The sequence below is a fragment of the Esox lucius genome, chromosome 21 (genome assembly GCF_011004845.1).
Source record: "Esox lucius isolate fEsoLuc1 chromosome 21, fEsoLuc1.pri, whole genome shotgun sequence".
Classification (NCBI taxonomy): domain Eukaryota; kingdom Metazoa; phylum Chordata; class Actinopteri; order Esociformes; family Esocidae; genus Esox; species Esox lucius.
In genome coordinates this window covers 14,113,402-14,185,490 of record NC_047589.1, presented here as the reverse complement: position 1 = coordinate 14,185,490, position 72,089 = coordinate 14,113,402, and the positions used below count along the sequence as shown (strand labels likewise).

Here is a 72,089-nt window from a genome sequence, read left to right as displayed (position 1 = left end):
CAGCCAAGTCCCTTGACAATGCATGCTTTAATATACTAATACAGTTTATGAATGAATTGACAGGCACCAAAACAAGACCCTGTTCACACCCAACGCCGTACTCAACTGAACCAGAACTGCAGAAACTGTAGCCTAGCATTAGCATTGACTCCCACTTTGATTGCTTCCTTGTGCCTGGTGCAATTAATGAACATGGAACTAGGAGTCAGGTTAAGTGTGTCCCCCACGGGGAGTCCTATTGCCTTTGTAGTGCCCTACTTCTGACCTTTTATGGGCCCTGGTCACAATGAATGTACCATATAGGACGTAGGGTGCCTTTTGACACACAGACTGAGGGTGAAAAACGACATCAGAATTGTGTAAATGTCATTTGAAAGTGTAGTAATGTCCGTTATTCCTAAAAACAGTAGTTTTATCAGGGTTTCAGCAAGTGATCTATGTGCTGTGTGTCTATGAACACAGTGTAAAACAGCCAGTGTCTTGCTATGTGGGCGGTCTGTGTGTAATGTACCAAGGGACCATTAGTCCCTTATGCTATACATACTGAATGCGTCTTAGTAAAGAATTAAACACAGGCAGACAGTATTTACTATGTCAAGTTTCTATAATGAAATGATGGCAATATTGTATACAGTGTGTCCCAGCACTGTGGCCCGACAAATGAATGTTGTTTTTAAAACTGAAATTGTAAATGAAAAGGACACTTAAGGAGTACCGTTACTCCATAACAGTAGAAATCTAAAATGTTGATATAACGCTATATTTCCATGACCTTTTAGAGACAGGTGGCCAGTCAGCCTGTTTACATGTGTGGGCTTGGTTTAGGGGCGAGGGGGGCAGCGGTGTTTGTGGTTAAAGAATTCAAAGGTCACATGCCCTGTCATGCTCAGGATAGAAAGCAGGAGACCACAGTTAACCAAGAGAGATGGGCCGATGGTTGGGAAGGGAGGGAGTGGGTGTAGGGAGAAGCGGGGGAGAGTTTGGGGTGGGGAGAGAGAGGAGGAGGAGAGTGGGTGATGAATCCCACAGAGTGGTAGAAAGATGGGAAACCAGGGGTATTGAGAAGAGGAAGGACTGGTTCCATTTCACTCTCAACACAGCCCGCTACATCCATAGCCAGGAACCTGTCGACCCATTGAGCCAAACTGGAAACTCTCCTAGCCAGGCAAAGTGACACTGCTGTTAAAAGTCATTTCATGCTTTTCATACTGTTGTCTCTCAGCGCCTTTTCCTCCCTCCCCATCCCAGGGGTCATAGCTTATAAGTATACTTGGTGGTTTCCCAGAGTAGATGGTGATTCAGGGAGAAGGTCGACCAGTGTGGGGCAGATGAAAGGTCAACTGCTGTAGACACAGATGCTTCACCTTAATAGTCTGCTGTAGACACAAATGTTTCATTGAAATAGTCTGCTGTAGACTCAAATGTTTCATTGAAATAGTCTGCTGTAGACACAAATGTTTCATTGAAATAGTCTGCTGTAGACTCAAATGTTTCATTGAAATAGTCTGCTGTAGACTCAAATGTTTCATTGAAATAGTCTGCTGTAGACACAAATGCTTCATTGAAATAGTCTGCTGTAGACACAAATGCTTCATTGAAATAGTCTGCTGTAGTCACAAATGCTTCATTGAAATAGTCTGCTGTAGTCACAAATGTTTCATTGAAATAGTCTGCTGTAGTCACAAATGCTTCATTGAAATAGTCTGCTGTAGTCACAAATGTTTCAGCTAAACCCTGTATCCTATATAGTACACCGCCCTGGTCAAAGTAGTGCCCTATATTATAATACATAGGGTGGTGTTTGGTACACTGCCCAGGATACAGAGCTGTCGACAGTTCAAAGGAGAGGCTGATGATTGTCAGCATGGTGTCTTGTACTATCAGCCCTGGTCTAGCCAGACGTTGGACAACAGAAACATTTAGCCTTCATGTCCAAGTTATCGTTTGAGTTTGTAGTGAGTCCTTTTTCCGCGCTCTCTGCTGTTTCCTGAGGGGGATTAAAACAGGATGGGGAAAATATAACAAAGCCCAGTAGGAAAGAGTAGCTGGACCTTCCCCCTGCTGTGAGGTGTGAATGTGTTTCTGGTTCAACCTCCCCGGACCCGGGTCAAAGTTCATCTGCTTCTGATAAACCCAATCAACACTCAGTCTGGACTGGAGATTAAACAGTCTGTGATCCATTATCAAGGTCTGGACTGGAAGGAAAGAGATAATTCTGATCGATTACCATGTCCTGATGGGAGGAAGCTGATATGATTTGTTTTCACAGAAGTCCTAAACATTCAACCATTAAGTTCTACCATTACATATTTTCCCCAACAACTGAAAAGTTATGAAATACACATCCTTTAGCCATTAACCAGTCTGATTTGACGAGGACTAGGTTGAACAGCAGGAAGAGGACAGGAGGACAGCACATTAAATATCCTTCAATCTGTTCAATGTGACATTTTGTTGGAACTGTGTATCGTTTAACAATTTGGTGTATATGAATGTTCTACTGGATATGAAACACTGACAGCTAATATGCCTGCTCATGACTGCCATCCCCAGAGCAGAACAGGGAAGTGCATCTGTTTCTGATTTCCCATGAAAATGGAATACTGTGTGTTAGCTAAGTAGTCTTTAATTCGACCGATCCTTAAAAAAAGAGCACATGCAAAAAAATTGTGGCCCAAAAAATTGCCTCATAAAATTAATAATCAGTAATTACAATGCACTAGGCTTTAAGTCTCTCATACAACCGTATCAAAATGTAATGAATGAACGTTCCCATTGAAAACATGCACAGCATGTGTGTCTAATGTATAAATCATTAGCTCATCTTTGAGCTTGTTACAAAGCTGCTTTCATCAAACCCACCTTAAAACACAACTGATTTTCAGGTCAAAGTGTGATTGTAGTGTGTGTGTGTGTGTGTGTGTGTGTGTATGAAGCGAACTACTCTGTCCACTGCCTGTTTAATATGTGCATATCCCAGTCACACAGGCCTCAAGGCATGGGATAGTCAGAACACTGTCTCTGTTACTCTATGTCTAAACACAAACACACACACACACACGCAAACACACACTAACACACATCCCAGGAAGAGAAAAAAAGAGAGGGGGCGGGTGGGTTGCTAAGGACAGTTCGAAAGGATCAGTTTTCCCCAAATTTGTTGGTGAATATAAAATGTAGAGTGCTGTTCACATTGCCACTAAATAAAACTGACCAGCGACCGTATTCAGCTGTGCTCCCAGCAGGAGACTGGCAGTTCTTGTTAGTCAGGCCTCCAGTGACCAGGCCCTAGCAGACTGTCCCGTCAACCCAACAGCAGCTTCTCCCGCAGGGGCCTGAAGAGTGGGATGCACCCTGAGGGCCACCCCCTGGCCGTGCCCGCCCAGTCCCCCTCGTCTCCTGTCAGCAGTCCGTAAACCCCCTGGTGTCTCACGTCTGACCCTCCGCGTGCCCCCAACCTCCACTGTCACACACCCCAGACAACAGAAGCTTTTAGTGGGCAGAGAGTGCCTGTTTATCTGGGTCCTCGTGGCTGTCATAGAGGCTTCACGTCACACATGCACTCAAGCACAAACACACGCGCGCACGCACACACACACACACACAAAGGCCTCTCCCACACCATCAAAGACCTCCAGTCAGAGTGGGGACGGCTATCTCATCTCACCCCTGGCTTTAATGGCTTGACCCCAGTAGCCCTGAGGATATGGACACTGTGGAGTCTAGCGACGTCTCTTCTCCATGTGATGCCCAAGCCTGGGCCATATTCCATCACCTCTCCATCTGGCTAGGATGCTTGATTACTTTGCTTTGTTCTCTTTGGCACTGTATGTCTCCCTGTCCTCTCTCTCTCTCTCTCTCTCTCTCTCTCTCTCTCTCTTGCACTCTCTCTCTGACACACACACACACATTCACCAACACACACTCTCTCTGTCTTCAGTGGACAAGGCTATCATCCCAGCCCTTCCTTCACCAGTGAGACATGACGGTATCCGGCACGTCTCCGGCATCCTGGCAGCTTCACCGCTCGACGCCTGGGCTCCTAGTGTGACCAGAGCTGGCTCCCGACATGGTGGCTGAGGAGTGAAAGACGTGACGTTAGGTACTTGCAGGGATGCTCTCAGAATCATGTCATTGTATTGTTTGCCCTGACGGGGGATGGAAGGAGACGGAGGAGGGACCTACACCTCATTAGACAACCTGGCTGTGACCTGGGGGTCTGTGAGACAACCTACAATTTGAAGTCTTTCACGGGTATTAAGATTTGGCTTTAGTGCCAGACATAGAGATTCCGCAGTTTTTGGATCCGTTCAGTCAAGCTAATATACAGCATTTGGAATACTTTCAAATGGTACTTGAATCCAGGGCCGCTGTCTCTTTCCTGCCTGGGCCTGGGCAGAGTGATTTACTGTAGGGTCAGGTTTGTGTTCCTGACCTCCACGCCACTCCCCTGTTTCTCCGATGAAATCCCCCAGACGAGGAGCCTCCTGCCTGGGCCAGGCTGACCGGCCACTGGCTCCCACCGTCAGTAGTCCTGGATGTCCTCAGCTTTAAGGTCTGTAGGGGATGCTGACATGTTTATACCGGGCCAGGTGATTTATCCTCCCACCATGGAGACACTACAGTGACGAGGCGTCAGCACAGACTGGGATACAGGCTAATGCATCCGTTTGACTAGTTTCCAGTGCTTGGCCTTTACCAAGCAGCTCAGTGGCAGGGAATACTGTGCAGGCTGGCATGTTGGGGCCAGAAGACTTGGTTAATCGACTTTCCTATGATATTTGTCTTCTGTTCCTTGGGTTTGGGAAACTTTCCTGACTTCAAGGCTTGTTTGGGAGAATGGAGTGCTCGTATACCCGAGCGCACAGGAAGGCATACACTGCCTCACAAACACACACACACACACACATAACCTCACACACATCCACACCCACACCCATGGACTCGACTGTGACGTAGGCCAGCTGCTGTGGCCCCAGCCGGGGTGAGGAGGTCAGGAACATTAGCCTCCATTTGGAGAGGAGAGAGTAGGCATGTCCAACAAGACCCACCTGCCACTTTATTTATGAAATTACTCACGCGGCGTTTGGCTTCCATCATAGGTTGACAGTATGACCCCCCCCCCACCCTGTTCCCCTCTACAGTGGGCTGTCCATCATCCCAAACCCCCTCTATGCCAACAACATTACCCCCCCCCACCTTTACCCCTACCTCAACATTCCGTCTACCCCAACACTCCATTTCAACAAAGCACGTCACCCAATGAGCTAATGAAAATAGTTTTTATTATGGGGATCTGTCGCTGAATTTAAATGCACTTCCCCAATTAACACGTTTCCAATCTGTTGACCCGAAAAATTATTTGTGCTCTAACCTAGCTGAAAGGTCCAGTTTGTTGATGACCTATCGAGTGCGGCATGAGGTGGACTCTCAAACCCTGGTCGTGATCCAATGACCAAACCACCACCATCCCGCTTCCACCAACCCCTCCCCCCACCCCTAGTGGCTGCCTGGGCCACTCTTTCTTCCATATATTTAGACATGTAATCCTGTGGGAAGCCCGGGCTGAATAGGCTGGCTCAAAGCCTTCATGCTGTGTGTACAATAAGGGGGACTTATTGAAACAAGGCTGGCACTGAGAACCCAGCGGAGGGGGGTGTATTTATTTGGAGAGCGGAGGGAAGCCTGGCTAACCTTTGATCAGCGCAGCGTCCCTCCGTCTGTCCCTGGGACCAGAGGCCGGCAGAAGGCCGTTACTGCCCACCGGGTCACCCCGTCTAAAGACACTAGGACCCAAGCCAACTGTCAACTCCGGACTCCAGCTACATTTGGGACTAAATGCTTTTCACAAGACCTCATTTGCCTCGGGGTGATGCAGTTATAAACTGAAGGTATAGACCGAACAACGTTGTCAAGTGTCTCTTTATGAGATTCTGTGAAATTCTTCAGAAACCATGTGGTCATTTCTTAAGCTTCAGGTTGGCTCTGTATAACGGCTTATAAAGTTACTGGATAAAAGACTGTGTGTTTCCATCTGAACTGTCCACAGACTCACTGAGGGGCCAGCACCAGGGCAAGTCTCACTGAGGGGCCAGCACCAGGGCTAGTATCACTGAGGGGCCAGCACCAGGGCAAGTCTCACTGAGGGGCCAGCACCAGGGCCGGTGTAGTGCCCATAAATATAGTATTATAATTAAATTATAGAATAAAGATTAAAAGACTTTGTAAAATATACATATATACAGAGAATACATATAATTGATAAATATTGTGCTGGAACAGGGCATAAAACTAAATCGATCACTGAGCCTATTGTTTCAAAAGTCAAAGGTCGAGAACTGTTTTGACAAATAGGCAATCAGACAAATTGGATCCACCTACTTTTACTGGTATCCTTGTAGTCAGGTGGAACGTAACCAGAGTCTGAGAAAACTAACAGGTGTGTGACGTGAAATAGAGACAAACTCGAATAAGTTACAAAAGGACAGATGAAGTGACAATAACTAGGAAGAACATTCGGTTTTAGAACGGGTGTTAAATACAATCCTGGGTTCTCCGCCCAATATTGCTAATAGACTCTGTGCACCAGCGTAGTGACGAACTTCCGCTTTTGTCTACAAGTCGGTATTGCAGTTTCCGGTTTACTTACTAATACTCATCCGCATTAGTAAACACCTAAACTCACCACAAGATGAGTGATGCTGTTGTACGAAAAAAAATATATATAATGTACATGACTCATTTAAGTTTCAAGTGGGGCATCATTTTAATCATGGCTTGCGCTATTCAATGACTTCAAACGCTAGACTAGAAATAGTAATGGAATAGTAATATACTTCCACGTAACGCAGGTTTAAGTGCAATTAATACCATATAGGACCAGATGTTTACTTCCTATGCCAGTTGTTATTTTTCAGTTTCATTACAGTACTAAAATAAAAGAGGATACCTGTTTTGGTGCTTTTTTGAGGCTGTGGAATTTTAAGCTTCATTCAGGTTAGAAGAGGCTGAACGAAGGTTTGTTTCAATTCACTTGCTATGGGGACGCGCTAGCGTTCCAGCTCAGCCAGCATTCTTATGCTGTTTTTGAGGCTAGGGTGAATTTTTATGCGTTCTATTGTCCTGCCTAATACTACACTAAAAAGGAACACGTCGCGAACTAGCTTAGCTGAAAGCCGGCCGGCACACCACAGTAAACTACTTACCCTCGTAGTTGTGCAGATAACTCGATACGTAGAGTTTGAATCCCTTGTTCCGCTTGCTTGTTAGAGCAGGGGACCAGGCATCAACAATTCGATGGACATCACTAATTCTTATTTTAGGCAGGTCTTGGAGACATCTACTAAAAACTGAAATTTTGGGCGACGCGGGTGATCGCCTTAAGTAAACCGGAAAATGATTTGCCAACATCTTGCTAAAACGGAAGTTCGTCCATACGCTTGTGCACAGAGCCTATTGGCGCTACTTGAGGCTTTCATTTTCTGGTGTAACTCCATCTTTATCTCGACGAGAGAAGGTAAATCGCACAAGTACTATAAAGCTTGTATCAGTATTATTTAAACTATAAAAGAAAAGTATGTTTTAAATTTTCCGTTATGAAAAGTCTAACCAGTTTTGTTATAAGCAGAGTTGGGGTAATTTTGAAGCAATTAAAAACATGAATAAAAAACATAACAGAACAGGCTTAAGCATCATTAGATTCTGGGTTATGTTCAGATAAAAAGTCAGATTCTGGAAGATCGAGGTTTATTGGATTAATTGCAATGACTGAATATCTGACAGACCTGTAGCGTGTAATGTAGAGATGTAGCCCAATCATATTGAAGTAAAAAGCAATGGTTTAGAAACCCATTTCCAAAGGCACTGTAGCCTACACAATCCATAGGGTAAAATGCTAATTCCGTTTTTGGCCAGCTCTCTAACATTGATCCCGCAAAATGTGTTCAGTTGGTTATAGGCTATTCCTATTTGTTTTCCAATGCCTCTTAATATGAAATTCAAAGTCATCAGATTACTGAGTTTGAGTAATCAATAATGTGCATTACGGATTACAAATGTGGACAGGTAACTTGTAACTGTAACTGATTACATTTAAAAAGTAACCTACCCAACCCTGGTTATATGGGTATAACCTTCTTTAAAAGAAGCAGCGTGGCTGTAAAGGACATTTTGGGTGTTCAGACTTCTACATTATGCAGAATAGGTGAGAAATATTCATATTGGTACACAATATTTTGCATGTCCCTTTAAATTTATAGGAATAATTATGTATTACAAAATATATGCATTGTAGTTGTACTGTGAAATGGATTTAAATATGCTTACCTGCTGTAATACTGTTTCATGTTATTACCTATATTCATGATCTTTTCTCTGCCTGTTTCTATACAGGTCAGGGTTTTTTTTTGTTTTTGGGTTTTCATATAGTTTTTTGTTTTTGTTTTTTCGAGACCAGATGTTTCAAGATGGCGAGCTTCCCACTGGAGTCTAGAAAACTGTCAACTGTGTTACACTCAGCGGTGTGGTAGGACATATTTGGGAATGCATTCACGTAGATTAACATGCATTGAGACATTATCGTATATGTTACCTATTTCGTAGGATCAACTTTCAAGTGGATTTGACTGTAACTATTGGAATTTTATTGAGTGTATTGTTCTTATTTGATCTAACAGTGAACCGATATTTGAATTTGCTAAGCTTGTTAGGTATTGAATTGTATGTTGTGGATTACTCGACTATACACAGTGACATATTTCATTTTCTAACCATATAAAGCCGGCAATATATTCAAAGTATAAACTGTGTCCATGTCTGATTGAACATTCCACTCTACTCCAGAAGCCGAACCTACTAGCCCATAAGCTATTGTAGTTCTAAATCCAAATCATTCAAATTAGTGCTGTGTTACACTCGTCTCTCTCAGGGGCCAGCACCAGGGCTAGTTACTCTGGCCACTTCAGAGACTGACAAGGTGATGTGTCAACAGCACCACCACCACATAACTCCCTTACCAGCACTGATCCCAGTCTACCAGCCCAATCTGCAGACTTCTAGCCCCAGTTCTCTCTCTGACCCCAGTCCCTGTCCTGTCCCCAGCCCCAGTCCAATCTCTGACCCCAGTTCCTGTCCTAGATTCTGCCCCAGTCCTATCTCTGACCCAAGTCCCTGTCCCAGCCCCAGTCCTATCTCTGACTCCAGTACCTGTCCTATCCCCAGCCCCAGTCCTATCTCTGACTCCAGTACCTGTCCTATCCCCAGCCCCAGTCCTATCTCTGACTCCAGTACCTGTCCTATCCCCAGCCCCAGTCCTATCTCTGACTCCAGTACCTGTCCTATCCCCAGCCCCAGTCCTATCTCTGACTCCAGTACCTGTCCTATCCCCAGCCCCAGTCCTATCTCTGACTCCAGTACCTGTCCTATCCCCAGCCCCAGTCCTATCCCTAGACACAGCCCTCCAGCTCCAGTCACGGTCCCCAACCCCAAGACTAAACACAGGCCCCACATATCCCCTTGGGGCCTTTCCCCACCAGTATACCCAACAAGTCTTCCACCACCTCTCTCCCTCTCACACCAGGTCAACATCTGATTCACATTCTGAAAGGTCCTGGAGAAATACATTCCAAAATACCAACAAGACACAAAAACACATGATCTAACCAGAGCCTTTTGTAATGCACTGAAAAAAAAAAGTTACTATTTTGAGAAGATATTTGCTTGAAATAAATGAAATTATCTGCCAAAGACAAATCACATGATATCAAAGGCATATTTTCAAAAAACAAGCGGTATAATGTAGCTTATTCAGAAATATATACCTTATATACTTATTTTATGGATGATAGGGTTTTTAACCTGATACTTCATAAGCCATATCTTTTTTTGCAGTGTGTATAAATTATTGTTCTATACTTTGTTCCTATAGATACACCCTTTGTTTTATAACACTAAGAGGGGTTAATCATCATCATAAATCACTTTCATTCTGGAAAGTGTTTATATCCAGTTTTGCTATACAATATGAATCTGAACTGGGTTGATAGGGATGTTGTAGAGATTTACTGTAGTATCAGCTGTGATTCCTTGTAAAACTTGGAAGAGCCACAGAGGAACTGTTCAGTGTAGTGTACTGTGTAGGGGACAAGGCACAATTTGGAATATTGCCTTTATTTATTTGCTTTGGGATCTACAATGATCAACCCAAAGTTGTCCTGCAAAATATTCACATTCCTTTAGCTCCATCAGAAGCCTTCTCTTGGTCCTGCTCAAAAGGCCATTGTGCAAACTTGACCTTGAGGCCAACTCATCCAATAACGACAGCCTGTCTATCTGCTTAGGAAAACACACAGCAGAGGAGCTTAGCAAATGATACTTAAGGAGAGAGCATTTGGATAGACATAGAAGAGAAACACTTTAGGAATGTTTCCGTGAGGAGTGAACAAAAACCCCAGAGGTCGTGAGGTCAGACCACTCTTCAAGACCTCACCCGGCAACCAAAACGAAAGTCGGCCTTAATAATCCTGCAAAGTGCTGCTGAATCCTTACAGCTTTAAGTCCCCTGGGGATTGGGGTGGGTTTGTGTGCGTGCGCACACACACACACATACACACACATACCTTACCTCTCCCAATCCCAACCAACCTCCATTAGGCTAATTAGTGGATTTAAAGGAACTTAGAAACTGTTGAACAGTTACAGGACAAGTGTGTTTAGAGAGAGTGTGTAGTGAAGGCCTGATATGTGGGAGTAGTCACCTCCCCCAAAGCCTTTGGCTTATTGGACAGGTAGCCTAGCTGTAGAGCATCTGACCAGTGAGGATTGCTATAATCTGTCATTCTGAAAAATCTGCCATTCTGCCCTTCTACTCTATCACGAGGACACAGCATTCTTCACTGCAAAAAATGTCTTAAGTATATTTATCTTGTTTTTCGGGTTAGAAATGTAACCAACCTTGAAATAAGGTAAATCTTTCTTAACACGCTAGTTTTTGTTAGGTAATATTTATTTACATTTTCGCAGCGTTCAGGTATTTCAGATGTGATGTCCTGACCCTTACAACCAGTTGGGCCAGTTTTGACATTCCACCATTCCCAAAACCTTCGCTCCATCCCCCAGTCTCCATCCATCCACACACATCCATCCACGTATCCCCCCCACATCCATACACCCATCTTCCTATCCCCCTCCCATTCTCCAACATCCATCCATTCATCCCCCATCCAACCCCCCGCTCATCGCTTCACACCCCATCTCAATCTCCTCATCCCCAATTCCCCCTCCAAGATATTCAGTATAGGTGGATGAAACGCACACACTCATATAAAACAGCCTCTTAAGGGTCTAATGGAGTTTAAAGCTCCAATGAAAAGCAACTCCAGGCCAATAAACGTCATGCTTTAAGGGTCGGCACAAACAAAGGCTGAAGGACAGTTTGAGTCTGTTTACTCACCAACCACTTAAAGGGACAATGGATGTACACGGAGTAACGTCAGTTCCTTAGAGAACGTCCTCGTAAAATGTCCTGCCTGAAAGGGTCACTTGTAGGACGAGTGAATTGTTTATTTCCTCTAATGTTCGGTCTTCTCAGACAGTGGACGACACTATCTACATCATGTTTATTCATGGGGGATGTTTTCCGTGCTCTCTCTCTTCCTCATTCTCTTTCCCTTTGACTTTCTCTCTCACTTTTTCATCTTTCTGTGTTTTTCCGCTCTCCCTCGAACTCTGTTTTCTGTCTCTTGCTGTCCCGCCTCTTATTTAAATCTACAATAACAGACATTATTGCCAGGACCTGATGGGTGATCTTGTGAGGCAACCACACACACTCAGGGTCCAGGCTCTGTCTGTGAATAGACCTGAATCATGATCCCAACTGGACCTAGTCTTGTCCCAGTCTCATCCTCCAGATCAACAGGACCTTTCTTGCTTCCGACCAAGGAAGGACGTTTAAACCCACCCTGACCTGCTCCCATTAACAGCACATCCCTAGTCCAAACAACTTTAGCAGCCAGCCTGGTTTCAATTACAAGCCTAAAAAGATTGTTAAACAGAAAAAAAAAAAAAACTAAGAGCAAAAACATGGGTTTTAAAGGGAGGGGAGAGAAACATTTTTCACCAGGGTGACTTGTCTTTTTGATGTCTGCTCTGTGGGGCCGGGACTGGCTCTGTCGCTCGCGCTACAACCCCTCCATCCCTCTTTCGGAGACGCTCACTTCAAAGAGGAAACTCATCTCCCTCCTGCGGTCCCTTTCCCAGCAGAAAACACCACGGGAGAACAGACAAGGGGAGGGTCGAAGGGAGGGATAGATGTTGGGGGAGAAAAGAAAGATGGCACTGCAGATTGGACTGTCAAGTGGCCCGGGTTTTCAAGTGAATAAAGGCACAAGTATGCTCAGAAGTCTTTGATAATGGATCATGGTGTCTGGGTACGAGCTGAGGGGGGGGCGTCAGCTTGGGTGGGGCCTGCGTCAGGATCCGCAGGGAAGTGACGCTCTGTCGGCTGGGTGGTAGGAAACCACCCGGGTATCGCCACGACGACAGCCTCTCGACAGCACGTTTTCCCAGCTCCCGCTGCCGAGCGAACCTTTTGGGTTTCGTTCCGGCATCGCCCTGACAACCATTTGATATGTTTCCTAAGTGGCGGGGCACCGGTGGTTTTGCAGGCACAGTAAATATTATGTCAGTAGTGCCTTCAGCGTGGTCTGGGTTATAATGACTTTCCATTATGAATCTCCACACACGGCAAGCAGAGCGCAGAGAGGAGAGCCCCGCAATATTCCACCTCCCGCGGCTCTCCTTCCTCTCTCTCCTGGGTGAAGAGATGCTTTGTGCAACGCTCTGTGAAGAGCGTTTTCCAGTTAGAGGCGCATGGGATGGAAAGATGGGAAAAATAAAAGTCAAGCACCACATTATGAAGCGTCAGCTTACGTGGTGCTGGTGGCAGTCTTAATGTGCCTGTTAGAAAGTATGGGGCTGAATTCCAACCAGTGAATTATTCCCTGTATAGGATACCACATTTGCCCACAGCCTGTAGTGTGAAACAGATCCAGGTGATTAAGAATGGAGGAAGACAGAGGGGAGGAGTCAAACTGAAAAAGTTAGAATACCTCAACAATGTGCAGGCTCAGATGATAGATCTCATAGGAATCAAGCCGGAGATAACCCCATCAAAGCAGCTCCCACTCCTGTCTGTGGTATTTACCTGAAGCGTTTGAAATCGCTAGGCGCTGGTTTCCTCTCCCGGACAATGTGAAACTCTGCACCCACTCGCCACCGATGTCAGACACTACAGCCCTCATTCACATGACAGCCCAGGACTGCCGGCACAATGGGCACCTTATTGGGATAAAAAGAGAGGTGAGGCACGGTGCCGGGCCAGGAGGGCCGGGAGTAAGGGTGGGGCTGGAGAAGGGACAAGGAGATGACAGTGGCGTATTGAGTGTGTCATATTTTGGGAGATGGCAGGCAGGTTACAAAGCAGAGGCCTGTGTGCAAAACAACTTTGAATGCAGATAATGTTTCACCGCGTATGTGCCTCTCTCCCACTGTTCTCTGAAGGGCAAGTCATCCCTGGCCTGCCCCGGATATTAAGAATGTTTTTTTATATTGAAAATGACACCCCACTGAGCACAGGCCAACGTTTTTGTCCTGCCAGAACTGGCTTTTCGATTGTCGTGGTCTGGACTGGCCCTGATCAAGTAAAGTCATACATGTACCTATATTGGGACCAAACATAGTACAGCTCAGTACAATAAATTACAGTCCTTGGAGTGGAGCAGAGTACACTAGACTTTCCCAACCACCAGTTTTGGAACCTGTATTTGGATATGGCCTCTAGGCCATATCCAAATACAAATCGAAAACAAATAGAAAAATCTACTGATTCACCACAGGCCAGTCTGAGGAAAAAATGTAATCTAGGAGGCAGCCACCATCTTTGTCTTTCATGTTCCTTTTATGCCGTGTGCTCTCACCTAACATTGACATCAACTACAACAAGGACCCGCTATGCCTCCAGACCGCATCATGATTTAAATACAAAATACAACACAAATACAATGTGTTACAACATGAAATTGCGCACACTGAAGACACATGCACTAATTTCTGCTAAGTCGATCTGGATAAGAGTTTCTGCTAAATGTGAAATTATTGCGCTGAATAGAACTCTACTGTACTCTACTAAATACATCTGTTGAAGGAGCAGGAGAGGTTGTATTGGGTAGTTAAAACAGCAGTTAGGGCATTTGGCCGCTAAACAAACATTTACTTGATCAAATCCCTAAGGTTGAAAGTTAAAAAAATTGACATTCTGTCACCGAGCAAAGTCAACCATGACTGCTGCCAAATCAGCAGTCCGTGGAAGAATCTGTGCCAGTCCGTCGCAAATGAAATAGTCCAACTGAGTGCACTGACGCATAGAACCAGTTACGCAAGTATCCACAGATGACCAGTTGACCCATAGAGTGCTTTATATTTCACTCCTATGGATTTGACTCTAGATTTTGAATAGTTTGACCTACCAGTTATTATTACCATAGACACAGTATAATATCTATTGACATTACTCTCAGAAACACGGACACATTTGTTTCCCTCCATGACAAGACATGTAGGTCATGTCAGAAGGGGCTGTTTTTTTTTTATGTCATCCATTCCTGAACGTAGATAAAATTCGCAAATCATACAAAATATAATTGTAGACTATAATTGTACAGTGGGGAGAACAAGTATTTGATACACTGCCGATTTTGCAGGTTTTCCCACTTATAAAGCATGTAGAGGTCTGTAATTTTTATCATAGGTACTCTTCAACTGTGAGTGACGGAATCGAAAAAACAAAAACAAAGGTCTACAATTTTATCCCTGATGTCCTTACACAGCTCTCTGGTCTTGGCCATTGTGGATAGGTTGGAGTCTGTTTGATTGAGTGTGTGGACAGGTGTCTTTTATACAGGTAACGAGTTCAAACAGGTGCAGTTAATGCAGTTAATGAGAGGAGAACAGGTGGGCTAACAGGTCTGTGAGAGCCGGTATTCTTACTGGTTGGTAGGTGATCAAATACTTATGTCATGCAATAAAATGCACATTTATTATTTAAAAATCATACACTGTGATTTTCTGGATTTTTGTTTCAGATTCCGCCTCTCACAGTTGAAGCGTACCTATGATAAAAATTACAGACCTCTACATGCTTTGTAAGTAGGAGAACCTGCAAAATCTGCAGTGTATCAAATACTTGTTCTCCCCACTGTACATGTTCATGCACGTAGGCCAGGGACGTCGCCAGACTGAACGGGTATTGTTTGTATTTTCATGAAAAAGATCAATCCAATGCACTTCAGAACAAGGCTTTAACATTATAAAATGTGAAAAAAGTGAAGGGTTCTGAATACTTCTGAATGCACTGTACGGATTTTCTTACATCCTATCAATAAGCATGGTCAAACATTTAGCAGATAAATTGCTCCTTACTTCTTAGAGCATTTCGCAAACGTATTAGGTTCTCGTTTAACATTTTGGAGGGTTTACTGACAGTTAGTTCATTTTCATGCGTCCATCTTTCGATTGTGGTCAATAGTGTTGTAGTTAATAAGTGTGTCCCAAACCAGAACATATATTAACACATGCATCCTTTCCAGACAGCTCTTCAAACTGGAGCAACATAGCTGGAGGATAGACATAAACAAAGAGGTGGAGAGAATATGCCTGGCTGTGTCTTCAGAGGAACAGGAAGACACCAGGGGTATGCTTTTCAATCTTTTGGCCAAGGACCAAAAAGAAAGGGAGACGTTGCAGAAAGAAGTAGAAGGCAAACAGGTAAACTTTGAAAAGACAACGGAGGAGATAATGAGTAAGCTGAAGGAGATGGGGAAGTTGAGAGAAAGTGTGGAGATGGGAAGCCAGAGAGTGAGTAGGCAGGATTGAAAAAGGCAATGGAAAGGAACATGTTACAAATGCCACAAGGGTTGCATATTTTACCATCTATTCCTGCCTCTGTATTTTACTTTGATTACTTTAATTTGAAGAAATAATTGTATTGTATCTTCTACTTTCAGTTCTACAGTGGATATAAAAAGTCTACACACCCCTGTGAAAACGCCAGGTTTTTGTGATGTATAAGAATGAGACAAAGATCAATAATGTCAGAACCTTTTCCACCTTTAATGTGACCCATAACGTGAACAATCCAAGTGAAAAACAAACTGAAATCCTTGAGGGGGAAAAATAAAAAATAAAAAACTCACAGCAACCTGGTTGCGTAAGTGTGCACACCCTTAAACTAATACTTTGTTGAAGCACCTTTTGATTTTATTACAAATCAAAAAGGTGCTATTCGCATGGCACATCTTGGCGTGGCAATATTTGCGCACTCTTCTTTGCAAAAGCGCTCCAAATCTGTCAGATTGCAAGGACATCTCCTGTGCACAGCCCCCTTCAGATGCACATGCGTTCCAGACTTCAAGCAGTCATTGCCCGCAAAGGATTCTCAACAAAGTATTAAAAATGAAAATCTTTATGATTGTGTTCATTTGTCCAATTACATTTGAGCCCCTGAAATAAGGAGACTGTGTTTGAAAATGGTTGCAAATCCTCAATGTTTCATACAATATTTTTGTTCAACTCCTTGAATTAAAGCTGAAAGTCTGCACTTCAATTACATCTCGGTTGTTTCATTTCAACTCCATTGTGGTGGCGTACAGAGCCAAAATTATGAAAATGTTGTCAGTGTGCAAATATTTCCGGACCTAACTCTATGTGTGTCCGCACATGAGTCTTTATTTATGTGTATGAAAGAGTGCATGTGCTTGAATGCTGGTTCACTTTTGTAAATGCGTTTGCATTTGTTCGTGTTTGTATGGCCTGAGTGGTTCAGGCCGGTAATGGGGTTTTAAGATTCTGTCTATATTCCCTGTGGAAATGGAAACAGGATCACAGAGGTCTCTACAGGGACATGTTTGAATTGAAGACTTTTTGCAGAGTTACGTAAAAGAGCTTCTTTGTTTGTAATTCATCTCTGGCCAATTCCCCTGACCATTAGAGACAACGCTCTCTGCTAAGTATGCAGTAAAATTATGCAGTAAAGACATGGAAACAGATCAAGCACAGGGACTGGAAAGGTCTGGAGAAACTGCTTTAATATAGCATTTAATATAGATTATCTTTTTGACTCTTCTTGATGACCCAAGCCAAGACTGGTGTCACAGTCTTGACACAATATCAACTGTCCCTTTTGAGGCCACATTTACACTACAAAAGAGAGAGTAAAACGAGATTGCGTATCACCAGTTATGTATACTCACAAGTATCACCAGTTATGCAGAGAGCCGAGGCCCTTGAGAGTGCAGCAACTTAAAAAGCTCCTTGTCAGTATCCACTAAATGGTATTTTCAAAGGATACATTAGGTAGCGTACATAACATACACTCACCTAAAGGATTATTAGGAACACCATACTAATACTGTGTTTGACCCCCTTTCACCTTCAGAACTGCCTTAATTCTACGTGGCATTGATTCAACAAGGTGCTGAAAGCATTCTTTAGAAATGTTGGCCCATATTGATAGGATAGCATCTTGCAGTTGATGGAGATTTGTGGGGTGCACATCCAGGGCACGAAGCTCCTGTTCCACCACATCCCAAAGATGCTCTATTGGGTTGAGATCTGGTGACTGTGGGGGCCATTTCAGTACAGTGAACTCATTGTCATGTTCAAGAAACCAATTTGAAATGATTCAAGCTTTGTGACATGGTGCATTATCCTGCTGGAAGTGGTAACTAGGCATGATGGATCCATGTTTTCATTCTGTTTACGCCAAATTCTGACTCTACCATCTGAATGTCTCAACAGAAATCAAGACTCATCAGACCAGGCAACATTCTTGCAGTCTTCAACTGTCCAATTTTGGTGAGCTCGTGCAAATTGTAGCCTCTTTTTCCTATTTGTAGTGAAGATGAGTGGTACCCGGTGGGGTCTTCTGCTGTTGTAGCCCATCCGCCTCAAGGTTGTGCGTGTTGTGGCTTCACAAATGCTTTGCTGCATACCTCGGTTGTAACGAGATATGGTTATTTCAGTCAAAGTTGCTCTTCTATCAGCTTGAATCAGTCGGCCCATTCTCCTCTGACCTCTAGCATCAACAAGGCATTTTCGCCCACAGGACTGCCGCATACTGGATGTTTTTCCCTTTTCACACCATTCTTTGTAAACCCTAGAAATGGTTGTGTGTGAAAATCCCAGTAACTGAGCAGATTGTGAAATACTCAGACTGGCCCGTCTGGCACCAACAACCACGCCACGCTCAAAATTGCTTAAATCACTTTTCCCATTCTGACATTCAGTGTGGAGTTCAGGAGATTGTCTAATAATCCTTTAGGTGAGTGTATATCCAGCTACTTCTAAAGTGTCTAAAAGGTCTGAATACTTATTTACATGACTTATTTCAGTTTTTCATTTTGAATAAATCAGCTTGTATTTCTGCACATAAAACGTGTTTTCAGTTTGTCATTAAGGGGTACTGTGTGGAGATTGATGGCAAAAAAATGAAGCTAATCTTATGTAAGTCCATAACACAACTAAATGTTGAGTGAAGTGAAGGGAGTCTGAATTATTTCCAATGGCTTTGTACAGGAATTTGTGTTTTATGAATTAACATTTGATACAGATAACCTGTGGGAAACCACATGAGAGAAGATAATGTGACCACCATGCCACCACGTGTAATGTTTAGTGCAACAAATCATGGCCAGAAAAGCATCACTCAATAGTAACATTTAAACCAGGTCCCTGGACTTCTAGAAGCAATGTGGCTGGGTTGTACAGACCTAATCTCAGACACTGTAACCCAGAGATAAATACAGTTAGAAACTGAAGCAAGCCACATCAACGTCTGAGGGGCCTCCCCTAGTGCGTCTGGAGGGTCGGTTGGTGATGGCCAACTCTGGCCAGGTGGTTATGGTCAGAACCACAGGAGGGGGGCTGTAGTTTCAGAGGTAGCTTGAGCCAACTCAGTGGTCTATTCTTGAAATTTACTCTATGTTTTCTTTATTTGATTTTCTTCTGCACCTGGATGTGTTATAACTCATGTCAGATGTGCAACTTTTTCCATCAGGTCTCCCTAGCTATGTTTAGTGTTAATAGTGCCAAGTAGCCTTAACAACTAAACCTCCTCCCTCCTCATCCCTCAGTACATCAAAAGACTCCCCAGGCTTGAGGTGTTGGTTGTGTGTTTGGGTTCCAGCAAGAGGTGCTTTGTGGTGTCTCTTATGAAACTGGTTCTCTTTGATCTGAACTGCAGCTAAAGACGCAGCAAAATACAGAGACACAGATGCATGACAAATTAAAGGAAAAAACAACATAAAGCGTCTCATTAAAGTGTTGGGCCACCATGAGCTACCAGAACATCTTCAATGCGTCTTGGCATAGGTTCTATGAGTCTGGAACCCTACGGGATGGATGGGACAGCATTCTTCCAAAAGACATTCCCCCATTTGGTGTTTGGACGATGAGGGCAGTGGAGAGAGCTGTCTAACATGTCAGTCCAGAATCTCCCACAGGTGTTCAGTGGGGTTGAGGTGTGGTGTGAAGGCCCTAGCATATGATTCACATGTTCATGCACATCAAACCGTTCAATGACCCATCATGCCCTGTGGATGGGAGCGTTGTCATCCTGGAAGAGACCCGTCCCGTTCGGACAGAAACGTTTCACCACAGGATGAAGGTGGTCACTCAGAATAACTTTCTAATGATTTGCCGTGACCCTTCCCTCTAAGGGGACAAGGGGAACCAAATCAAGCCATGAAAATATCCCCCACAGCATTAAAGCCTCTAGACATCCCACTGCAGGGGTCAACTGTAAAGGTGTTCAACACACACAGGCACTCACCTAAGATATTTTTTTCCACATCTCTGGTTTTTGCAGCTTTTTAAATGTGTCTTTGGGATGAGGGGTTTAGAACCTGCAACCTAACCATGACACCCCTCTCTGTGTCGCTCTCAACAGACTGTTCTTGCTGACACGGACTGATCACGTCCTGCATTGACATTCTCATTCACCTGGGAAAGAGTCGCTCTTCTCTTTCTACTTACATGTCACAGTAATATATGGGTGTAACATTAATGGATCTCCAACCCCGTTTTACGGACGTCTTTCCCTTAGAAACTGAATGCAGATGTCACTTTAGTCACTGTTCCTGTGGAAGCTCTAGCCAGTTGGGCAGTCTCTGTGACTGAAGCTCCTGCCATCCAATGCCCCAATGAATAACCGTCACTTAGATCCTTTCCTCTTGCCATCTAGATCCAAAGACCTGCTGTACATTTGTATACATGCCACAGGGCGTTAACTGCTGGTGTCATGCAGTATGGAAGCATCTACATTCGTTATGTTCCTCCACTCATTTATTCAGGTTTTTCCCATAATTTGCAACCCATCTGTGGATCTTCTTCCCCTGTCACAATGATTTTAAACTACATTACTTATATGTAGATTTACAGGTCTTGTTGCTACACCTCCCTCGGAGATCATTTTTGAATACTGCGTAAACGGGTGAAAATGATCGCACGTCATCTTCCGAGGTAACATGGGAGACTTTTCCCGACAGCTACTACCTTCAGCCACTGATGCCTAAAGACGTATCTAAGGATGCTTTACTCCATGTGTAATGGAGTGGAAGGCTAGTTCTGCGAATCAATCACCAGAAACCGCACTTCTGCAACGGAGAGTTTCTCCTAGTGTGAACTGAAATGTGTGTTCACATATTATGGGTATGTTGTTTAAAATACATTGTTTACAGTGTAAATGGGCTTAAAAAGCCCTAGTAATTCAAGTAAAAAGTGCTTTATTTCCATTATAAATATGCAAAACCAGTGAAAACAATAACAAATAGCAATCGGATTTTAATAGGAACCACAAACATGTACTATCTGTCTCTCTCCAACATACCATAGGCAGACCTCTAAACAGCCCATCCCAGTTCCAGGATTTAAGTCACAATTTTTCCATTTTGTTCTAAGGGCAGCTCTGCCTTGACAGCAGAAATTAATGGTAAAATGTAGGCCAGTCATTCTAATTGGTCATGGTTTGGATTTGGGTTAAGTCCCAATAAGATATGTGATTGGTTTTGTTTAGGGTCAGGGGGCACCAACAGCCCAGCCGTGGTTCCTGTCCAAGCCCTATATGCCAAACCCAGCCCAGCCCACCCACTTCAGGTCTGTTTGCCGTGTTTGCTTGGCTTCTGACAGAGCATAAAACATCTTGCATGTTCAGCTGGCTGGTACCTTAACCCAGCGTGATGACAGATGATATATTTATGTGCTCGTAATTGTTTGACCTGTTGTAAATAAAAGATAAAAAGACAAGATTTATATCAGAATGAAACATTGAGACTACTATTTCGTTATGGAGCGAAATGGACTCCATAGATGTGGGTCAATTTTACGCATTGGTAAAAAGGAGAATCGCAATGTGTAGATTTTTGTGAAAAGGGTGTAAAAAACACTGGAAGGATTCATGTGTCCAGGGAAATCCAGGGAAATTATGCAGTTTTACAAAATAATTGTTTGGTGATGAGAGAATCATAATGAGTCAAATAGTGTCTGTATCTAATCAATTAGATAGTATGAGCTCAAGTAAAATAGGTAATTGTTTGAGTCTGTCTGTGTGTCCTTTGAGGATAAGAAACACATCATGAGCACAGAACTTGCAGCTAACAGTCATTTTTAACCAGATGCGACCAGTGCTCCAGCAGTACATGTGGACCCTTAAATGCTAATAAGGCCACTAGACAATCCTAAATCAGCACATGATTACATTTGTATTAGAGATTTTTTCATTTCCATATTTCATAACTTGTTGTATTGAACTTGATTAGTCAACTAAAACCCCTAAAGATCAAATATTTTGTCAACGAAAAAAAGGTTTTTATAGCACAATAAAACTAAAACAATAAACTGATTTATATAATTAAAGTTTAGATCAAGAAATGTTAATATTCTTGTTGGAAAATATACAAAATAATAATATTATTTTTAGAATATTTAAGACTGTCCCAATCTTTAATAATAATTTACTTCTTTCACTACAATATCTTCACAACATGTCAACATGTTTTACTAAATGTGAACATTTTGATATTTAGTATAGACATAGATCGAGTCATTTTTATTTGAGCTGGGTGGAGAAGCACTGACAAGAAGGCAATCAAGAACCTGTGGGAGAGGAAGAGAACGGCTGGAGAAAAATCCCAGTGAGGAGAACACAGAGCCTGGCTTTGTGTGGCCAGGAAAATAGAATTACAATGACATCTAAAACACACGCTAAAGTCAGTGAATGACCTAGGGTTTTTTCTTTTTAAGAGTCTATTTAGTTTTGACCAATTCCTTAAATATGAAAGGCAGCTTTATTAATTTGCTTTTACCATAAAGTTAAGTTGTAGATATTCTCCTGGGAAAGAGGTGGAACTCATCAAATTATGTAAATACAGGACAACATCATACTGGAAATTACAAATCAAGGATTTTGGACAGTAAGGTTCTATCCGAAAAATTTGTTGTTTTGAGATAATTTTTTGTGTGATGTCAAAATCAAATCCTCTGAACGTGATGTCTTCCTGATGTGTGTGATGTCTTCCTTTCATGACTCAATAAATACATTACCTTACAATTATATTATTTGTCAACACAGTTTTTGTGGATGTCTTACATACAGAACCTCCCAGCAACAGGTTATATTGAATGAAACACAAAGGGGGCGGGGCAAAAGTGTTTTGGGCCAATAAACAAAAGGTTGCTGGATCTAATCCCTGAGCCGACAAGGTGAAAATCCCTGGCTACGTTTTAAAATGTACACTTTTGTTAGCACGTACAGAAGTCAACTGTCATTTTTCATGTGCGATTCCAAACCAAAAAATGCATAAGGGAAAGTATGTACTAAGGCTCACCAGACGTTCTGGTGGAGTACTTGCAAAGTATGCAAAGTCTGCATCGAAGCAATATTATTACATTTTCAATAGACAAATAAAAGGTTGTCATTAATCATTGTACAGGTGTATATTCTGTATATGCACTGATGATTGTGGCAAATGTTAGCAAGGTAGCTGTCAGCTAACTTATTCTTTGTTGTTCAGTTAGCTTAAATCAGACATTTTCTCTAGTGTTCTAGGGTAACAGCACAGTTATTTGCTGACAGTAGCTAACCGAGACATGAATAAAAGTACAATTATTTGCCAAGTCTGCTTGGTCGTGAAAAATAGACGTAATGGTATTTAAGCACTCTGCATTGTCACATACTTGGCAGTATACCTTTTTGGGATGTTCTTAGAACAGGAGTATTCAGGATTCAAGCACACATTTTGAAACACAGCCCCTGTCGTTCTGTCCCTAAACAAGACAGTTTACCCTAATTGCTCCTAGGTTGTTGCTGTAAATAAGAGTATGTTCTTGGATCAGAGACGTTAAAATAATGCTAACAAATAAAGCAACCATAGAGGCCTCTCAGCGGAAAGTACCTCAGATAAAACAACATGGAACACACACAGATAGACAGACACTCCAAAACACTGCCGATGTCTCCAAAATGGTCTCAGACACACCCAAACAAAAGCAGAGACTGTGAGAGAGAAACAGATGGAAGGAGGGTAAAGGATCTCACTAGGCCTGAACTTTGACCCCTGAGGCTCCCTATTTACTGTCTGCTCCAGGGTTGGAGGGTTGGGAGTGCCTGACTAGAGATTGTGAAGGGGGTATAGGTTTCAATGTGTCTCTGTGCTCACCACGCCACCCCCTGCCTCCATCTGCCTGCCCCTGAGTGAAAGAGTCAGCTGAACTCATTAAGCTAGGAAAGCCCTTCCCCAGGACAGAGGAGCAGACAGGCTCTATCTGCCCCTCCTTCTCTCTCTCTTGCTCTATCTCTCTCAAGCACACTTTATTTATTTCTCTCCCAACTTTAATAATAAGGCATTTGCATGGCTGTCAAGAGGGCTGGAGTTCACGTCTGGAGCAGAGGTGAAGGCCTAGGTTCACACACATCTCTGAAAAACATAGCCAGAACAAAACACCTTCTCCTCAAATCCTCTGAGAAGTATACTCAGAACAAAACACCTTCTCCTCAAATCCTCTGAGAAGCATACTCAGAACAAAACACCTTCTCAAATCCTCTGAGAAGCATACTCAGAACAAAACACCTTCTCAAATCCTCTGAGAAGCATACTCAGAACAAAACACCTTCTCCTCAAATCCTCTGAGAAGCATACTCAGAACAAAACACCTTCTCAAATCCTCTGAGAAGCATACTCAGAACAAAACACCTTCTCCTCAAATCCTCTGTGAAGCATACTCAGAACAAAACACCTTCCCAAGGAACATCCAGAAGCAGACTGAATTGGACTGAACTGTTTTCTTGTGTGTTGCCATTTTTGTTTCTGCTATGGTTTGTACTAAAACATGTTTTTGTAGGTTGATTTGGAAGGGATGAGGTGAAACCTGTTTAATAAGCTGTTGAATAATGTCAGTACAAGGAGTAAGGAAGGAATGATTGAAGACGAGAAACACTATGGTCACATACAAGCTAACACTAACACTGTAGCTGTGGACCAGGCTGCGCCCGGTCCACAACTTCTCAACTTCTTTCAAAATGGATGCAGAAACATACATGGTATACATGAGTTAAGTTGACTCTGGGTATGTATGTACATTTTAGTTCTGTAGGTCAAGGTCACAGCCACACCTCTGCAGCCATTTGGGTTTAATTGTGATTTATCATTCACAGAAGGATATGACATGCAAGGATTACAGACAGCCTACTGTTTACAGCATTGGGCCAACAGCCGTAAGGTTGATGGTTTTAATTCCTTATATAGCAAAAATATGTTGTCATGCCCTTGAGCAAGTCATGTAACCCTTATTGCTCTGGATGACAGTGTCTGGTAAATTACTAAAATGTTAATCATATCACGTATGGGAACTGTGACCTTCTCAAATTCCTACTGCGGATTACATACCAGAAACGGCCAGTCAGGAAAAAAGCTAATAGACGGTTTTGGTACATACTGTGCAACCTCTTCTGTAGAGGTCAAGTTATTAACACTGACATTTAGACATTTAGATGACAGTGTTCCCCCGGCTGTCTGCACGGGACAGGACATGTTCAGTGGAGTTAGCATGTTAGCAGACTTGGGTTCAAAGACATTTGGAAATAAAAAGAAAAAACTGATCAGTATTTGACTAACTTTAAGTCTTGTTAAACCCAGTCCTGCTCTTTAGTCGCACTAGCAGTGTCAGTAATGTTGTCCATTAGCTTTGTTGGCACTCAGCATGGAGCGTATTAAAAGTGATATGTGCTAATTCCTCTGACTCTTGGCCAGTTTAATTAAGAGTACTGTTGAGAGAGGAAGTCACACTGAGGTGGAAAATGGGATTATAATTCTGGAGAGGAAAAATGGTCCACAAGTGTTGAGGATTAGGAGGAGGGCTAGCTAACACCCAGTTGCGTATGGGGGACACAACTTTCCCACAGGCACAAAAGCACAAACACGCGCACACGTAGCCAAGTCAGACATTTCTCACTCTTGCCGACCTGCTAGCTTCTAGCCTACTATTAAACATATTTCACAACCGCCATGTTCGCTCAACAAAGAGTTGCTTGTTCAAGAACCCTTGTTTGCTCAGTTTATTAAAATAGCTTTGGTGGCTACAATGATCAAAAGATCAGAGTTCACCCACTAAATCTAAGTAGTCACTCTGAAAATATTAATATTCACCGGCATTAGTGTAAAAGCAACACGCTGCCCTCCGTCTCACCACTTGACATGCCCGCCGTTTTAAAACAACACACACAGACACTGTGGAATGTCATGACAACTCCAAGATAAGTCAGATCTTTGGCTTTGCTGTGATGCCTCGTGAGCGGACGTGAACCAAGCTCCGTGGAAAAATGCCTCCAACGACTCAGGCGACGTGTCTCTCAGCATTTTGCTTCACTCGTATGTGACTGAAAAATGTTGAATACAGACGTTGTCTAACAGAGTGAAGGAAGCAAAAAGAGCGTAAAGCATGCATATGGCAATAATGTTGGCCTTGTGTTCGGTCCGAACTCTTTATCTCCGCGCACCTTGAGAGTAGTCTGCCCTGGGTTACAGAAGCTGACCTCTGGGCCTGTTCATTGGAGAGGAAAAAGCTTTTAGCCCTTCTTTAATTTCGACCACTGTTTACATCAGGCACAAACACTGTACACACAATCATTTATTTCTAAGGATACACATATTCAAACGAAAACACACATTCCCATGAATTAGCTATGGACTTCACTCCCTGTATGCACTGCTGACTTCAGGGGTATTTGACTAAATCCCAAACATGGCTGAGACTAAACCATTTATTTGACTTTATGCCAAAAACTGTTAAGATTAAACCTTTTATTTGACTATATGCCAAAAACTGCTAAGACCAAACCATGTGTTTGACTAAATCCCAAACACTGTTGAGACTAAACCATTTGTTTGACTATATTCCAAACACTGCTAAGACCAAACCATTTGTTTGACTAAATCCAAAACACTATTGAGACTAAACCATTCATTTGACTATATCCCAAACACTGTTGAGACCAAACCATGACTATATTCCAAACACTGTTGAGACTAAACCATTCATTTGACTATATCCCAAACACTGTTGAGACCAAACCATTCATTTGACTATATTCCAAACACTGCTGAGACCAAACCATTTGTTTGACTGTATCCAAAACCCTTCGGTTCATGTAAACACAGCATGCCTATGTAGAAAAAAGGAAAATAAAGTCTACTTCAGCCCGGCAATTAAGCTCGTGATAAATATTACAAAACAAATCAAGGTGTGTTTCTGCCCCTATGTGATAGAGATTAAAAAACTTCTGGGTTGCTTTCACAACATGTTTTGGGTCATTGCTTTTGTCATCTGTCACATCATCATAAACACTAGTGACCCATGCCATCACACTGCCTCCACTGTGTTTTACAGATGATGTGGTATGCGTCGGATCATGAACCGTTCCAAGTCTTCTCCATACTTTTTTCATCGCATCTTTCTGCTACAGATTGATCTTAGTTGAATCTGTCCAAAGAATGTTATTCCAGAACGGAGCTGGCTTTTTTAAATGTTTTTTGGCAACGTCTAATCTGGCCTTTCTATTCTTGAGGCTTAAGAATGGTTTGAACCCTCTCTATTTGCTCTTGTGAAATCTTCTCTTTATGGTAGACTTGGATAATGATATGCCTACCTCCTGGAGAGTTTTCTTCACTTGGCTGGATGTTTTGAATGAGTTTTACTTGATTGTGGAAAGGATCCTATCCTCGTCCACCACTGTTGTCTTCCTTGGAAATCCAGGCCTTTTTGTGTTGCAGAGCTCACCAGTGCATTCTTTTTTCTCAAAATGTGACAAACTGTTTATTTGGCCACTCCTAATGTTCCTGCTATCTCTCTGATGGATTTTTTTTCTATTTTGCAGCCTGTTTCACTTGTATTGAGAGCTCCTTTGACCGTATGTTGTGGGTTCACAGCAACAGCTTCCAAATGCGAATGCCACACCTGGAATCAACTCCAGACCTTTTACCTGCTTAATTGATGAAGAAATAACGAAGGAATAGCCCACACCTGTCCATGAAACAGCTTTTAAGCTTTTAAGTCAACTGTCCAATTACTTTTGGTCCCTTGAAAAAGAGGGGGCTACATATTAAATAGCTGTAATTCCTAAACCCTTCCTCCAATTTGGATGTGAATACTCTCAAATTAAAGCTGAGAGACTGCACTTCAAGCTCATATTCATTATGAAACTGTGACTGTGTCCAACTATTTCCGGACCTAACTGTATATGCCCATATACAATCCCAGTCAGAGGGAAGCAAGAAGTGGACGAGGATGGCCGGACCGGAGGGACAGGACACTTCCCTGGTCGGCTTTGGGATGGACTGATCACTGACCTGGACTGCAATGTGTGTGTGCGTGTGTGTGTTTGGGTTGGACCGATCTGGACTGAACTAAAAGCCTTTGCATTCCGTTCACCTCCCACTATAATCTCTGAGGCCACCTCCAGTTGTGGGCCCACAGAAGCTTACGTCCGGAAAGACGGTATCTAAAAATTACACACACACACTACCACAATGGATTGGCCTCTGGGCTAGCTATAGGAGATGACTTCTGAGTTCCTGTGTATGTATATGTTTGTCTCCATGTTTGCCTTCATTTCCCTTCCCTTAGCTATTAGCCACAGTACTCACACAAGTCAACTTCACTAGTAACCCCCCAACCACCCCCCCCAAGCCCCAACTGCATGAGTTTCCTTCCTGTTTTTTGTGCTCTGTGAGACACATAAACCAACCCTTTATGGAGGCAGAAAGACTAACTCTGCTGTGTTATTAGAATTGACAGTGAATCGTTGAATAATGTTATACATTTCTGTGGTTTCCGGAACTGGCCTCATAAGATCAAACAGGAACATTAATTCAGTGTTTTTCAGAGCACCGCCTCCCCAGCTGATGTTTATCGCGACACCTCAATGAGCTCACTGTGTCTGTTTGCCACTGGCACACCCTACAGAACCATCCCCCATGCCCTCAGTGTTCGGGCCGGGGGACGGTAAACTGCGCAGCGCTTCCTGTCTGAACCAGTCTCTAGGGTGAGTTCGACAGGAGCACCAGGGGGAATACAAACCGCGAAAGAAGGTTTCAAATGGATGGATAACATGCATGTCAGTGTGTATATATATGTGTGCCGTCAAACCGCCAAAGGAGGGACGGCGCTAAAGAGGAGAGAGGAAAGATATAGGGTAAACCCCATGGGAAAGTTAAGTAGTAATCTGCTAGAAGGGCATTGATCCAGGCCTCAACATACACAGTCTTTGTCTGTGAATGGGTAAAAATGGGAGCCATTTCTTACTGTACGTGTGTTTATAGACAGGGAGAAAAAGAGGGACAGTTTCCAGTGTTCCTTGGGTGTGTTTGAACAGGATGACCTTCCCCATCTCTAAAGAAACGAGGGGGCCAAAGAAGAAAAGGCTGGTTGTGCGAACGATTTCGAAAACACAAAGACCACCACTACCAGAATGTGCCTCGGTGTTCCCACTGGGTCGCTGAGAGTAAAACAAGAAGAGCGTTTGTCCGTAAAAACCGTGTCTGTTGGGATAGGATGTTCCATTGATGGTGAGGCGAGGAGGAAGGGGGGAGAAGAACGGCAACGGAGGTCCGCGGTACCTCGGCGACTAGACCAAAACGCTGTGCCAAACGGTGTTCCGGATCCCGCCACACCCACCCAGGATTCCGTCTTCAAATGAGACCTACATGGAAACTGTATTCATTAAAACCTCTTCAGGCAGGTGGAAGAAAGGTCAGCCAGGGATCCCACACTGAGCAGAGAGATGCCTCTCATTCATAACTTTAGTTAGTCTGCGGTTTATAACAACTTCACCTCAGACGGCAGCTCCTTGCAAGTCGGCTGTGAATTTAAAACAACGTTTTACTCAGTGTCATAAACACGAAAGAAAGCTACTTTTCCTGCAAAACCTGGCCACATTGGCAAGATGTAGACCCAGTGTGGGTTACACTGGGCATCGATTAACGCAGGCACTAAAGCCTGCCCAGATGGTTCAGTAGCAGCGTTCTTGGCGAGGGGTGCATTGCATTTGTTTGAGCCTATCACTCTGTCTGCACTCGATGTATCCATCGCCAATGTCAAGAGAAAAGTGCATCTAAATTGAAATATTATGTCAAATGAAATGTTTATCTGATAACTCCTGTTAAGTTAGCGACACCCATCTCACCTTCTCTCTCCTCCTCACGAGACCCATCTCTCATTCTCTCTCCTCCCCACGAGACCCATCTCTCCTTCTCTCTCCTCCTCACGAGACCCATCTCTCATTCTCTCTCCTCCCCACGAGACCCATCTCTCCTTCTCTCTCCTCCTCACGAGACCCATCTCTCCTTCTCTCTCCTCCTCACGTGACCCATCTCTCCTTCTCTCTCCTCACGAGACCCATCTCTCCTTCTCTCTCCTCCTCACAAGACGCATTTCTCCTTCTCTCTCCTCCTCACGAGACCCATCTCTCCTTCTGTCTCCTCCACACGAGACCCATCTCTCCTTCTCTCTCCTCTTCACGCATTTCCCTCGCAGTTCTTGCCCAGATGGTAATACGACTGTCCTTTTCTAACCTACCGTCAGTAATGACCCCCCGCGAAGCGCTGTGTGCCCTCTCCCATCTCTGGCGCTCCACCTCGCCGGCATACTAACCGCCAGCAGGCGTGTGATGGCAGGGACACATCCCATGGAATCCTGCTCCCCATCACTAATTATGTTGATTAGAAGTTGTCTCCGTTTCACTGCTGTTTCTTTCGTGCTCTAACATAAAGGAAGCTAAACGGTTACCTGTTTGTTGTGGTCATTTTGGTTTTTCATTCCGTTTCGCCTCACCACTTTACCCTCTCGCTACCCTCGCTCTTCAGACCGATACTCAGCATCCTCAAAATATCTGTCTTGATTCTGCTTCTTCGAACTCCCTACACCACAGACTGCCACCTTTTGGATTGATTGTTAAATGGGTGTCATGTCAGTTTTTACCACAGAACCCATGCACTTAATTATGTTGTGTCTTGTCAAAAATGTAGGACAAAATCATAACATCATGTCAACCTAATGAATCCCTCATGCAGTATAACTACCAACCATTTGCGATTGTAAATGTCATTTAAATTGCACTGGATAACGGCAAAATGACTCAAATGAAAATGTACAAATTGACAGATGTTTCGGTGCTGCTATTTCTGTTTATTTCCGCCTCATGTTAATTTCACTGCTGACACAGGTAGAGTATTTTTTAAGGGGGTGTCAATTGTTTAGACAGTAAGTTGAGAGTGAGTATTGCCAAAGCTGGTACTGACTCCCTGTCTTTCAGAATCAGGAAAGAGAGCTATATATGTGTGTGTGTGTGTGTGTGTGTGTGTGTGTGTGTGTGTGTGTGTGTGTGTGTGTGTGTGAGCACTGTAGTAGGCTACGAGAAAGCCACCCTCTGGTTTACTGTTCCACTCTGGATAATTAGAGAGTTTTGGGTCTATGTTTTTCCTGCAGCACGGTCTTCAGGTTACTTAGGCTAAGCCCGCGCTGGTCATGCTAGGCGCTATTCATTTGTAGCGGAGGGCAGGGAAAGCATCGTAGGGTGTTTATACGTTTCGGCAGAAAGAAATAACATAAATCCCTGTGTAAACGTAATCTGTCTGTGACTGTAAACAGGCTGTCACAGTAATGGTTTGGGGAACAAATGAGGACCTCATGGAGGGGGCCTCCAGTAAAAGCCTCCACAGGACACCCTCAGCCTCTAAACCTCTACACCTCTACCCCAGTCCCCCCACGCCTTTTGGATATAGAAGCTTAGGGCTCGGCCTGGGAAAGGTAGTGGGGAGAGGGGGAATGTCTGTCTCCTTTCTAGACTCTTGATTAGCAGTCAGGGCATTTAAAACAACAACCCAAGAAATATTAGTTCTTCATGTTTAAAAAACAAGGGGAATACTTCTCCACTAGTAAGGAGTCATGGCGTTCTGAACCGTGCCGTTGTTCTTCTGGGTAAGGAGAGGGATGAGGGGGAGGGGAGTGAGGAGGGGAGGGAATCCCTGATCCAGGCCAGGAGGATCTCTGTGAGAGATAAGAGAGCCAACAGGAAGCAGAGGAGACTACCCAGAAACCCTGGCGGCATAGTCTTTCTAACGTGACAGAGACACTATTCATATTCCAGGAAGAAAAACAAGAATGTAATAAAAACAACATCAACAATATCCGATGCAGAGACAGGAAGAGGGAGAAACAAATGGAGGGCTTGCCTTCATTAGGTTCTGAACTCTCTTTTCTCACCTAATAGTTTTCTTCCTTTCTTTTCAAATAGATTTTTTAATAGAGAGATTGAAGGAGGTAGACTGAGAAGATCACATGCATACAAAAATGGTTCCTTCTCAGAATATTTTCTTCTCAGAATGTATTTCTTTCTGTTAGATATTGACTGGGATTTTTGGCTACATAGAAAAATCCAAACCTGGTTGTTGTTAATGTTATAAAGTCCAACAGCAGCAGTTGGTTCTTATACAAAAATTTAGCATATAACCCCAAAGATCAAGTTATAAGATTTTGAAGCACAGTGGCTAGGAAAAACTCTTGAAAGATAGGATCTTAGGAAGAAACCTAGACAGGAGCTGGGCTCTAGAGTTAGAATTCCTCTTCTGGTTGTGCCAGATGGAAATAGTAAGTATATGGTCAAATCCTTCATCAAGATATTCAAATGTTGAGTTACCTATCCAGTCCAAAAATACCTACTTTAAAGGAATTCATGTCAGTTGGTTTGCAAGCTTTCAATATAATCAGTGTGGTTGTACTGTTCAGCGTGAAAAAGGTCAGTTCCTCTAGTGAAAATGTCAGGCTTTTTATCGGCGAGGGATAAAAGGTTGAAACAGAAAAAGCAACTCTACCAGGTCATCAAGCGAAATCTAGATCAACCACTCAACCTGATGTCTGACTGTGAAATCTTAACAACCCTTTAAAAAAAAAATACTATTGAAAATAGTAAAACGAGAATAAATGCAAGATGATAGCAATAACAATAACCAGGCTATTTACAAGGAGTACCAGTTCCCAGTATGTGTGCATTGGTACAATAATCTAGGAATTTGGGCGAGCGGAACAGCTAGAAATCACCAGGTCAGACTGTCCTAAGGCATGTGTTTGGAGTGGCTGATGTTTGTACTGATTAACTAAATCACTCGCAGAGTGAGTCAGGCACTCCTGGAATTCTTGCCTCTTACATATTTCTTTGTATATTTTTATTTTATTTATTAATGCTCAGTCTACTGTTGTTATGCTCAGCCCACTATTCTTATTTGTATTTATTTTTTGTACAAAATGTATGCACTAAAGGATGAGAAAAAATTCCTAGTTTGTTGTGAAACAACATTTGACAATAAAACTTTTTCTGATTCTGAGAACTCCTGGAATGAGGCTACTCCTGGAATGAGGGTGAATGAGTGACTGAGTGTGTCAGGTACTCCTGGAATGAGGGTGAATGAGTGAATGAGTGTGTCAGGTACTCCTGGAATGAGGGTGAAGGAGTGAATGAGTGAATCCGGTACTCCTGGAATGAGGGTGATTGAGTGAACGAGTGAATCAGGTACTCCTGGAATGAGGGTGAAGGAGTGAATGAGTGAATCCGGTACTCCCGGAATGAGGGTGATTGAGTGAACGAGTGAATCAGGTACTCCCGGAATGAGGGTGAATGAGTGAACGAGTGTGTCAGGTGCTCCTAGAATGAGGGCGAATGAGTGGGTGAGTGCAAACACCAGCCACTCCAATCTCATGGTATTTCTGTTATACTGTACACAGAACAGAAGCAGGGGTAAACAAAAGCTAGTTAAAACAGATGTGGTGGGAGGGTGAGGCTAGAATCAGTTAGCGTGTGCTGCCTGCTGTTGTCTCCCACACACATTCCAGCCAGCTCGCCCGTGTGTCTAGCTAAACAGCAACATCCAGTGTTCCAAATGGCAGCCTATTCCTCATGGACTATGGTCAAAGCATGTCCCTTTGTAGAGAATAGGGTGTGATTTAGGAGGCAGACATGAATGTCAGAGGAAGAGCCAACAGGCCGGATCGACGGGCCTGAGAACAAGATTGATAGGTAGAGAGATAATGTTTAGCGATCTGCATAGAGAGCACGAAACACATACTGATCATGCCTGCACACAGGTGAGAGAGGTCAAAGGTAACAGAGACGACCGCTATAAATCATCTTCCTCCTCCTGAGTTTTCCATCATTGCGTAAACGTTCTGGCCCAAAAAGAAAAACCTTGGCTTTGTTCCGGCAAAGTGGAGGGTAGAATGTCAGGTCTGTGTGTGTGTAAGTGGCAAGTTAGGATGAGTGAGGCAGAAAGAGAGAGAGTAACTCCCAGGCTAACACTCTGAAAGTCCTTGTATAGGACTTGGCCAAGTCAGAACAAAAGGTTACTACATCCCACAGGGAAGCAGGGGAGACACCGATAGAAGCAGGGAATTAAATCAAGGGAGGATGGGAGCATAGAGGGAGGGGCGCGGGGGCGTTTAGCCACGGGTAGGCCTGAGGACAATGTGCATTTGGTGCCTCATTTCATGTGAACACTTGGCTTTGTGAAAGGGAGGAAAAGGCTCCATCTTGCAGTGAGGTCAAAGGCCAACACACATCTGAATGCTCATTTACCTCCCTGTTACCTTCCTGTTGACCTCTAGGTTTGTATCAGGGTAAGCCCTCTCCATAACTAATGACCATACATCATGCTTCTTATATATCATTTTTATATATATATACATATATATATATATACATACAGCTCCGGAAAAAAAAGACCACTGCACATTTTTCTTTCCTTTCCAAAAAGGTTGAAAAGGAAAGTTTTGAGTGAGGAACAGAAGAATTTGCAGTGGTCTCTTAATTTTAACACTTCTGTTTGTCACTCAAAACCTACCTTTTCGACTTTTTTGGAAAGGAAAGAAAAAGTTGCAGTGGTCTCTTAATTGTTTCCAGAGCTATATATATATATATACATGAATATACCAAGGTTTATGATGCTTCATTATGTCAGTTACAGATTTAAGCGCAGCCATTTTTATGCCAACTTAGTTAAGAGCAAATTTAAAAGTGTATTTTATAGAGATGTAACAGATATTGTGTCATAAATCACACACTTATGAATCTACTGTACTTTCACTTTGAAACAGCAGTCAAGCATCAAGCAGAAGAAGATCACATGAAACTGAAAGGAAAGAGGAAATAGTGGAATAGTATTATGTGACCTCTAGTCCTTCTCTGCCTTCAATTCTCTGGCCTTAGCCTCTCTGCTAGTAATGTATGTGACCAAAATAGTGCCCTATTGTCTTTACAGTGTATTCATTTAGAACTGGTTCTTATGGCTTAGGGAATAGCGCACGATTTGGGAAGCAACCTAGATTAGATAAATCAGGGTAGAAGCCGCAGAACATTTTTCCTCCCATTAATTGAGATTTAGTGCTTCTATTAACCACACGGTGTGTGTGAGTGTCTGATTATGTGAATGTGTGTGTGTGTGTAAAAGAGAGCAAGAGAAAGAATGTCTGTGTGAGAGTCAAGTATGCTACTCTGGAATAGGGATTAAAAGGCTAAGTAGAGTATTGAAGTCCTGTTAAGTGAAATCCACAAATTATTCTCTGAGTCCCATAATTGACCTATACTCACATAGACATGGCCCCCACTCTGCTCTGTGCATTTGAGATTATAGTGATTTTTTGTTTTTGTGGTTTGCTCTGTAGATTCAGATGAGAGACAAAATAATTGGTGAAGGTGGCATTTATGAGGAATAGATTTCAGAGAGGAGGGGAGAAAGTGTATTTATCCACCTTGTTGGCTCAGGGATTCAAACCACCAACCTTTCGGTTATTGTCTCAACACTCTCACCACTGGGTATTATGCCACACCTATGACACAGAGGCTGTGTCCCAAATGGCACGTTATTTCTTACAATGGGAAAGAGGATGACAGTTGACAATAAAGTTTGACCAACATTAACAAAGACCTGAACAGAACTCGAGAATTCAGTGTTCAACAGGCCAACATCCTTGTGTACTTAAATGATGTGTTATTCCAATTATTTATCATTCATATTTCAAATTTGATGGCAAAACATTGTGTATATTTGTGAACTCCAGAGCACATGTTCTTCTTTTGTCCTATAGATTGAACACTTAAACTCCTGCCAAATTGCATCATATTCAATTTTTGCCCATTACTTTAGTTAAGGAATTCCACAAACACTAAGTTCTTTCATTTTATTTCAGTGTTTCTTATACTGCAGTTCTTCATTTGTTTCTCTTCACATGCAAATCATTCTTGGTTTATGTTTAGTCTCCTCAACACACACACACATACACACCACACTCGCATCCAGTGGGCACAAATCATGATCAGATTTGCGATCAGATTTCCGTACTAAGAATGTAGTGACTGTAGGTCCACATCTTCAAGGGGATCCCTGAGGGGTCAGAGAGATGTGCTGTTCACTCTGCTGGAGCCCAGATTTACACCGTTATCTTTAATGTAAGACTGACAAAACAGAACAGCAAGTCAAACAAAGCGTGAAGCAGCAGGACTTAGTAATGTGATAGCAGACTACTGATGGAATCTAAAATGTCCTCTAAGAGAGAGTAGCTGTGATTGTGGCTACTCAACCGAAGAGCCAATAGCTACAAATGGTGAAAACCTAGTGTAAACACCTCAACTTCTGACTGACAAGTATATTGTGGTTAAGATGTAATGTATAGCTGGTTAATGGACATTAAGCAGGCATTTATATCACATTTGACTGAGTTTGGATCCACTGAACCTTACATAGCTTGCATCACACTACTGTTGCAAGCTGCGTAATGTTGTTTTCTCCTTGGGGTTTAAGGCCGGGTGTCTCTGTAAAAGCACTTTCTGACAACTGCTGTTGTAAAAAGGGCTTTATAAATACATTTGATTGATTGATTGATCACAAATGGTACCCTATTCCCAACAATGCAGAGGAAGGGTGCGATTTAGGACACAGGTTTACATTGACTGACTGGCCCCTGAAGAATGTTCTTTCGGAAAAGCCAGTGTAGGTCACGGAGAAGACACACTGAAATACCCAGCAACTTTCTATGTCTGACTGAGTCAGGAGAACTCCACAGTAGTAATACCAGACATGACTGATGCAGTAAACAAACGAGTCTTCAGTTCACCAGTTTTAACTAATAGGGCATTTTATGGCCATGGTGGCAAACCTTCATCACCCGCCCAAGCCTTGTCAATGTGTATCAGTATGATATACTGACACTTTGTTGGATGAGAAATGGCCGGTCACGAAAGCATACTAAAGAGGAAAGTAGAGATGAACTCCCTCTGGCTGAGTAGAGAAGACCTACTGCTTCTGGCTGAGAGGCTTCATCGCTGCAGTGTTTATGGATCTGCAAACTGATTGGGATCTCAGTATCTGAAACAAACAACTGTGGCTTGGAGACACTGATTCCCAGACTCATTCCATTTCTTCCATTCAAGTGTTTGCTTGACTCCTGTGTTTCTCAAGTTACATCGCATCCCATGTTTTGTTGAGTTGATGTTAAGTTATGAAAGAAGGGTTTTGGAGGAGGGCCTTCTCCCTTGGGTGGAAAATGGCCTCCAGAAACAACATTTCTCCATAAGAAAAATAAGCAGATTTTCTATGTGGCGAAGTCTCTGTCAGAGCAGCTTCATTTCACCAAATACCACCAGCAGTTTTCCAGTCCAGAGATGCTGTCTGTTTCTAATTGTGGTGCATGACAATGGAATCCTATTGCCTGGACTGCAAAATTCAATGTGTGCAAATTTGTACCGGTCCCAGTGACTTCTTGTCTCACAGCTTGCTATGGTGTTTTTTGATAACAAATGGGCATAAACCACAGGCTGTAGCTCCAAGGATGGCGTTTGTCTTCCCCCCAGTGCTAGGCGGTAGTTTTTTGTTGTTTTGCTAACACTACCAAAGCTGCATCCCAAACCTTGGACCTTACCACACCTCACGTTTCTTTCAATGTTGGTCCAGAAATGTGCAATGTGTTAGTTGGGTTTTACAGGGACGACTTGTGTTCTTCTGATCGTGAGAGGTCGACCTGGCTTGGCTCCACTCTTCTCCTGTGGATGCTCAGCTAGGACTGGCTCTGCCAGCAAGTACAGCAGAAAGGCACCTCACAGAATGTGACATGTTCTCAAGCCGTTCCTTCCCAGGGCCAAACTGAATCAGCCTCGGCCCTCATCTCATCTTGGCCCGGCCGAGGGCAAAACAAACAGGCAGACAACACCGCCGCAGCCAAATGCAACACACATAATATGCCAGGGCACGGAGGGACGTACGTGAGCATGCATGAGCGCGATCGAGTGTACCCACACACCAGTAAACGCACGAATAAACACACGCACACAAATAAACACACACACACAAATAAACACACGCACAAACACTCACCATCGCAGCCCACTGACCAAAGCAATTTGAAGAGGGAAAATCAACGGAATATGAGTGACCCCTGAGTCACGCATAAACATAAACATTGAGGATGTATGTATGGGAAATCCATACCCTGTCGAGGGAATGACTCAAACGCGCCTACAGCTGGCATAGTCTGGCCATATCCCAAATAGCATACTTGGCCCTTTCTGGTGCACTGCTTGAAACCTGGGGCAGATAGGACTCTAAACAAAAAGCAGTGCACTAGAAATAGAACGGGCGGATGGGGGAGGGCATTTGGGACGCGGACACATCGTGTCTGTCTCTCTCTTTTCAAGTAAGCAGCACTCCATCGTCACATGCAAATATGCATCAGAACAGGAGCCCTCTGCTCTGCGCCCCCACTGACAAAGCCCTGTCTGTATGGCCGTGACCGTTGCCCGAATGGCAGCCTGTTCACTAGGCAGCGCACTCCTTTGACTGGGGGCCTAATGTTTCTGAGGTGGTGCCCTTCATTCGGGAAAAGGGTGGCCTTCGGAACGCGGCCTGAGTCCCAAGCTCCAGCAGGGGCGTCCCGGCAGCCCTTCGTGACCGGGGTGAATTCAACGTTCACCAGCGGTGACGTTTGCCCGGTCGTTCATACGCGACACACAGACCACAATGAAGAAGCCTCTTTCCTCTCTCCCCTTTCCTCTCTCCTCTTTCCTCTATCCTCTTTCCTCTCTCCTCTTTCCTCTCTCCTCTCTCCTCTCTCCTCTCTCCTCTTTCCTCTCTCTTCTTTCCTCTCTCCTCTTTCCTCTCTCCTCTTTCTTCTCTCCTCTTTCCTCTTTCCTCTCTCTGTTGGCAGCTGGTGCGTTGACATTGGCAGGATGTAGCCCAGTGGCTTTAGACCGCTGTGTCCTGTCTTGGATGAATTCGGCGTGCATTGTGACCGGCACCATGGTCCTAGGGCTCTGGGTCAAAACGGGCGCCCTATGTAGGGGAACAGGGCCCGATTTGGGATTCAGACCATCCACAGGCTCTCTCCAGGACTGGCTGCTTGTAAAGCCCTCAGTGGGATTTGACCTGTTTTGTTTTTAAACACCTATGGTCAACTGTTGTGTGCAGAAAGCAACCATTTTGCTTCATAAAGGTTTTATCCAGCATTATTTCCTGGCTGGTTTGGATCCTGGATGCTGACTTGCTGAAAGCTGTGGTACACCTTGACTGAATACCATGAGCATGATGTCACATACCTTTTGTTGTTCTAAATGCGCTAGTAACCGGTTTACCACAGCTTAGTGTTGTACCCAGGTATTCCCTCAATGTGTTGTGCCTGAAAACAGCTTTTAGCTGCAGTATGTTGGCCAAACACCACACCCCTTCTAATCAAAACACCTTGAAAGTGGGAGGAAAGGAGAGGCCGGCAGGTAGCATAGCGGTTAGAGCATCAGCAACAAACAAAAGATAGCCAGGTCAAATACTCAGACAGCAGTGTCAAAAGAAATTTCCAGGGCTGTCCGTGAGCAAGTCAGTAAACCCGAATGGCTCCGAGCCAGATCAATGCCGTAATAGCGATTGACCTTCAGTCAACTTACCTGGTTGAATAAAATCACGGTTCACACTTAGACATGCGGTGCAGCAGATGATGACGCAGAGCGAGAGCTTTTCTCCACGGCCCGTCCTGGTCTCTCAGCAGTGATCACCTGCTTGATTTGCAGCAGCAGACAAAGGCTCCATTGAGACCAATGGATTCCGATGAGCCCTGGGTGAGCTTACGGAGTTCAAGCAAAGCAGGACTAAGTCCTGACACGTGCACACTAACATAAACGCATGTGCTCACTTATGCTGATGCACCTACGCTCATGCACATAGACACACACACACACACACACACACTCACCAACGTCTGGAGCGACTCACTCAACCTGCTCCTAAGGGACTCTACTAATCTCCCTGTCTGTCTGAAGGGCTTCACACCTGCCAGCGAAGCTCTGCCACACATTCACAGAGACTTAAATGCGCTTTTACATTTCCACATACACAACACATCATGTGAATTCCACGGGAATCCCTTTAGTCACTCTTCAATTTGTCGATTCAAGATTTTTGTCAACAAGCGTAGAGCAGAACAGCAGAACAGCTTGGATAATCATTTGGATGTCTCATCAGTTATATCTTTTAGCGTCTAGATAGCTTATGTACGTTTGCAGAACTTTGAATGAAACTGTCATCACTGAAATAAAACATCAAATTGTTGTTTTCCTAAATTGAGTTGCTGAATGACTTGATCAGTAGTTTATTGAGGACAATAGAGGGGAAGATGTAGGGCTGAGGCCTGTTGATGTAGGTTGAGGCCTGTTGATGTAGGTTGAGGCCTATTCATTCATATCATTTGTGCTCCTCCATTTTATTTCTATTGATGATTGTGTTTCTGCTTGCTGATGGAAAGTCGAAACAGTAAGCAGGCCAGCCCTTGTATGGAATTCGCTTGTGATGATAGTGATGAATGAATCAAGCACACAATGAGGTTATTTTCCATTGTTTTCCATCCCAAATGATATTGGTTTCGATGTGTATGATATTTTTTGGAGATTTACTAAAAAAGGTGAGTAATTTCCAATATTTCTGCACCTTTTGTGGACTTTTGTGGTGACTGCAAAGAAAATATATTTGTTTCTTCCTTATGATTAATATGTTTTTATTGTTGATGGTATAATATTGTTTTGATAAATGTATATTTATTTTATGAAAAGGTAGCTCGTTTTTTCTAAATGAATGTACTGTTTTGCTATATGCAACATAGTTCATCTTTAGAACACCAAGTTTCAAAGAAATGCTTGTCCGTTATTGAGAAAAAGAACTGTAATACTTCAAAGAGAGCCAAAGGCTAATTTGATAGTTGTACCATTCAAAAACACAGGCTAATAGCACCCTCTGCTGGAGATATTTTTTAAACGTTCTCGTGTATACTGCACCAAACGTTATAAATAACGACATTAGAAAAGCCCAACATGGATAAAGTGCGACATGTTGAATTCAGTTTCCTGATTTCAGCTGACCAGAGGAACTCCTCATACATTTAGAGCCAAAGCTCTAAATACTTAGGGTCCCTCACTGTCGCTGTCATCAGATGTGGAGCCCTCTCCGGGGTAGTCGTCGTTAAGGCGCTACCATTGTTTTTTTATATTCATTTTTGCCTTAAGCTCTGATCATGTTACTCAAAATGAAACTCAAATGAAATCATGCCTTGTAATACATTATTTATGTTTGACAGTGAACCCCCCTTTCTTTACTCAAATGGTCTGTCCTATATTCAGGCATCCCAACTCTCACGGAAGCTCCGGGAGTCTCTCCCATTTTAATAGCAAAGTATATACAATTTATATACAATGTCCCGGAAATATATATTTTTTTAGAGTGAGCAAGAGAGGACTGAATCTCTAATCGCATATTGCATACTACGCACTTCAAGTACGTACTTCACGGGTGATGGGCATACTGTTTAGTATATACAGTTGTGTTCTATAGTTTGCATACCCTTGGAGAATTGGTAATATACACTGAACAAAATTATAAACGCAACACTTTGGATTTTGCCCCCATTTATCATGAGCTGAACTCAAAGATCTAAGACTTTCTCTATGTACACAAAAGGCCTATTTCTCTCATGTTGTTCACAAATCTGTCTAAATCTGTGTTAGTGAGCACTTCTCCTTTGCCGAGATAATCCATCCACCTCACAGGTGTGGCATATTAGAGATGCTGATTTGACAGCAGGATTATTGCACAGGTCTGCCTTAGGCTGGCCACAATAAAAGGCCACTGTAAAATGTGCTGTTCCATCACACAGCACAATGCCACAAATGTTGCAAGTTTTGAGGGAGCGTGCAGTTGGCATGCTGACTGCAGGAATGTCCACCAGAACTGTTGAACGTGCATTGAATGTTAATTTCTCTACCATAAGCCGTCTCCAAAGGCGTTTCAGAGAATTTGGCAGTACATCCAACCGACCTCACAACCACAGATCACGTGTAACCACACCGGCCCAGGACCTCCACATCCAGCATCTTCACCTCCAAGATCGTCTGAGACCAGTCAGCTGCTGCAACAATCGGTTTGCATAACCAAAGAATTTCTGCACAAACTGGACCTGGAACATGCTGTGGTATACGCTGATCCAGAGCATCCCCATTCAAAGAAATCTTTTTAATTCTGTTGAAACAAATGCCATCACTGTTTCCTAATCAGCTGGGGATGTTGTCTGAATACATCAAACCTGGGTGATATTGTGACTGCATTCCATACACCCCCTTAAAAATGTATATGTTAGTGTGCAGGGTGTGCTATAAGTATATGTGTTGAGTGTTGCTTAAAATCAGGCTTGGCCTTTTCAAGCTGATAAAAAAATATCTGTATTTAACACTCTACTACATAAGAAGTGGTTTATAATTTCAGTCATTAAGTTGTTATTTGTGCCTTTCTGCTAAAGAAAAATCTTCACAGCTTGTTTTAAAACAGGTGTGAAGAATTGGCTAATTATTATCCAACGAATATAAAAAATATGTGTAAGGTCAGCATGTGAACAGTGTACTGATGATAGCCTGTACTAACAGTTCTTTACCAGGAGAGGGTGTAATCACTCTACAGGTAATCTCTATAATTTTTTTTCCTAGCTTGCCTTGGAAAACCTGTTGATTCATGTAATCCCATGCTGTATGTGAAGCTAGCATTTTTAGAGACTCTGAATTTGTAAAATAGTTGTAATATAACATTTTTAGCTTAAGGTGTTACGCTGCTATATTATTGTGCTGGGGGACATGAGGGATGTACTACTAACTTTTCTCAATTTCCTCCAATTTTAAATTTTAGAAGGAGATGAGGTCCTGGTCCACACCGGCGGATTACCTGGTTTGGGGGGACCGTTGCTGTTCCTGTCCTTGTCCACCTGGTCATACTTCTGACCTAGTCTAAAATTGAATATACTCTGGATTTAGCCAAGAGAAATTTATTTATTATTCCAATTGGACACTTAATATCTCACCCGGCACAGCCAGAAGAGGACTGGTCACCCCTCTGAGCCTGGGTCCTCTCTAGGTTTCTTCCTAAAATTCGACCTTCTTAGGGAGTTTTTCCTAGCCACTGAAATTCAACACTGCTGTTGTTTGTTCCCTGGGGTTTAAGGCCGGGTGTCTCTGTAAAGCACTTTGTGACAACTGCTGTTGTAAAAAGCGCTTTATAAATAAATTTTGATTTTTTGATTGATTGCTTAAAGATACAGACAGGTCTTCATTATGACTGTGGATTCAAGAATGAAAAGTACAATCCTTCAACATTTAATAACGCTTGTCCCCCTCAAATTAAATAATGCACAGCCTGCTGCCAACTTCATGTGGCCAAGCAGATGAAATAAACATACAAATAAAATGTTGTCTATAATATATATCCTATAAAATATGATGTTAGGCAAGAGCCGTGTTCATCTCAAAGGCTGAAGAACAAGGTCACTTCTAAATCAATTAATTAATTCAAACATATTGGCTGTAGGCAACGTAGCTTTTGTACAAACAAACACAATTCAAAGAAACACATTTCAAAGGGGCGAAAACTCATTGGAGTTTCTAAACCTTGGCACAATCTACCACAATTCGACCAGTGAGTAGTACACAAATCAAATTGTTTGCTTTGATGATTAGTACTTGCTGTTTCACTCAAGAACGATAAGAACACGTCCATGAACAAGCGTTGGAACACGTCCAACTAAGTCCACTATTTTTATTTATTTTAATGGCTGACCAAGAATACTGAATGTTCCAGACCAGCTTATCTAATCGTATACGTTACAATGTAGCATTTTATCATGCGAGAGGAAATTATTTGAGTTGCAGAAAATGTTGAGACAGAGTGACATCATCTCATTTTCCCGTAAATAGATATTTATCAGTGTTAATGTGACTCTTGTGAATGAACATTTACTATAAAGTAGTGCTTGGTTCATACTTGGTCGCATATCCTTTGCATACAATTATAACTTGAACTCATGGACATCACCAGACGCTTGGTTCTTTGGAAACACTCCTCCAGGCTTACATTGAAGCCATCAGTTCCAGACTATTTTTCTGCCTACTTGCCTTCATTCTTTTCTTCAGCATGTGAAAGGCATGCTAAAATGGATTTAGATCATGTGATTGACTTGGTCAGTGAACTATTTGGCCCTTTCAGCCTTTCAGCTTGCTAGCTTTGGCCGTGTGTTTGGGGCCATTGTCTTGTCGCGTGACGGAGCGCCGTCTAATGGGTTTAGAAGCATTCGGCTGTATGTGAGCAGACAAGGTGTTTCTGTTCAAGCCATAATATTACCCCAACCATGAAAATATCCTTCAAATTAAAGCTGACAGTCTGAACTGTCTCAACCCCATAGTCATTCTATAACATCTAATCCGAAGTGCTGGAGGACAGATAACACCTGTCTAGATTACTTTGGAGTTCACCATAGGTCCTAAATGTCTATATGAAATCAGCTAAATGATCACAACACCACCTCCACCATATTCAACGGATGTAAGCAGACAAGCCCCGTTTGAATAGTGTATTTTTCCCATAAGACCAAATCCCGCCACACCGGGATTAACATCTACTGTGGTGTGGCTTGGAAACGGTACAGATTATGAAGAAAAACCTGTCAGCAAGCTGCACGGTGATTCAATTCTTAATGTCTATGTCTGAAACTGATAGTACTTTACTCATGAAAAGGGGTGGGGGGGTGGGGGGGGGCTACAGCACCCCAACATCCCTGCCACAATCCTCCTGTATGACGTACCATGAAACACTGAGTATCCGGACACCCCAGAAACACACAATGCCCAACAAACATACACAACCGCTCCTTACGTCCTCCTCTCCCTTCACTCAAAACTCCCTGCAACAAACAGTCTTACTCATACTCTCCCCTGAGGACTTATTGATAACCAGTGGCACAAAATGGGCTGCAGAGTGTCGCTGTGCTGTCTGGAGGTGCAGTCATACACTTAGTCACCAAAATGAGTTAACAAGTTTTACAATTATCTATTTCTATCTCTCTCTCACTCCCCTCTCATTCTCTCCCTAACAGGCTAACAAGGCTGTGGTTAGAAGCTGTTATGAAGGGGGGTAGCCTTTGGGTGAAAGGGGTTGCCTCAGACATATTGTACTTGGAAATGAACTGCTGTCACTGTAATCTTCAACTCAGACTCTTGGAAAGCCATATATGGTCACAGAATACCCTGCTCTATACCCTGCTCTATCAAGCCTACCCACTGTTACCATGACGCCAATCACACTACGCAAGAGAGGCGACATTGTGGATCATTATCTTGAGGAATTGATGCTATCTAGGAACCATACACAAAACCATGCGAATACAGAAACCCACTAGTTGTTTAAAGTAACAGAAACATCGAGACATGGTTGATGAACGGATAGATACCCTTCTCCGGTAGAGGTTGGGAAAGATAACTTTAAATTGCATGCAAACTGATAGTGGAATGTTTGTCATAAGGATTTTTTTTTTTCGATTATTACGAATCGGAAAAATTCACAGAGAGGAAGATAAAGGACCAAAAAAAGACAATAACGAAGTTCCCATCCCAATCCCCTTTACTTACTTCAAGTGAAATAGACCCCAGCCAACTACAAAACAAAATAGCTAATCACTTAATAAATTGTTGAACAAAAAGCAGAAAAAAGCCCACAAAGAAACACATGGATAGGAAGCACTCACATTAAGATAAGCAATCACAGTTCACATTGTAAAGGTCTTGTTTCAGACATGTGAACTTTCTTATAGACATCAATGCTTCTACGGTAGTTTTGCTCTGCAAGGCATTGCATTAGTATGGGGCATGATAGGTAAAAGTAGTCCTTCCTAATTTAGAGTAGGCCCCCTGTGTCTCTAGCCAGTCTTGTGTGTGCATTTGTTTGGATCTGTTTTTGATTCTTATTATTTTATCCACTTAAACGTCGCCCAGCCCGAACTGGTTTGGCAAAGCAGACAAGGCTGTTTGCATAAGCAGAAAAGGGAAACATCTTGAAAGCTACCTTCCTTTAGGACATATACATGACCTTAGGCGTAAAAGCTGCATGGAGGCGCAAAGACACTTTGGCATTGCCCATATTTAATTTAGCAAAGGCCTGCACTAAGAGTAATTGGGTCTTTCAGGCGAGGATAATCCACAACCTGTAATAGTTCAAAAGAAGTCGAACAGAGTTCATCCGGAACCAGTGCCAATTGAAACATGACCATGGTGTTGCGCTGTCAAATCCCACGTGACATAGAGAGTTGGCAGGATTTTTTGAAAATGACCGTCTATGCTCAAGCTGTCCACAGCTCAGTGACCTTGTCTTTCATGATCAAAGTTAGAGTGTGTTGGTCCCATTATAGGGTTCTGGAGTCAGGTTTTGAACCCCACAACATAATTCACTGAGATGTTCACTGAAATTCAATTCAATTTGTATTCCCCTGCCACGTTTGCTGTTGAGATCATAGGCTGATTCAATAATCGTGCTGAGTTAACAAGCTTTACAATAAGAAACCAGCAATACTCGGCCCTCATTCAGGGGGGTTGCGGTTGGTGGGTGTCTCTTTGGTTGTTGCCTGGCAATGTGGGTGGATTGATTTCCTACATGTTGGGCCCTGTCCGGATATCTCTTCTTTCTATTTGTCTCCCTCTTGCTCTGCATCACTCTCATTCATTTCTCATCAAGGGACACCCTCTGTGGGTTTGGAGGTAGATATGTTTCTTATCTGAGATAGACAGGAACTTCCTTTATACACACACATTATACAGTTCACCACACTTGATCAAGACCAATACGGCTCTGATTAGACAGTTCCGAGGGTGACATTTGGAATGACCTGTGTGGGGTGAAGGCTGAAGGTTGAACTGGGTTGTAAATAAATTGGTACCACTGCAGTACGAGTTCTTTGCATGTCAGGCAATCCTACAGCCATACATGGTCACAGTGTTACTCATAGCCGACGTCACAGAATACCCTATTACAACGGGACCCGCCCACGCACTGCTACCATGACGCCAGATACACCAGGTTAAGAGAGAAACATGAATTAACCTCTGATGCTTTCCAGGAAATATTCTTACCCAAAACTGTCAGAATAGTATAGCTGCAAAATATCATTGTATTGTAAATAATACGTTAACTGTCAAAGCAATTGGAAATAAAAAATGGACAAATTATTTATTATGGAGTTTAATGTTTTCTGAGCTGGCTGTTTTTAAGGACTTCTGTTGAAATTCTTATGAATCAGAAACATATTCACAGAAAGGGGCTTGACCAATGAAGAAAGACAGGAAGACAATTCTAACTTCCCCTTCTGCAATTCTCTACTCTAATCACTTTACACACTGAACAAGAATATGAAAGCAACATCTTGTACTGGTTTCATGTTTCAGGAGTTAAAATAGAAACATTCTAGCTATCAAATGTTGTGCACATCCATGTTAGTGAGCATTTCTCCTTGCCAAGATAATCCATCTGACAGGTGTGGCATATCAAGAAGCTGATTAAACAGCATGAACATTAAACTGGGGCACCTTGTGCAGGGGACCATAAAATGCCACTCTAAAATGTGAAATTTGACACAATATGGACAGGCCAGTCTCCCAACTGCAGAGCATGTGTAACCACGCCAGAATGTCACCTCACTGGACACATACTGCATCCTGGCCTGTTTCAAGTCCTCCTTCCCAGTCCCCAATAAGCCAAGAATCACAGGACTTAACGACTACAGACAAATGACTATAAAGTCATTTGAGTGCCTTGTGCTGTCCCACCTCAAGACCATCACCGACCCACTACTAGACCCACTGCAGTTTGCCTACAGAGCCAACAGGTCTGTGGACAATGCGGTCAAGATGGCTCTTCACTTAATCCTCCAGCATCTGAGAGTGACCTTGTCCACATGCAGGTGGATCAACAGGAGGTAGAACATGAGGCTGGGGAAGCATCTGTCTGACCCCCTGACCATCAGCACCGGCTCCCCTCAAGGCTGTGTCCTGTCCCCCCCTACTCTTCTCTCTGTACACCAACAGCTGCACCTCCAGTCACCACTCTGTCAAGCTCCTGAGGTTTGCTGATAACACCACCCTCATCTGACTTATTTCTGATGGAGATGAATCTGCCTATAGGTGAAAGATTGACCATCTGGTGTTCTGATGCAGTCAGAACAACTTGGAGCTCAAAACCATAAAGACAGTGGAGATGACAATGGACCTCAGGAGAAGCCCAGCTGCCCTCCCCCCATCGCCCTGGGGGTCTCCCCAGTCAACTCTGTGGAGTCCTTTCACTTTCTGGGCATGAAATGTACTTCCTGCTGCAGCTAAAAAAGTCCAACCTCCCAACGACTATGATGGTGCAGTTCTACACTGTAATCAGTCCATCCTGACCTCATCCATCACCGTCTGGTATGCAGCAGACACTGCCAAGGACAAGGGCAGGACGCAGCACATCACCCACTCCGCAGAGGGAGTGATTGACTGCAATCTGCCATCTCTACAAGACCTACACACATCCAGGACGCGGAGGCGACCAGTAAAGATCACCCTGGAAATTGACTATTCAGAACTCTCCCCTCTGGTAGAAGATCAAGGTCTATCAGGATCAAAAACTCTTGCCACAAGAACAGTTTCTTTCCTGCAGCAGTGCGCCTCATGATCATGTCCCCTTGCACCTTACATATTTTTTTGTAATTTATTAATGCTCAGCCTTCTGTTTTTATGCTCAGTCCACTACTCTTATTTGTTTTTATTTCTCTTACATAAATTGCTGCACCAACGAACAAGAACAGATTCCTAGTTTGGAAACTTACTTGGCAATAAAACTCTCTGATTCTGATCAGACCAGGACCTCATCGACTGAGACCAGACACCAAGACGGCTTATGAAACTGTTGACAGTAAATAAGCAACAGAAATTGAGGCCATATTTTATTTTAAAGAATACATTGTTATAACATTTGAATAAAATGATCAAAACACAGGTGTTATATTGTAATGTAATTCATGTTAAAAATATCACATTACTCAGTTATTCAACTGGCAAGATTGATAAGTACAGCACATGATACAGTCTATAAATCAATATACAAAATGTGTTTTTCAATTGAAATTAATGTGCGCACAACACAGTATTGGTCATCTCTTTGGATGTACTATATATAAAACTGCACACCAAACAGGTACAAGACCAATGATTATAAACATTAGTAAAACATTCGGTTGTAACTTGCATTGCAATAACTCTAAATCACTTATATTCCACAGGAACAAACAGAACGTTCATTTTAAGAACTGTGCAAATTTGTAAAATGTGTACAAACCACACAGTCAGAAAAGCCCCACGAGACTCCTGTAGGACCTATTTACATGCATTTCTTTGAGAAACAAAACTTGCGAAACATGCAAGCATATCATGTACCTAAAAACATCCCACAATCGATTCCACCGTCAACCCACTAAACACAGAGTTACTAAGTAACCCATCTCTTACAACCAACGAGCTGTTAAACTACTGAGAGATGGTAGCAAGGGCAGTTACGCATTCCTGTCTCCAGACATCCATCCATTTTCCTGTTATCATTCCAAGACCAATGGCGAATAGGCCATTAACCAACTCTATCAAACTCCCATTCTTCTGGTGGTCTTCAACTCATCACAGGTTAAAGAGATAGCTCGGTTCTCCTCTCCGGGACCGTCCTTCATGGGTCATTGGTCACACTAAGTGCTGTGCTAATGGCTTAGGGTTAGCCATACTCCGTACCAGGTGGACCCCTTACGAGGTTATAATAACCGGCAATGGCCCCCAGGTCAATATAGAGGGATCCCTTCCTCCTGACGTGTCCAGAGTCCTCGGGCTCAGAGTACAGAGACGATTCTGCAAAACAAAAAGAGTCATGGCGTTAACGCGTGCTCTCACAACGCTTCGCGCGGCCGCTAGCGTGTGCGTGTTGCAGAAGGGCCGAGGACCGTCTGCCCGTGTGTACAGTCATGTGGTTAGACTGGCACCGCGATACGGGTCATTAACGTGGAAAAGTCCCCACCCTGAGTGTTGTCCGGCTGCTGGCTGTGCTGTCTCAGTAGGGGGTGAGAGGCCTCCACCAGGGCCGAGTCCAGGCTCCAGCAGCGAGGTTGTTCCTCTCTGGGCGGGTTGATGGCCTCGTCCCTCAGGAGCTCGGACGCCGAGCTCCGCTTGGCCGGGTTCTTCTCCAGGGCTCGGCCCAGGAACGACCTCATGGCGACGCTGCAGTCCTCCGCTATGTCCTCCAGGGGTGGAGCCTGCTTGTGGATCTGAGGTGAGAGAGACAAAGGTAAGAGACCAGTTTGCGACATACATCTCGTGATACAAGTCATTGTACAACATCGGGCTTAGTGGTTATTGACAGGTCGCAAACAGTAGCTCTCTAAAGCACTTCCCTGTGACAGTGATGAGTGAGTCATCAACCAAAGCAGAGGCTTATGATACTTCAATAAGAGAAACAGGACTTCTTCAAATCAAGAACACGGTCATGGAAAAACAAATGCTGCAAATAGACAGAAACAGACAGAGGCTGCGTCCCCAATGGGTGCAAGAAGGGTATAGGGGACCATTTGAGATGTAGACAGTGCCACGTTAACGGAACTATATCACATGATGTTGAGGTCAAAAATATTTTTTGCAAGAACCTAAGCCTATGTTGTGGAAATGCAGGTGCAGCAAAACAGGTGAAAAGGAAACTCTAAGTCACATAGCGTACTCAGCAGCCGCTTTATCAAAAAAGCTCTGTGGAATCTGAACTGTCTGTAAAGCCAAGCTGAATCGGTGAGTTTCAATGAATGACTGGTCACGAGCGGGGGGTTTTCCACCCTTCAAGCCATGTGTTTTGACAGAGGAAAGCCTCCCTGTTCTACGTTCACTCATCTACAGGGCACTCCTCATCCATCCACTTTAGTCGGAGGGGTTGTCGTCGATTGAGCTGGACGCCGACAGCGCTCCTGTGGCACGGTTTTGACAGCTTTATGTTGGCGCGGTATGTTGTGAACTGCAGGGAGGTTCTTACTATGTAAAGGTAGGACGGGTAGGCACTGCGTGGGTATCTCCTGACCCACGGTGGGCAGCCGGTCTGCATGTGGATGATGGTGGTGCCGAGGCTGTAGATATCCGTCTTGGTGTTGTGTCCTCGACACAGGACCACCTCTGGACTCATGTACATCTGAGGAACAAAACGCTGTTACTCGCAAGAAGAAAATGTGTTTTTGGAAAGTACCCTGTCATTTCACATCCAGCTGTGGAGGCAACGGTAATCGAAGCAACCACGAAATGGAATAGGCAACGGGTTTTAAAGATACAGCTGACAGGGCGCACCGCTGTCATCTGACCGTGAAACAGTAAACACACCAGTGTCCTTCTGTCAACTGGAATTTCCAGCCTGCTCTGCTCGGCGGTCCCCATGTTACCTAATGTCAGCTACTCTACTCTATTGGGTAGCAGCCCGTTTGTACACTTGTTCCCCTCCCCATTTGTACTTCTTGGTGTCAGTCTCTCGCGGACTTTCCAACTCAGCCAACCGGGTTAAAGGTCAACTGAGGGGAGGAGAGGAGGGAAGCAGGGAAGAGGGAGATTAGGAGGGAGGGATGTAAGACATACTAGAGCAATTGCCTCATCATAGATGTTGTCAAATGTGGCTACGGTTGAAATGGAATGTGAAAATGTGATTTCTCAACATATTTCAACCTACCGTTGCTTGGTAAACACTGCACTATTTGAGATAACCGAAAGCCTATGCACACACAAGCCTATTGTCCACTGTTACAGATCTCTGCAGGATTTATGTGATTTCGAGGCTCTTTTTGGAGACACTAAAAAGGCAAGCAATGACACGTTCTAACTAGATCATTTTCAAAGGAGCCCTCAGGCATCACCACCTGACTCTTGAACTAAAAACAGCTGTGATACCCTCTAGGAAACACACCTACTGAACTTCTCACCGAGTATAAGGAGTAGAATGGCTCTTCCAGGACAATGCTCTTGTTCCCTGTCATGTCAGAGGACACCAGGGCCGTGGTCAAGCATAACCCTGTGTGTCATGTTCTAGATCTGAGGGAGTCTCCGGTGTCAAGAGAAACGACTGCAGTCACTCACCTCTGTTCCCCGCAGGTCTCTAGGGATGTAAACCTCCCCTGTCATCTGTACCGTGAGTCCAAAGTCCACCAGCACTGCTTTGTCTGACATCAGGACGATGTTGCTGGCTGAAGAGGGAGGGGGGCAGGGAGGAAGAAGGAAATTCAGCATACAAGCAGATCAGCTCAGCCATGACATAGCTAAAGAATCTGTACCGCAACTCAGAACCCTGGAACAAATTCAGTTTGCACATGACAGCCATGTTATTAGCAGAGATTAAGAACTCCTTTTTAAGTCAGTAGTTCCACTTTTTTTTTTTTGCTATTGTTATTGTTGAACTGTATATACATTTGAGGAAGTGAGAAGCATCAACATTTGCACTGATGGTAAATTAAAGTTCACATTAACCTTTAAAACCACTGAAATTGTTTTGAACACCCCTGTACAGCAGGTATTTTCTGACTGTTTGAATCTTTGGACCATAAAAGATCATTTCCAAACAGCACAGCCAATAGAGGACTAGCCAACTCCCATAGTCAGGCTTCCCTTTTGATTTCTGCTCAGGTTCCTGCCTTTTTAGGGAGTTTTTCCTCCTAACCTCTGTGCTTCAACATCATATTGCTTACCTTTTGGAGTCTTTGGTTAGGTATCAGTATGAGCACTTTGAGCTGATGTTACAATGGCTTCATAACATAAATGTATTGATTGCTAGGGCATGTTGAGTCTCTGGGTGTGACTGAGTTCATAGGAAAAAGAGAAGTGTGTAGATATAATTATAGAAGAAGCAATTTCACATATTTGGCACAGAATTTGATGGTTCCAGTAATAGGCAGGCTTCTCCCAAACCTCCTTTCCCCAGCCGATCCCTTAACACACTGAGTTACATATTTTGGATTGCATTGCAAATAGCACGCTATTACCCATATGCCGAGCTACTGTTGACCAGAGACTTCTGAGTATTACAAGGGGACTAGTGTGCTGAACGGGATGTAGCCTTTGACTGCTGGACAGGAAGAGCACAGAACCACAGCGTGGTCAGGAAGTTGCAAAGCTGCCCGATGTCTCCGTAACTCACCGAGATAAATCATTAGTTTCTTCTAAGGCACCGTACGGCTAAGACTTAAGCCTGCTGCAGGGAGAGAGGGGCAGTCTGGAATTTCCAAACGCTAGAGCCTTTAGTCTTCAGCCAAGCCCCGACTGACTGAGCCAAACTGTATTTACCTATGCATGAAAACACTTCTACTTAGGCTCAACCCAGAAGACAATGTGCATTTTAACACAATAAATGTGTTTTCAACACTTCACTTATTGAATGATCATCAGGTTTATATGAAGCAGCACAGGACTTGTAACGTGTTACGGTTCACTTTAGCTCACCACTGGCTATCAGAATCTCATGTTCGATGGTCATTCACTAGAGTTTTGGTGGCAGTCTATCTTACTAACTTGACTCCAGACCCAGCCTAGCTATCTAATCTCATTTGAACATCCTGTGTTCCAGCAATCTCTGTAGTTATATAGTGTACTCCTTCTGACCAGAGCACTTATGGGTCACTGTCAAAGGAACTGCGTTGAAAAAGCGACAGGGTGCAATTAAATATGGAAACTGTAACATCCTACCTACGAACCACCTGTTTGACCTAATTAACATCGGCCACACCACAACTTCCTGCTGCCTTCTTGCAAGGGCTCAGATGAAATACCTGAGAAAGTTTGTCCGTTATCTTTAAGGGACAAAATGTTTTTCGTAAAAAGGGAGCTCTGTGGTTTCTTCAAGTGAACCTAAGGCTGATTTTGCTTAGAAGGATTGGCAATAGATGCAGTCTACTGTACGGTTTCCTGTTCTGGTTACATTTGAAGGAAATTGGATAATCACAGTCATCGTAGGTCTAGGATATACCAGACTAAACTGCGTGTGTTTTGTAGACATACCCATTACTGATTGTGGTGTATTTGGGTAAGAACATGAGGTATGTTTCTAAACCTGGCCTATTTGTCCTCTTATGCTTCTATTAGTTTGCATTTCTTTCTAATTTGGGGTCATTTTATACTCACGTTTGATGTCGTGGTGGATGACACCGTGAGAGTGTAGATACTCTAGGCCTTTGAGGACCTGCTTCGTGACCCAGATGATCTCAAACTCCCTCATGGGGCCACAACTGTCCAGTTTTTCCAGAACCGAGCCTCCCTCGCCAGCCTCCATGAACAGGTGAACGTTCTGGTCCCACAGAAGAGCACCATAGAGCTCTGCAATGTTCTCATGGTGGAACCGAGCCTGGATCTCCACATCGGCTGGTTTGAAATGCTCTATGGGGATCTAGGAGCATGGATGAAGAAAAGAAGCACATTCGGAAAACTTTGTACAAACATAGACATTGTACTCCAAAAGATATTTAGACATGTACAGTTTTAGGTCGGAAAACGTCTCTGAACTTTCAATTATCTCCCTGTTTTTTTCCAGAGATCCTGTTCAGAGCTGGATTTTCAACTAATTCTAGGTACTTCCTCAACCAGAATTTCGGGAAAACTGGGGAAAACATTGAAGGCTCCCGGGTATTTTCCAACCCTACAATAATACTCTTATGCAAAGTATCTATAACATCGTTAGTATGTAAACATTTACACTTGCTATGGAATAACCAAGCCACTTGCATCATGTGTAAATACTGTGGTCTGAAAACATAGCAATGCTGTCCCCATGAAAACCAAGATATGAAAAGATAATGGGAATGGAAATGTTCTAAGTGTGATCCTCCATAAAGAATTTCAATGGCTGTTCACTTGATTTGTTTTTGTCTAAACCCAGAGCTGTTACTGTGGGGGGTTTCTGATGAGTTTCCTGTGGCCAAATACTTTCTGTTTCTATCTGCAATACTTGTTGTGTTCCAGATAATTTCTTTTTCTGTCCACATACTGTTACTTTGATACTTTGTTTCTGATGGTTTTTTTTGGTTACTGAACTTGACTGTACTGCTGCTTTGATACAGATTAGTGCCAATAAACCAGATTCTGTTACTGTGAAAACAAAACTTACTGACAGAAATATTTCATAACACATATTACGGCCAGCACTCGGCAAACATTCAAGACATTCCAGCACGGGGAAGGGGGTTATTGACTGACCAGTTTGCAGGCCATTCTCTTCCTGGTTACAGTATCCTGGGCCAGGTGGACTTTCCCAAAGGAGCCTTTTGGAACATGGCCACCTGAGCCTGGAGTTTTGTAGGTCCACACCCATGGAAACAGAAGCACATCCAAATCGATGCGATAGCGGCCCTTCTTCAGCACCATGTGTTTCTGCACAACAGGACCAAAGCACAGAGTGAGAGATGATTTGCAGCGAACACTGTAAACCTAGCACAATACATGTATACTATTGTTTTAACCATAAACAAGATGAGACAGGCAGAAAAAAAGGAAAAACACACAAAGACTTTCACTCACACATGCACTGCCATATTTGACAATACAGTGAGCAGACAACACTTACTCATAGGAGTAAATTATGTCTCACCTTGTTCAGTAAAACACCCATCTCATCTGGAAGGTGCTGCAGAGCTTCTGGCTGCATGTTAGAGATCAGGTTGACGAAAGATAGCAAGTCCGCAACTGTCCCGTACCTGACCCTATTGCCAACACTCCCTTGCTCTGTGCCTCCTGCTGTCTGCTCTGTCCCTTCGTCATCCAAAGTCTCCTCGTTTTCGTCCATCTCTTCCTGAGACAGGCCTTCCTCGAACAACAATTCAGTCTCTTCCTCTTCTTCCTCTGAGTGGTAGAGATTCTCAACAGCATCAATGATATCCTCTATGTTCATGTGAGCCAGTAGCAGCTCTAGTCCAGCATTTTCATATTTGTAATCCATTTTTGATTATCTGTTTCTGAAATAAAATTTTTGAATGGTTAGTTTAAGATTAACCAGGCAATGGGGATTCTAATAATGAGCAAACTATATAGCATCTATAGCAAAACCTGTTTTCCTTGCAAATGAAGGGAATTTCAAAGACAATGTGTTCCCCCCTGATTAAAGTGCACCATAACTGTATGGTACACCATCTCACATAAACAAAATATAAAATTGTAGAACACATTGCAGGCTAAATTCTTCTTTTAAAACACACTATGCAATGTGTATCCATCATAGCTGTACGTAATCGCCACTGACTTGCTAGTACACAGCAATGAAATTCCCTCTTAAAGCAAAACACTCAACCAAAATTAAGTCAACACCTTTTGAAAAAGTTGTAATACAATATGATGTGCTTACCTAAGTTTTTGTAATCTAGAATCAGGTCCGATCGCGTTTACTTCATTCTCGCGTCTAACGGCGGTCGAGTCTAGCGCTCACTGAATAATGACACCGAACACACTCCAGCTAGGAAGTAACTAGTACACAAGAGGAAGTCCGTATAATCTGTGCGTAGGTGTTTTGTGTGTATGAAAAACATCTTACAGTATCTTCCCATGTCAATGAAAACCCGTCCTATTGCCCCTAGTATATATAGTTTCGTTTTTCCTTTTCATATTATATTTCCCCGTAATTATTTGATCCATAAACAAATTATTTCAAATTAAGGAAATTAATTAGAGGACTTGCTGCTCATCAAATTCCATGGAATTGGCTGGCTGTCATTTTTTCCCCCAAACCTCAAAACTGCGTCTAGATTATAAAAAGATATATATATTTCGCAAAATCCCCTATATGTTGCCGAAGTTTAAACGGTTGAATGAGAACGGAAATACCACACATCATGCTCTCATGCCCATAGAAGTCTTCTTTTGCATACATTGTAAATACGTAATATTCATGTTTCACGCTAACTGATCATATTTTGTCAGCTTTTGCATACCGTCGAACAGCATCTTACGCATGCGCGTTTACGCATAACTGTCGCTACAATGGCGGCTTCCATTGCAGTGATTGTGTTGCATATGAGGGGCAGAGGCTGTTTCTCAAAATGCTTTCCAAAATTACATTCTTGTTTTCAAAGAAAGCTCGGAATTAGTACTGCTGCAATGAAGACTGAAACAACCAATAAGAAAGATGAAATCGGTATGTTTCTCATCCACTGACCACATATAAATTATAGTAACATGTCGAGCTAACTACAATTCCTTTATATTAGCTAGCTACATATCCATACATGATAAAGCTGCCATATATTGACATTTTTACATCCAACACAAACTCTGTTCCACTTCTCATGTTGCTAGATACATTGCCTATACTAGCTTAAAACCGACGAGACATTAATCGATGTGATTTCCGACACAAAAGACAGAATTAAGTAACAATTGGCAAAGGGTATCCTCGACGCTTTTATGAATTGTCCGTCTGTTTTCATGTTTTTAAGAACCAAAGGGTGGAGTCAAATCTTTTTATACAGTCCAAGAGGAGAGGATGGAGCAGGCGGAGAGGTCTGTCCTTATCAGCTGCCCCTCTAAAACCAACGAAAAGAAGTTCATGAAGTATCTATCACGACATGGAGATATCAACAAATGCTTTTTTTATGAAAGCTATGTAAGTTTTTCAGTTCTGTCAGTATGGAGACTACTGTAGGTTAGCGCCTATCATTTCTGATACAGAGTTTTCAAAGCGCTGTTTTTAATTTGCCTTAGTATGAGTCCAAGCTTATCCAGAACTACAGAAAAAAACATTCCCTTTTGCAATGGAGTCATTTATAAGTGACTCAATTTGTCATATATATTGGATGCAGATTGACAAAGGGCTGATTTTGTGGTCATTGCAATTTTTTTGGTATTTCAGGGTACCTATGCTGTCGTGGAGTTTGCCCACAAGGAAAGCCTCACATCACTACACCAAGGCACTGCAATCCCGAGTGTGAACCATGAAGCTGCAGTGCCTTTCAAGTCCAGACTACTCTCCCTCAAAAACACTGGCTCTTTGGACCAGTCAAGTGGCCAATCTGCCCCTCTGTGCCAACCACAGACCACCGTCCCCATGAACGACCTTATACTGAGACTGTCCAATGAGAGCAGTGTAAGTCTGGGTGGACCGGTTTCTAAATACTGACTGACTGAATTTTTTTCCCTGCCGTGGTCTAGCATTCTACACAGCTCTCGCGTGTATGAGCCGGCATGGGTTTGAATCTGGTCTAATGCCCTTTGGCATCCTCTCCCCTATCTTCTGTGTTTTTCCCAAGACTCTTCTATATCCTCAGTACAAACATAAAATATGCACAGAGTCTTAAAATAAAAAGCTGACAAAAGTTTGAAAAATACATGAACGGGATTGAGTGGATTGAATAGGATGTTTGACAGAATTACTTTTCTCTCAGAGAAGATCTAGGTTTGGTTTCTCAGACACATTAAGCCTACAACTACAGTGATGAAGTAGAATGGTCTATGCAAAATCTAAACGTTTTAGTCCGGGGCTAGGTTAAATTGCATGCAAGGAAACAGGAAACCCCTTGAATATATATTTTTTTAAATATACTGTTGTATTGCTCTTTGGTCTGCTGTTTTCAGCAGAGAGGAAGATGCCACGATCAAGTCAATGTTTGTGTCAAATAGCGGTTACCTCAAAAGATCCCTTGCTTTTGTTTCAATATTCCAATTTCAGTAAAAACACTCTAAGGACTTCACAAAGTTCAGTAACACATTTGCCTCCCTTTTTCCTTTATCTTAGATTGACCAACAGATATCCTCCCTTACAGAGATGCACCAGCTGACAGAAGAGAATGTTTGTCTGCGCTACCTGGTCTGCTCCTTGCTGAAGGACATAGCTGCTGCATATTTCCCAGAATGCAAAGTCCGTCCCTTTGGTTCTTCTGTGAATGGCTTTGGGAAGCTGGGCTGCGACCTGGACATGTTTCTGGATCTGGATGGCATCAGTGGGAGGAGTCTCAAGAAGGTAAGAGATGAGGATGGAGGAAATGACTTAACCAAATCACTTTCATTAGAGCAAGCCGCAGCAGTGTAGTCTCGCACAGGGAAAGCAAAATTAGTTTAGTTTTTGAACAAATCTGAGGGCCTCATTTATAAATACTGTCTGAATTCGATTAGCAAACTGACTGTTTTGCACGTAGATACATAAAATGTATCGAACGGTCGTACAAGCTTCATACACGCTGGTAGGAGATATTCTGGCAATTTCCTTAAAAATATTTAAAACATGGATTTTCCATAATGAACCAGCCTATGTTTTGAAAGCAGTTGTGTTATTCCTCAGCTTACCACAGTGTGTATGCTGACAGCAGGGCATAAATATAACACACTTTCAAGCAAATGTTATGATTGCTTAATCTCACACGGCATGGAATCGGTCACATGGTTTACAGTTTGTGATAACACATGATTGATGAATGGAGCCCCATGTAGAAACCTAAAGGAGAGAGAAAGAAAAGTTCTTCCGTTTTTGTTATTGGGACAGTAAGTGGGCTAGTATCTGAGCCTCAGACCAGTAACCATTAGGTTTCTAGTTGGCAAGATGAAAGGTCAGTCCTTCTGTGGTTGGAAGTTAACCTTAACTTCTCCCTGACAATGGCAGGATCCCACACATCTTCAGTTCAGAGGGATTCAATTAAATCATAAGATTACACAGCTGAATAGAGATGTTTCTGCTGCCTACATTATCTGTGGTGACCTCTTTTCAAGAACACATTAGAAAGGATATTAAGCCCCTTGTTAAATCTGTTTAAGCTACAGAAAACATGTTGAGGGAGACGAGGAACTTCTGCTGCACGTCTTTAACTTGACACACATTAGAAGGCCTATTGCGGTGTTGGTGTCACTAACCCGTGTCAGGAAACGTGAGGACCTCGCACATGAACCGTTTGCAAAGCTTGTCACAATTCTGCCTTTATGCCAATGTTTCTACTTATACGCTGTCCGTAAATAACATAACCGATTATGTTACCCTTTGCATTTCAACCCTATGTTCATGAAATGAAGAAATAAGCATATGGTTAAATAGAAGGCCCCATCTGAACAGCTTAAAGCCGGGTTCTCCTTGGAGTACCAGACAAAGAGGTCTGCGTCGGAGCGTGCGGTGACCCAGAGCATCCTGTCTGTGATCGGGGAGTGTGTGGACCAGTTTGGGCCCGGCTGTGTTGGGGTGCAGAAGATCCTACAGGCTCGTTGTCCGCTGGTCCGCTTCGCGCACCAGCCGTCGGGGTTCCAGTGTGACCTCACGGCCAACAATAGGTAACGCGCACCCACAGGAACACACCCAGGAACACATGGTTGAGTAACTCTACATTCCCCTTCAGATTACAAATGAACACTGCTTAGCAATGAGCTGTCATTTAAGATTCCCTTTAACATTCAGTCACCGACTGAATTTAGAGACATGTCTAATCTGAAAATGCTTTCCTGTACGTTTGGCCTGCACAAACATTTTCCTTGAGCTGAGCTGCTTATAAAAAAAAATGTTTGCATAACTGGGACGTTCTGAAAAAGGTTGAGTCATTTGTGTGTGTAGTGAATTAAATCGATGGTGTTCTGCCCAATAGGAGTTTTACATCCATTGATTCTGTGTCAATATAAGGTATTGTGAAATTCTGTCTGCATTTGAGATTTTTTGAAGTTCGTCTTTACACAGAATTAATAGTCCACTTTCAAATGTCAGTTGCTGCTTGTCATTTTAGTGAGACCTTCCTGTGGTCTCAGTTCCAAGGTGCTCTTCGAAATATTCTGCCATTGCTCAAAACCAAACAGAAACCTTTGGTAGTTTCTGGCTTTGTTTTAAACCTGGTTCTCCTGAAACTGACGGGCACACGAGGGGAGACGGTTGGGGGCGAACTGTGGCAGGAAGGGCGGGTGAGAGACACGTCTCACTGTGCTGGTCGCCTGAAACTGAGCCAGAGACAAGAGTTGACGCAAGAGTGAGAGGGAGGTAGCTTGTTGAGTTCCACTTCCTCTTGGCTTGGACTACGGGTTACTGTGGTCCCTAGGGGATGGACAGGTAGCCTGGCAGGGAAGGAGCCAGATACTAACACAATGTAGCAAGCATTCAGAAGGACGCCTGAAACTAGATCTCACCCAATGTGACCTTGACGAATGGGGGAGGTTCTTCACTGTCCAAACTATCCAGTGGATTTGGGGGGAGGGATTAAGAAGTGGAAATTGCATTGCGGCCTCAGGGTTTATTTGGGCAAATTTAAAGCGGTCAGCTGATTGCGATTATTACATTAAGCGGCCGTTTACGATTGCTGGGCGATATATCAGTGCATCCCAGTATATATTAAACACTTTTCAGGGCCCAGAAGATAATGTTATGTTATTCAGTTAAAATGTCCCAGAATGTTTCAAGTCTGTCAGAGTATATCCTATTAGTCCTGTATGTTCTTGAGACTTACATTCTTTATCATAGTCATGACAGTCTTAAGAGAGGTTTGGGGAAACCATGGGCCTTATAGAACCCCAGCTCTGTTCTGTCAAGTCAGCCTTACATGTCCTGCAATGTTGCACTTCCAGGGTTTTCTGCAGTGTCAGAGATACTTTAGAAATCCTATTTGTCAATGAACTGAAGAACGTTTAATCCTCCGCCTAGCAGACTGTTAACCTATCAGGTCCGCAGTGTCATGCCGTTACTAAGCTAAATGTAACAAAATATTGTTCATGTTGTGCTTCTACACAATTTATGCCAATTTCAGGTTTTTGAGATGACACACGATTGCCTCACATATTCTCCTAGAGTGCTCTGCTTGCGCCTGAATTACCCACAAAACACTGCAAGGCCCATTAACAATGTACTGCTGCCGTAATCGTTGATATAATTAAATACGACTCACTGATTTTCCAATCTTTTCCAATCTATTACAGATAAGCGCAGTATCTGTAATAGTATTTTTTAGTCTGTCGTTCTGTTTTATGTCCATAGGGTGGCGATGAAGAGCACTGAGCTGCTATACTTGTGTGGAGGGCTGGACTGGCGGGTGCGTTGCCTGGTGTTCGGTGTTCGGTGCTGGGCCCGGTCTCACAGCATCACCAGCTCGATACCTGGCGCCTGGATCACCAACTTCTCTCTGACTGTCATGGTCCTTTTCTTCCTGCAGAGGAGGACTATTCCTATCCTGCCCACTCTGGACTACCTCAAGGAACTCGCAGGTAGAGACAGACGCTGGAACCACGCCCTTTAAACCCACCTCAGAGACGTAGCAGGTGTCTTCGAACGGAGCGCCGAGCTGCAACATGCTGCGGTAGAATCAACAATAGAATGTCAGTGTTACCTCAGAGCCGGCTGGTCGGGCCCTGTTCATCTGCCGTTACGCTTGGCAGTTTAATGCAGAAACGTTTCAAACAGGTGGCCAGGGGTCTCTAAAGAGTGGTGAAATTGGGTTTATTAACTTCTGTCTATTGCGTGTATCGATTGGTGGTCTTCGTTTTCGACGAATATCTGTGTTGTTGTAGTCCAGTCACATGCCTCTGCTGCCCTCGTCACCTTGGCTCTCGGATAATTGCCTTTGAAAAGCAATATACCCCCCACCCCCAAGCCTGCCCCTTTGTCCAGGCCAAGTCATGTCGTTTTGTACAGCTCAGTAAAGGCCATAGCATTGTGGTAGAGGGCTTTGACCCTCCCAGCACTGGTCATCTGTTGAAACACTGGCCTTTACACTGACAGGGGTCAAGGAGAATGGTACCAAGACTCTGATGGAGAGCCAGGTTTGATCAGCAATCGCTCTCTCGGCTCTTTCTGTCAAATGTTATGTATTTTTTCTTGGACTTCTTACTCTTTTTTTATTATATATATATATTTTTGGGTTGCTATCTTTATCCTCCCCTCAATTATCTCTGTCCTGTCTGTCTCCTGAGTGACACCGTCCGTCTCTGTCCTGTCTGTCTCCTGAGTGACACCGTCCGTCTCTGTCCTGTCTGTCTCCTGAGTGACACCGTCCGTCTCTGTCCTGTCTGTCTCCTGAGTGACACCGTCCGTCTCTGTCCTGTCTGTCTCCTGAGTGACACCGTCCGTCTCTGCCCTGTCTGTCTCCTGAGTGACACCGTCCGTCTCTGCCCTGTCTGTCTCCTGAGTGACACCGTCCGTCTCTGCCCTGTCTGTCTCCTGAGTGACACCGTCCGTCTCTGTCCTGTCTGTCTCCTGAGTGACACCGTCCGTCTCTGTCCTGTCTGTCTCCTGAGTGACACCGTCCGTCTCTGTCCTGTCTGTCTCCTGAGTGACACCGTCCGTCTCTGCCCTGTCTGTCTCCTGAGTGACACCGTCCGTCTCTGCCCTGTCTGTCTCCTGAGTGACACCGTCCGTCTCTGCCCTGTCTGTCTCCTGAGTGACACCGTCCGTCTCTGCCCTGTCTGTCTCCTGAGTGACACCGTCCGTCTCTGTCCTGTCTGTCTCCTGAGTGACACCGTCCCTCTCTGTCCTGTCTGTCTCCTGAGTGACACCGTCCGTCCGTCTCTGTCCTGTCTGTCTCCTGAGTGACACCGTCCGTCTCTGTCCTGTCTGTCTCCTGAGTGACACCGTCCGTCTCTGCCCTGTCTGTCTCCTGAGTGACACCGTCCGTCTCTGCCCTGTCTGTCTCCTGAGTGACACCGTCCGTCTCTGCCCTGTCTGTCTCCTGAGTGACACCGTCCGTCTCTGCCCTGTCTGTCTCCTGAGTGACACCGTCCGTCTCTGTCCTGTCTGTCTCCTGAGTGACACCGTCCGTCTCTGTCCTGTCTGTCTCCTGAGTGACACCGTCCGTCTCTGCCCTGTCTGTCTCCTGAGTGACACCGTCCGTCTCTGCCCTGTCTGTCTCCTGAGTGACACCGTCCGTCTCTGCCCTGTCTGTCTCCTGAGTGACACCGTCCGTCTCTGCCCTGTCTGTCTCCTGAGTGACACCGTCCGTCTCTGCCCTGTCTGTCTCCTGAGTGACACCGTCCGTCTCTGTCCTGTCTGTCTCCTGAGTGACACCGTCCCTCTCTGTCCTGTCTGTCTCCTGAGTGACACCGTCCCTCTCTGTCCTGTCTGTCTCCTGAGTGACACCGTCCGTCTCTGTCCTGTCTGTCTCCTGAGTGACACCGTCCGTCTCTGCCCTGTCTGTCTCCTGAGTGACACCGTCCGTCTCTGCCCTGTCTGTCTCCTGAGTGACACCGTCCGTCTCTGCCCTGTCTGTCTCCTGAGTGACACCGTCCGTCTCTGTCCTGTCTGTCTCCTGAGTGACACCGTCCGTCTCTGTCCTGTCTGTCTCCTGAGTGACACCGTCCGTCTCTGTCCTGTCTGTCTCCTGAGTGACACCGTCCGTCTCTGTCCTGTCTGTCTGGACCTCATCACTGTGACGCGTGTCCATCACCTCAGGGGCTTACACGTTACGCCAAAAATACAATTCATTTGTTTTCTAGGCCCCATCTGCAGAACATGGTTAGGGTAATATAATATCTCTGTCTCCTGTCTTCCTCCAATCAGAATCAGTTTCTTTCTCTCTTCAGTAGTTGAACTGATTATCAGGTTAGCGATCTATCCGTTGGCTTAGTTTCTTGCTGTTTCGTTGACTAGTCCTGCTGCGCTTGGGGTAGTAAAACCCATGCGTGGCTTTTGGAGGACGGCAACATTGAATGCTGGCTGCAACTTGGAGCCAGCCGAAGTGTTCCGTGCCTTCTGAAGTCTAGTAGTACAATCAGTCACCTGTTCATTTTAGAGACCTAATACAATAATCTGAATTTGACGTGTGCGTGTCTGTCCCTCTTCTACAAGGCCCTCTGGACAAGTGTGTTATCGATGGGAACGACTGCACGTTTGTCAGTGACGTCTCCAAAATAAGACTGCAGGACAACACAGAGACATTAGGTGGGGCCACTAGCTGAAGATCTGGCTGTTATCTGTTCATTCGCATTTCCACATTAAAACAGGATTGCTCAGCGATGTACCTTGGTGCTGTATTCATTAATCGTTTTTTTTTGGTTTTTTAGAGCAACTGCTGCAGGAGTTCTTTGAGTTCTACGGGTCATTCGCGTTCAACCGCATGTCCATCAACATCAGAAAGGTAACACACACACACACACACAGTCTCTCAAGTGTATTTGAATCCATACCATGTCATTCTATGTTCATTAGAGGTAAAGTGTAACTCAGAAATAATGTTGAAACCCTTTTTGCTGTATGTGGCTGGTACTTTCAGAATGGGTTCCAGCAGCACCTCCAACCCTGTGCCTAATTGCCATTGTTTCATGGTTGCAGAGACAATCAGAACCAGATTGAGTTCGCTAACACGGCTGAATGTATTTCATTGGCTAGCCCTAGTCTGGTGGTAGTAAAATATGCATTCGGCTGATGAGACATGCGTGCGCGCATATACACACAGTCAGCATTTTGAGGACAGCCCTTGACGCCTGCTAAGACTGTGGGAAAAGTGTGTGATTCATAGGTCCTCCTCCCCAGTAAGCAGAAAGAGTCTACACATTGATTCGATTAAAGAAACATGCTCATTTAAATACTGTTCACCCAGTTTGTTTTTCCATGTAGTTCTTTATTACGTGTAGACTGTGTGTCCCGAAGGTCACGTGTCCCAAATGGCACCCCATTCTCTATGCAATGCCCCAATTATGACTGGGTCTGCAGGACTCTGTTAAAAGAACAGTGTAGGAAAAGTCCAAAAGAATAGTAGCCCTTGGAAAATCTGGTGAGGACATTTGGCTATTTCAAGATTAGGGATAGAATCAGGCTTATGTTTAGGGCGAGGAGTGCATATTAGGTTGAGATTTAGGATTCTGATGTAGGATTAAGGTTTTGAGTTAGCGTTAAGGGTTAGTGGATATAAGGATTTTGTATGGGAATACATTTACGTTTCCCCAGTGTACATTTTACGTTCCCCCAGTGTACATTTACGTTCCCCCAGTGTACATTTACGTTCCCCCAGTGTACATTTACAGTACAGTCCCCCAGTGTACATTTACGTTCCCCCAGTGTTAGGGTTGGCGTATGGCAGTGTAGCCTGGTGGTCTTGGCCTCTGTAGTAACATTTCACTAGTAGACCAACCAGCATCAGTCATCTTTACTGTGTACTCTCTCCTCTTTCTCTCTCTCTTCCTCCCTCTCCTGTCATCTGACTGATGTCGTTTTGCTCCACGGTCACCCCATCCTTCTGTCCCATGGAGCTGAAGGCTTTTTCTGTCTGTCCATCCCACATTTCTCAAGCCCTGGTGTAGATGAGGTTTATTTCATGCATGACCCGTGTTGACTTTATATTAGATTAGGTTTCAAACAATTGAATAGTTTTAATTTTGACTATTCTGTTGTTTCTATTGCTATTCTATCAGGCCAACGAAATCTGGTATAGCTAAATCTTTTGAAATAAAACAAATGTGGTTCGACCTAATTCACATCCATATTGACATGTGCAATATTCATATTGCTTCCAGCACCAATGAATACGCCTGTTACTCAAGCAGTGTTGTCACTCCTCCCTATTTGATTCACTCTACGTTCACAAGCTCTCCGCCCGGTCAGAAACCGTCAACCGCCAGTCAACAACAACTTTGGAGAATGAGTGCTGCTTCTTCTGGGTTCCAAACCCCTCCCCCCACCCCCTACTTGTACTGCGTTTGTCCGCTACCTGACAAACACGCAGGGTGCCAGTCTGCTGCTGCTCTACCCCCCCTCGCGGACCTGCGACGCGGTGGGACTTGGCCGACGGCCATGTCGGGGGGAGTCAGGTGTGTAATTGACGAGGCGCGCTCAATTGGTCTAGGCTGAGACGCGTTCTCCCCGATGTGGCCTGTCCCAAAGTCGTGCACTACGCTGGGGACAGGGAGCCATTTGGGACACGGGTTTGAGCCCCAGCTTGGGAGGAGGCGGGGTGTACCAGACAGACTGTTTTCTTCTGTGTTTATTATATATTTTCTTTAACCAGTCTCAGGTGGCCTAGATGACAGCGGATGGACCACACGTGGAGCCCCAGTGTTGTGTTCGGTCCTCTGCCTTTCTCACCTCTGTCTCTGTCACAGGGCCGAGAGCAGAACAAGTCGGACGTGTCCCCGCTACACATCCAGAACCCCTTCGACGCGTCGCTGAACGTCAGTAAGAACGTCAACGCCACCCAGCTGGAGCGCTTCGTGGGGCTGTGCCGCGAGAGCGCTTGGATGCTGCAGCAGCGCGAGTTCAACGCGCCGCCCGCCAACGGAGCCGCCGGCGGGACCAAGGCCCCCTGGGGCCTGGCGGCGCTCCTCTCACCCTCGGTGTCCCAGGCGGCCGGGGTTAAGAGTCGCCGGGGTAAGAAGAGGGAACCGGCCAGCGAGAGGATCAAGAGCCTGCTGGAGTCTCTGAAGGACCAGGGGGGGAAGGCGACGAGCCTCGGTGCGGGGAAGAAGACATGTGGCTGAGGGGGTCGGACCAGGCGCAGAGTCACTGGTCTTCATCGGCGCTCATTTGGAATGCGGGTTTTAGGGTCTGTGTTTGTGCTCAGTCCTGCTCTCAGCCATCACCACTAGAGGGCAGTGCTGAGGTGAGGTCTGCATTGAGCTGGCCCTATGGTACTGTGAATTGCCCTGACCAAAATATCCAAGCTGGCGCAATAGAGTTTGGCATGATTGTGTGAAGTGGGTGAGACCAGAAGCTTGTGACGAGATGGGCCCTCGCAATGCCATCCCTGTACACAATGCAGACATTAACTTATAGCGCTGACTAAATGGTTTTGTTTGTTCCCTTGTATATCAAATGTATTCCTTTGTTGATATTACTGTTAGATCAGTGTCACTAAATGGACTTGGACTAGACTTTAAAGGTTTTATAACAAAATAAAAACAGAAAGAGAAGTGGTGGTTTTTTTAACAGTTTGATAATTTAATGCCCGGTTTAAACAATTACTGTGAAAAACAATTACATCTTACTGGAATGTTAGTCAAGGTTGTTCGTGATTGAAGCCATCCATACTGGTCGTCATCAAGCCAGCCTTGTGGAGAGAGCCAGTGCTGGGGTGTTGTTGGTCTATTAAATGGATAGGCCTATTCCATGCTTGTGGTTGGACTGGCATGTTAAATACCAGGCACTTTCTCTGTCTTTTTCCTTGGTGAAGACAGAGCTACAGGGGCAGGGCCTTGACTTTGTTTCCAGAATCTCGTCATAATACTGCATTGGCAATTTTTAAGTAGGCATTTCCAAATCAAACTGTAATAAACTGCTTTAGGAACTGTTCAGAAGGTCAAGATCATTTAAAATTTTTATGTATACTAAAAAAAAAGAAATCCTGCCATCCAAGCACTCTGTGAATGAGCCCTACTCACTGAATAGTTTGCCATTAGGGAATGTGTGCTTTTTCCAGTTACTGTAAGTTAATGCCTCATTTGGTCCATAATGGTACTACTGTGGAGCTTTGCGTGAGTGCATGTGTTTTGAGAGAGGAAGACTGGGGGTGTGTTTCAGAGTGTCTGTCACAGGGAGAGAGGGGGAGAGCAAGGGGGAGAGCGCGTGTGGATGTGCAGCAGCCAGTCTCTCAGGAGACTGTGTTCAGAAGCGTGCGGTGGTCCCACAGCTGTTTTTCAGCTCTGTGCAGTGTGAGGTCAGGGGGTGAAGAGATCCAGTTTTAATGGTTCCTCCTTTCTGCCACAGGGGCATAGTGACAGGAAGAAAAGTGGAGAAGCCCCCCCCCCCCCTGCACACGCACTTCTCAAAGTAGATGTAGGTTTAGAGAGCCTGTGTTTCTTGGGGTAAGTTCAGCAGGGTGCAAGAGTACACAATGATTGGACAGATGGATTTTTATAGAACATACCTAACACCAATCCTGGGTTCTGACAGTTTACGGATATGAACAAAGACTTCCTGTACAGAGTTTGCTAGGTCGTGGTAATGTTATACCTTCTCTGTCTGTGTTCACTAACTTCCATAGCAGAGATGAGTATCTAGTCCACCTGATTGACTTTGATCCCAGTGGCACCCTATTCACTTCATACTGCAACGGTTTTGACCAGAGTAGTGCACTTAATATGGTGCCATTGGGAACACCCACTCTCTGTGGAGAGGTACTTCTGAGGAGGTTTTAGTGGGTCCGGCACTTTACCATGGGTGTGTTTGGCTAACCTGCTAGCACTGACCCCTGTCCTCCATGTGTTTGACTAACCTGCTAGCACTGACCCCTGTCCTCCATGTGTTTGGCTAACCTGCTAGCACTGACCCCTGTCCTCCATGTGTTTGGCTTTTTATGAGCCAACTGGCTGTAGATCCAAGATGGAACACTTGAAGGAACTCAGGATGTTCTAGTGTTGTCAAACCCTGCCTGGTTAAACACTGTGTCACTGAGGGGGTGATGCCTTGCTGTCCACTAAGTCAGCTTAATTGTTTCTCCATTATACACACATTTCAGAACTCGTTAATTCATACTTTTCAGCTATGAACTACCGACCATAACCAAATATATTTTCCTTGAAAGTACACATAAATATCTTTGGAGAATACAACAGAAGTAGGACTGTTCCTACTGTGGGTCTCCTAAATGGCAGCATCACAGCTTTTTAAAGGCCAATATGCTGTACATAGCATCAGCAATCCAGGGTTTACAGCACACCACTGATTTGAACCCAGGTCTCGTTAGAATTTATGTTTCTTGGCTCCAAGCAGCTCCCCCTTCAGAGCCTTAAAGAATTTAAAAAGGAAGCTGGTCTGTTTTAAAAAAGCACTGAAGGGTTGGATAAAAATATAAGAAAAACAAGAAATTAAAATGATCCTGGCATGCAGTTGGATTTTCAAACCTTTTATTTTGTAAGGTTTAGGGGAATTTTTAACACCAATATGCAATTTAGCATTTTAAAACCTGCTGTGGAGTGGACCACGAAGACCATTATTTTATTGCAATTTATTAAATTACCCCTATTTCTGTTCATAAAAACTATTTCCAGAGGTGTCATTGTATGTCCAAAATAGAACTCTATCCCCTATATAGTGCACTACTTTTTAATAGCTGCAGTCCATAGAGTGAAAAGGACTGCTCCCATGTATGAGATATGGTGCCATTCGGGACTCACAACATTAACTAAGAAAGACCTGAGCGTAGAGGGCAAAGTAGTCTCTAATCACTTCCCCTAGTTCCATGAATTGTCCTGACATTTTTAGGGGCTATTACATCGGCTTGCTTTTGGCTCCCAGCCCTCCCGCTCCGTCTCCTGTGGCAGCAGGCTCTGGTCCCTTGAGGTTAGCAGTGTGCATATCTTTCCTCCCTTGTTGACCCAGCTCCATAGGCGCAGAAGGCTTCCACTTGGTCTGGAACCTCCCAGTCTAACAAAAACAAGGTATTACAGTTATACCATTGAACCCCATCTACCCCCAAATAAGGCATAGCTGAGTATTGGCGACTGTCCCGATAATGTAAGAAATGTGTAAAGAGATGGAAATGCCTGAATCTCCCTGAACGCTACCATCGTGGATCATTGTTTCAGATCAGGGATTGTGGGCGCTCGTCTTAATTGGTGTCTGGCGCGGGGGGGTTGGTCATTCGAGTGAATGGTGGCACCGCGGTTGTTATCGCACACCGTGTTTTGGATGGCTGGGAATGCGGTCCGGTTCACTAGCCCGCCAACCGTGGGGCGACGTCTCTATGGATTCATTTAGAAAAGGCGCTGAGCTGTGGTCCCATGCCGTGGACACAGATAGTCCCATTGTGCCAGAGATTCCCCATCCACGTCGGTATCAAGGACAACGGCGTGAGTCCGTCACCACGGTAACACACCCTCCACAACATTTTGTTTGTATCCCAATTGACACCCTTCCCCCTATTTGGTGCACTTATTTCCTGACCAAACGAGACTGTCAGTACGGTCAGCTCCTCGTTGGGGCAAGCTGACGTTCAGCGTACATCCTGTCTGTGGTTAGAAATCTGCGTTGTTCGGGGCAAGGTCTGGGACTGTTAGGTTGTCAGTGAAACACCCATTTAAGTTGGTCCTCCCCACCCCCATCAGTTGGTGTCAAAGCAAGGTTTTGGGCCTTAATGTGCTCCAGGCTGATGGAGGGTGGGACGGAGACTGCTGGAGACTGGCTCAATCCCAAAAAGATCATAACCTAATGGCCAGATTTCCTCCCTCTCCCATCAGGAGCAAGCCAGATCCAGCCTTATCAGCATTGAGGGAGGCTGACTTCTGGCTCCCACTAGCCTCATACAGACATAATCTCCAGCTCCCGTTGTCCCAGAACAACACTGTACTTTAAGACCTGCTGTTATCTACTATAAGGGGACAATTACCACAACGCCAAATATAACCTTCCTGGGATCTTTTCTGTTAGTCTAATTCCTGTTCTACTGTATCAATTAGCCAAATGTATCTTTCGTTTGGACCAGCAGAATGAGGGCAGTAAGTGATAGTGATTTCAATAACATGAGGTTGTTAACTGGCCATGTGGCATAGCCTGACTCGAACTCATTCACTGGCTTCTGACTGGCTTCTGATTCCATCCACATTCCCCGTTACTGGAAGACGGACTAGAATGTTTTTTTTTTCTTCTGCTATTTTAGGAATTTAGCAACCACGTCTCAAATGAATCGTCCTGGGTGGGTGGGGACGCTGTGTTTTGAACGGGATGGGTGGAGGCAGGACGGTGGCCTATAGTTATACTGCCTGAGTAAAACGGTTAATTGGAAAGGGTATTGGGGAGTCATTCGTGAAGACCTCGAAACAAACAGGGGGAATGTTTCCGTCTTGTTCTGCCTGGACCAACCACAGCCAGAGTAACCTAAGACCGCTCATAGAAACCGTTCCACTACCAAGGGCTGTCGGGGGACAGATGTTCTGAGACGACGGCTGTAAATGTCACCTTCCTGGCTGTGCGCTTTGAGAGATTCGTGTGTGCATGTGTAAATGTGAAGTGCATGCGAGTGTGCGTGTGTGTAGAGAAATATGCACTTATCTTGGTCACCTTAATTCAGGCAGAGAGGTACAATAGAAGCCCTGTTGTAAGTTGCTTGTCACAGCCTCTGACTGTCGGTATTAGGGCTTTGGTGGCTGGAAGATAGAACCCTATTGGCCTGTTGTCTAAATGATCTACAGTGGTATAGATCTATTGATCGGTCATTGACCACGCCCATGCTGTGTAACCTGT

The 72,089-nt window shown here is 44.0% G+C and overlaps 2 protein-coding genes across 4 annotated transcripts; one reads left to right on the top strand and one right to left on the bottom strand.

The window, feature by feature from the left end:
• Positions 1 to 49,010: 49,010 nt before the first annotated feature.
• map3k8 (mitogen-activated protein kinase kinase kinase 8) lies at positions 49,011 to 56,872 on the bottom strand. 2 transcript variants are annotated; one of them, XM_010885602.4, is made up of 8 exons: positions 56,388 to 56,872; positions 55,638 to 56,001; positions 55,247 to 55,420; positions 54,179 to 54,440; positions 52,145 to 52,251; positions 51,063 to 51,215; positions 50,067 to 50,313; positions 49,011 to 49,900 (listed from the first exon to the last, which is right to left on the bottom strand). In XM_010885602.4, the coding sequence occupies exons 2-8, from the start codon at positions 55,983 to 55,985 to the stop codon at positions 49,770 to 49,772; spliced, it is 1,422 nt and encodes a 473-aa protein (XP_010883904.1). In that variant the 5' UTR covers positions 55,986 to 56,001; positions 56,388 to 56,872; the 3' UTR covers positions 49,011 to 49,769. The 2 variants fall into 2 exon arrangements, with proteins under 2 accessions (XP_010883904.1, XP_010883905.1); XM_010885603.5 differs by having other exon boundaries at positions 55,638 to 55,888.
• Positions 56,873 to 56,999: 127 nt separating this feature from the next.
• mtpap (mitochondrial poly(A) polymerase) lies at positions 57,000 to 67,828 on the top strand. Of its 2 annotated transcripts, XM_010885601.5 has the most exons (10): positions 57,000 to 57,173; positions 57,475 to 57,641; positions 57,888 to 58,121; positions 58,770 to 58,994; positions 60,075 to 60,286; positions 61,965 to 62,019; positions 62,140 to 62,191; positions 64,767 to 64,859; positions 64,982 to 65,055; positions 67,016 to 67,828. In XM_010885601.5, exons 1-10 carry the CDS (start codon positions 57,020 to 57,022, stop codon positions 67,388 to 67,390), a joined length of 1,641 nt encoding a protein of 546 aa, XP_010883903.1. In that variant the 5' UTR covers positions 57,000 to 57,019; the 3' UTR covers positions 67,391 to 67,828. The 2 variants fall into 2 exon arrangements, with proteins under 2 accessions (XP_010883903.1, XP_010883902.1); XM_010885600.4 differs by having other exon boundaries at positions 61,965 to 62,191.
• The last annotated feature ends 4,261 nt before the right edge of the window (positions 67,829 to 72,089 follow it).

Coding starts and splice junctions, on each gene's coding strand:
- map3k8 (XM_010885602.4), bottom strand. CDS start 55,985: ATGGATTACAAATATGAAAATGCTGGACTAGAGCTGCTACTGGCTCAC. Junction 51,216..52,144: donor GAGACCTGCGGGGAACAGAG/GTGAGTGACTGC, acceptor TTTGTTCCTCAG/ATGTACATGAGTCCAGAGGT. Junction 49,901..50,066: donor GCAGCCGGACAACACTCAGG/GTGGGGACTTTT, acceptor TTTGTTTTGCAG/AATCGTCTCTGTACTCTGAG.
- mtpap (XM_010885600.4), top strand. CDS start 57,020: ATGGCGGCTTCCATTGCAGTGATTGTGTTGCATATGAGGGGCAGAGGC. Junction 60,287..61,964: donor GACCTCACGGCCAACAATAG/GTAACGCGCACC, acceptor TTATGTCCATAG/GGTGGCGATGAAGAGCACTG. Junction 62,192..64,766: donor CTACCTCAAGGAACTCGCAG/GTAGAGACAGAC, acceptor CTCTTCTACAAG/GCCCTCTGGACAAGTGTGTT.